Source organism: Cetorhinus maximus, unplaced genomic scaffold (assembly GCF_964194155.1).
Source record: "Cetorhinus maximus unplaced genomic scaffold, sCetMax3.hap1.1 HAP1_SCAFFOLD_945, whole genome shotgun sequence".
NCBI lineage: Eukaryota > Metazoa > Chordata > Chondrichthyes > Lamniformes > Cetorhinidae > Cetorhinus > Cetorhinus maximus.
This window is the reverse complement of record NW_027596887.1, coordinates 67,765-135,003: the sequence shown is the minus strand read 5'-3', so window position 1 is coordinate 135,003 and position 67,239 is coordinate 67,765. Positions and strand designations below refer to the sequence as shown.

The 67,239-nt window shown below is 48.6% G+C and overlaps 1 protein-coding gene across 1 annotated transcript; it reads left to right on the top strand.

The window, feature by feature from the left end:
* Positions 1-7,162: 7,162 nt before the first annotated feature.
* LOC144675313 (uncharacterized) lies at positions 7,163-36,887 on the top strand. The gene is made up of 3 exons (XM_078536163.1): positions 7,163-7,258; positions 34,198-35,316; positions 35,438-36,887. The coding sequence occupies exons 1-2, from the start codon at positions 7,163-7,165 to the stop codon at positions 35,140-35,142; spliced, it is 1,041 nt and encodes a 346-aa protein (XP_078392289.1). The 3' UTR covers positions 35,143-35,316; positions 35,438-36,887.
* The last annotated feature ends 30,352 nt before the right edge of the window (positions 36,888-67,239 follow it).

Below are 67,239 nucleotides of genomic sequence, written 5' to 3'. Positions count from 1 at the left end.
CTCATTTTCTCTCTCACTGTGTCTCTCTCTCTTTCTCTGGATCCCTTTCTCTCATTCGCTCTCTTTCTCTTTTTCTCCATCTTTCTTTCAACCCTCTCTCTTTGGCTCTCTTCAGCCCTCTCTCGTTTTCTCTCCCTTTCATTCTCTGTCTCCATCCCTTTCTCGTTCTCCCTCTCTCTGTTTTTCTCTCTCTCTCTCTCCCCCCCTCTCTCTCTCGCTCGTTCTCTCTTCCTTCCTCCTTCTCTCTGCCTTCGTCCCTCTCTCATTTTCGTGCTCTCTCTGTCTCGCTTTCTCTCTCTCTCTCTCTTTTGCTTGTTCTCTGCACCTCTCTATCTCTCTCTCTCCCCCTCGCTCTCTCCAACCCTCTCTTTCTTCCTCTCTCTCCCTCTCTCTCTCTTACTTTCTCTCTCTCTCCCACCCTCTCTCTCTCTCTCTTGCTCTCTCATTCTCTCTTCCTCTCTCTCCCTCTCTCTCTCTTACTTTCTCTCTCTCTCCCACCCTCTCTCTCTCTCTCTTGCTCTCTCATTCTCTCTTCCTCTCTCTCCCTCTTTCTCTCTCTCTCTCCCACCCTCTTTCTCTCCCTCTCTCGCATTCTCTCTTCGTCTCTCTCCCTCTCTTTCCTCCCTCCCTCTTTCCCTCTGCCTTTCTCTCCCTCTCTCTTATTCTCTCTCTCTCTTTCTCTCCCTCTGTCATTCTCTCTTCCTCTTTCTCTCCCTCTCTCTCATTCTCTTCCTCTCTCTCCCTCTCTCTCATTGTCTCTCCCTCTCTCCCTCAATCTCTCTTTCTCTCCCTCTGACCCATTCTCTCTTCCTCTCTCTCTCCCTCTCCCTCTGTCTCCCTCTCTCTCTTTCTCTCCCTCTCTCTCATTCTCTCTTCCTCTCTCTCTCCCTCTGTCTCCGTCTCTCCCTCTCTTTCTCTCCCTCTCTCTCATTCTCTCTCTCTCTCCTTCTCCCTCTCTCCCTCTCTCTCTCTTTCTCTCCCTCTCTCATTCTCTCTTCCTCTCTCTCCCTCTCTCATTCTCTCTCCCTCTTTCTCTCTTTCTCTCCCTCTCTCTCATTCTTCCTCTCTCTCCCTCTCTCTCTCCCTCCCTCTCTCCCTCTCTCTCTCCCTCTCTCTCTCCGTCTCCCCTTCTCTCTCCCTCCCTCTCTCCCTCTCTTCCTCCCTCTCTCCCTCTCTTCCTCTCTCTCTCCCTCTCCCTCTCTCTCTCTCTTTCCCTCCCTCTCTCATTCTCTCTTCCTCTCTCTCTCCCTCTCTCTCATTCTCTCTCCCCCTCTCTCTCCCTCTCTCTCTCTCTCTCCCTCCCTCTCTCCCTCTCTTCCCCTCTCTCTCCCTCTCCCTCTCTCTCCCTCTCCCTCTCTCCCTTCCTCTCTCCCTCTCCCTCTCCCTCCCCCTCCCGCCTCCTCTTCCTCACCTGCGACCGCGACCCCGGTGAAGATGCACACGTGCTCGGAGAGGAACCGCAGGACCGCCCTGAAGCGCTCGCAGATGTTGGCCGTGGTGAAGGCCGCCTCAGTGGAGGAGATGACCAGCGTCCTCTTCATGGCCCTGGGGACCCCTGTGCCGCCTCGCACAGGAGGGAGGCCGATGGAGGGCAACGGAGAGAGAGAGAGAGAGACCACAAACCAAAAAGAGACCGATAAGATACCGCGCCCTCACGCCTCGTGCCTCACGCCTCGTGCCTCACGTCTCGTGCCTCACGTCTCGTGCCTCACGCTCGCAACTTAACTCCCGCGTCGCCCAGACCCCGGGGCCACAAACACTGACAACGTGATGACGGCCGAAGGGGGGGGCGGTGGGGATAGGGGGTGGGGTGGGGTAGGGGGTAGGGGGGGTTTTGGCTAGGGGTGGTGGGGTAGGGCGGCGACGGTCGCCCGTGACAACGGTTGCATGGCAGGGAGCTTTGTGACGTCACAGCCGGCGACCAATCAGCCACGGTGACATCGTCCCCCCCCAGTTCTGTGACATCACGACCTGGGCTGACCAATGGGGTCAGTTTCCACCTCCCCAACCCCCTCCTCTGCCCTCGGTCCAATAGGAGCAGGAGGAGGCCATTCAGCCCCTCTCGAGCCTGTTACACAGGAACACAAGGAGGCCATTCTGCCCCTCTACTCAAGTCTGTTACACAGGAACAGGAGGAGGCCATTCAGCCCCTCTTGATCCTGCTACACAGGAACAGGAGGAGGCCATTCAGCCCCTCCTCTCGAGACTGTTACACAGGAACAGGAGGAGGCCATTCAGCCCCTCTTGATCCTGCTACACAGGAACAGGAGGAGGCCATTCAGCCCCTCCTCTCGAGACTGTTACACAGGAACAGGAGGAGGCCATCCAGCCCCTCCTCTTGAACTTGTTACACAGAAACAGGAGGAGGCCATTCAGCCCCTCTTGAGCCTGTTATACAAGAACAGGAGGAGGCCATTCAGCCTCTCCTCTTGAGCCTGTTATACAGGAACAGGAGGAGGCCATTCAGCCCCTGGAGCCTGCTTCCCCCATTCGATACCATCATGGCTGACCTTCCACCCCGACTCCACTTTCCCCGCCCCTATCCCTCGACTCCCTCAGTGTCCGAAAGTCTCTGGCTCGCCGCCTCCAATATACCCGACGCCTGAGCTCCCTCTGGGGTCGAGAATCTCGAAGATTCCCAACCCTCGGAGGGAAGGAATTTCTCCTCGTCTCAGCCCAAAATGGCCGCCCCCTTATCCTGAGACTGGATCCCCCCACCCCCCACCCCACCCGACCCGTGTTCCAGACTCTCCAGCCAGGGGTGGGGGAGGGGAAACACCCTCTCAGCATTGACCCTGTCAAACCCCTTCAGAATTTTATACGTCTCAATGAGATCACCTCTCGTTCCTCTAAACCCCTGGGAAATATCAGCCCATTCTATTCAATCCCTCCTCATGGGCCACTCCCCGCATCCCAGGGGTCATCCTGGTGAACCTTGGCCGCTCTCCCTCTGGGGCTAGGCTCAAAGGGGGCTGAATGGGCCTCCTCCTGTTTCTGTGTAACAGGCTCGAGGAGGGGGCTGAATGGGCCTCCTCCTGTTCCTGTGTAACAGGCTCGAGAGGGGCTGAATGGCCTCCTCCTGTTCCTGTGTAAGAGGCTCGAGAGGGACTGAATGGCCTCCTCCTATTCCTGTGTAACAGACTTGAGGGGGGGCTGAATGGCCTCCAGTTCCTGTGTAACAGGCTCGAGGAGGGGGGGGCTGAATGATCTCCTCCTGTTCCTGTGTAAGAGGCTCGAGAGGGTGGGCTGAATGGCCTCCTCCTGTTCCTGTGCAACGGGCTTGAGAGGGGCTGAATGGCCTCCTCCTGTTCCTGTGCAATGGAGTTGAGAGGGGCTGAATGGCCTTCTCCTGTTCCTGTGCAATGGGCATGAGAGGGGCTGAATGGCCTCCTCCTGTTCCTGTGCAATGGGCTTGAGAGGGGCTGAATGGCCTTCTCCTGTTCCTGTGCAATGGGCTTGAGAGGGGCTGAATGGCCTCCTCCTGTTCCTTAGGCAAGGAGACCAAAACTGCGCCCAGTACTGCAGACGCGGCCTCGCCTGTACCACAGCAGTGAGACTCCCTTACTCTTGTACTCCAATCGTCTTGCAGCGAAACACGTTATCTTTCTGGGAGTCGTGTACAAAGGGGAGCCAAAGATCTCTGACCGACCACATTCCTCACCTCTTAAAAAATATCCTGCTTTCCTGTTCTTCCGATCAAAGTGAATAATTCACATTTCCCGACATCGTTTCCTACCGGCCTTCTCGCTGCCCACTCACTCAACCGGCAGATACTTCTCCGTAAACTCTTTGTATCCTCCACGCAGCTTATTTCCCCACCAAGCTTTGCATCATGAGACTGGTTACAGCCGGCCAAGCTGAAAACTTTAAAAAAAAAATGTATTCTTCCCCCCAACTGGGTGTTGCCCATCCCTAATCGGCTCTTGAACTAAGTTGACCACATCGCTGCGAGGTCTGGAGGCACATGTCGGGTAAGGACAGCGGATTTCCCTCCTCAAAGGGGCATCGGTGAACCAAATGAGTTTTTACGACCATCGGTGACTGTTTCACGGTCGCCGTGACTGAGGCTAGCTTAACAATTCCAAATTTTTCCGTCAATTGAATTTAAATCCCAGCAGCGGACGGGGTGGGCTTTGAGCCCTTGCCCTAGGCACCACGCTTGGGATGACATTGGATATTGGGCCCAGAAAGAAGCCCCAGCCTGTCAATCCTTCCCCGAGACATGCGCCCACACCTCTCTGGGATCATCCCTGTAAACCTCCGCACCCCCTCCAATGTCTCGCTATCCTTACATAATATGGCAAACAGAACTCTCCGGAGTGTGTTCTAGCCAAGGTTGGACGCAGGTTTAAGCATCACTTGTCTTCGGAATGCCTTCTGATATCAAAAAAAAATCCAGATATACTACATCTACTATTCCCCCCCCCGATCTACCCTCCCAGTTGTGCCCTCAAAAGACTCTAATGGACTTTCCAGGCACAATATCCCCTTCGTAAAGCCGCATTGAGTCCGTCTAATCATAGTGCGCTTGTCTGATTGTCCCCGTGACCAACTCAATCCTTGAAGACACGAAGGTAAAACACTGCGGACGCTGGAAATCGGACACGAAAACAGAAAATGCCGGAAAAACTCGGCAGGTCTGGCAGCATCTGTGGAGAGAGAAGCAGAGTTGACTTCTCCCCCGCCACCGCCATCTCTTCACCTTCCTCCTGATCACGCTCTCCCCAGCGGCCCCTGAGCCCCTTTAACCTTCCCCTCAACGTTCCTCCACATCATCCTTCAAACGATGGCACCGTTCTGTCCGGCCTTCGACCCGTTGCCTTTTGGCCAGATGTTTCTCCTGGACTTGCCTCAGGGTCTTCCCCAACGTTTCGAGGGAACGTTTTAAAACCGGAGAGCGGTAGATCTCGTTGGACTCGACAAGGGAAGGAAGGAAGGGGGCCCAGAGGCGGAGCTGAGGCATAAGATCGGCCTCTTGACGGAGTGGCAGAACGGGGCTCGAGGGGCTGAATGGCCTTCCCCCTCTTCCTGCGTTTTACTGGAGGCCCAGGGTGCGGCACTTGTTGAGGCCGAGGGCGTCTGGTGGCGATCTGGGGTCGACCAGCCCAAAGTAGGCCGCAGGCTCGGGCCTGTAAATTAGAGAACTTCCGTCTCCCTTTTCTCCGACAGGGAGAGTTTAAATTCGACTTGAGTCCTCAAGTTCATCTCATCGGGCCCTCCTCCCCACACTCCGGGGGGTATTCGTCGTGGGTCCCAGGCCCCTGTGACGTTATCGTAGTAGTTCGGCCTACACAGTTCGAGGGAGCCTGCTTCGCCAGCCCCCTCGACCCCGCACAAGCCCGGCCTGGCCCAGCCTGCACACTCCGGGTCATGGGCCGCGGGGACATGTTGGGAGGGCAGTGGGAGAAGACGGGGATAGGCAATGGGGATCTCGTTTTAACTCCTACGCCCCAGCCTGCACCTGGACGGAGGCAGCTAAACTGGGGGCAAATTCCCACAGAGGCAGAGAGAATGATAGAAAGAGCAAGGAAGAAAGAGACAAGAGAGGGAGAGGCGGGGGGAGATTAAAGGAGATATGGGGCTAAAGAGACATTCACAAACTAATCCCACTGCCCCGCTCTCTCCCCATAGCCCTGTATCAATCTCAAACTAATCCCACTGCCCCGCTCTCTCCCCCTAGCCCTGTATCAATCTCCAAACTAATCACACTGCCCCACTCTCTCCCCATAGCCCTGTATCAATCCCCAAACTAATCCCACTGCCCCGCTCTCTCCCCATAGCCCTGTATCAATCCCCAAACTAATCCCACTGCCCCGCTTTCTCCCCATAGCCCTGTATCAATCCCAAACTAATCCCACTGCACCGCTCTCTCCCCATAGCCCTGTATCAATCCCCAAACTAATCCCACTGCCCCGCTCTCTCCCCATAGCCCTGTATCAATCCCCAAACTAATCCCACTGCCCCGCTCTCTCCCCATAGCCCTGTATCAATCCCCAAACTAATCCCACTGCCCCACTCTCTCCCCATAGCCCTGTATCAATCCCCAAACTAATCCCACTGCCCCGCTCTCTCCCCATAGCCCTGTATCAATCCCCAAACTAATCCCACTGTCCCACTCTCTCCCCATAGCCCTGTATCAATCCCCAAACTAATCCCACTGCCCCACTCTCTCCCCATAGCCCTGTATCAATCCCAAACTAATCCCACTGCCCCGCTCTCTCCCCATAACCCTGTATCAATCCCCAAACTAATCCCACTGCCCCACTCTCTCCCCATAGCCCTGTATCAATCCCCAAACTAATCCCACTGCCCCGCTCCCTCCCCATAGCCCTGTATCAATCCCAAACTAATCCCACTGCCCCGCTCTCTCCCCATAGCCCTGTATCAATCCCCAAACTAATCCCACTGCCCCACTCTCTCCCCATAGCCCTGTATCAATCCCAAACTAATCCCACTGCCCCGCTCTCTCCCCATAGCCCTGTATCAATCCCCAAACTAACCCCACTGCCCCGCTCTCTCCCCATAGCCCTGTATCAATCCCCAAACTAATCCCACTGCCCCGCTCTCTCCCCATAGCCCTGTATCAATCCCCAAACTAATCCCACTGCCCCGCTCTCTCCCCATAACCCTGTATCAATCCCCAAACTAATCCCACTGCCCTACTCTCTCCCCATAGCCCTGTATCAATCCCCAAACTAATCCCACTGCCCCGCTCTCTCCCCATAGCCCTGTATCAATCCCAAACTAATCCCACTGCCCCACTCTCCGCCCATAGCCCTGTATCAATCCCCAAACTAATTCCACTGGATTACCTCGCTGAACCCTCCCGAGCGGGGACTCGAACTCCTGACCTGGCGACCCAGGGGGCAGCTGGCGGTGTCCGAGCTGACGTGGCAGTGACCGGGTGAGGCTGGCGCTGCTGCCCCCATCACCGGGGAGTGGGGGGGGGACGGGTCACCTTCAGGAGCCGAATCTGGGGGATCCTCCCCCCACAGCCCGCTCGGCCTCGCTGCGGCACGTCACTGCCTGGCGAGGGTAGGAGCTGCCCCTTTAAGGCTTACCTGCGTCTCTTTGTCCGCCATTGAGCAGGTGCCATCCCCCCCCCCGCCTCCCTCACTGATATATCTCCGGTACCTGGCGGCGTCCAGGGGAACGCTGCGCGATGGGGGTGGTGGGGGCGCTGAGATGTCACGAGGGTGACCGCAAATCCAGCAGGGCCTCGAACACCACCCCCCTCAACTCCGAGGAGTGGCGAGAGGTGCACCCGGATCCCGCTGCTTCCCATCTTCCCGCCACTTGGCCCCCTCCCCTCACCGCCTCGAGCCAGGCAGGGGACGAATGACCAACTGAGGCGTGTGGCAGAGGGGAGATGGGTAGGCCCGGTCTCGGCCTAGGCCCGGAGGCCTGCGCCACAGGCCCCGGAAAGTCCATCCGTTTGGGGAGGGCCGGGGTCAGGGGGATTGTCGGTTGTAGGGGGGGTTGCGGGGAGGAAGGGGGTTTGGGGGCCGGGCAAGGGGCATTAAAAGATTGGTGGGGGGGGAAGAAAAAACTCGGGCCTCTCCTGTGTCCAGACATCCCCGGAGCGCGTGACGATGGTTAGGGAAGTGGGGGGACGGGCGGCGGAGGTCTTACTTTGAAGTGCGGTCACTGCTCGTGGTCATGTGGGAATCGCCGATTTGCGCACAGCAAGATCCCACATATCGGCCAACGTGCTAAATGAGCGAGGCGGTCTGTTTTCGTTGACGTCAGCCTTGGAGTCATGGGGGAGATTCCAACCCCAACGCCCTCCCCCAAACCCTCCCCACCCACCCATCCACCCCCTCCCCCAGCCCACTCTCCATCCAATAGAAGCCGTGAGAGCTTTTACATCCACCCAAGAGGGGTCCACGGGTTTAATGTTTCATCCCAAGAAAAAGTGCCTCCGACAGTGCGGCGCTCCCTCAGCGCTGACCCTCCGACAGCGCGGCGCTCCCTCAGGGCTGACCCTCCGACAGTGCGGCGCTCCCTCAGCGCTGACCCTCCCACAGTGCGGCGCTCCCTCAGTACTAACCCTCCGACAGTGCGGTGCTCCCTCAGCACTGACCCTCCGACAGTGCAGCGCTCCCTCAGCGCTGACCCTCCGACAGTGCGGCGCTCCCTCAGCACTGACCCTCCCACAGTGCGGCACTCCCTCAGCACTGACCCTCCGACAGTGCGGCACTCCCTCGGCGCTGACCCTCCGACAGTGCGGCGCTCCCTCAGCACTGACCCTCCCACAGTGCGGCACTCCCTCAACACTGACCCTCCGACAGTGCGGCGCTCCCTCGGCACTGACCCTCCGACAGTGCGGCGCTCCCTCGGCACTGACCCTCCGACAGTGCGGCGCTCCCTCGGCACTGACCCTCCGACAGTGCGGCGCTCCCTCAGCACTGACCCTCCGACAGTGCGGAGCTCCCTCGGCACTGACCCTCCGACACTGGCAATGGTGTCAGTCCTGGGAATATGGAGGTTGAATCTCCGCAGTGAGACATGGTTAATAGCATTTGCTGCCAACCTGGGTTTTGTCAGTTGTGTTGTGGAGTGATGAGACATTTAAAATGACCGTTTGGTGAATACCATTTCGCAATAGCAATGAGAGATTCAATCTAGTCTTAACTCAGCCTTTTCTGGGCAATTACTAAACTTGTCTTCCACAGGAATGAATTATGAGCCTGGGTGGGAGTTGTGATTTTGAAAAGTTTTATTTCAGCGATTTAATCATGCTTGAATTCCAACAGGTTTTCTGTTCCCTTGTCCCATTTCTCCTAGTTTCCTGTCCTTCCTCACATCTTTCTTCAATGGGGAATTGAATTCACAAGGCAGACAATAGCCTATACCAGTGTACCTCGTTTGTGTGTGTGTGTTTCAGAGAGTGTGTGCGGGAGTGCCTGAGTGAGTATTTGTGTGTGTGTGTGCGTGCGTGTGTGTGTGTCAGTGTGAGTGTGTGTGTATCTGTGTGTTTGTATGTATCAGTGTGTGTGTGTGCGTGTGTATATGTGTGAGTGTGCGTGTGTATCAGGGTATGTGTGTATATCAGTGTTTGTGCGCGTGTGTGTATCTGTGTGAGTGTATCTGAGTGTGTGTATCTGTATGTATGTATCTGTGTGTACACGAGTGTGTGCGTGTGTATCTGTGTGCATGTGGGTACATGTGAGTGTGTGTATCTATGTGTGTATCTGCATGCATGTGAGTGTGTGCGCGTGCATCTGTGTGAGTGTGAGTATCTGCGTGCATGTGTTTGTACCTGTATGTCCGTGTGAGTGTGTGTATCCATGTGAGTGTGTGTATCCGTGTGAGTGTGTGTATCCGTGTGAGTGTGTGTATCCGTGTGTGTGTGTATCTACGTGAATGTGTGTATCTGTGAGTGTGTGTATCAGTGTGAGTGTGTGTATCCGTGTGAGTGTGTGTATCAGTGTGTGTGTGTGTGTCCGTGTGAGTGTGTGTATCAGTGTGAGTGTGTGTATCAGTGTGTGTGTGTGTATCAGTGTGTGTGTGTGTATCAGTGTGTGTGTGTGTCCATGTGAGTGAGTGTATCAGTGTGAGTGTGTGAATCCGTGTGAGTGTGTGTATCAGTGTGTGTGTGTGTGTGTGTGTCCGTGTGAGTGTGTTTTTCCATGAGTGTGTGTATCAGTGTGAGTGTGTGTATCCGTGTGAGTGTGTTTTTCCGTGTGAGTGTGTGTATCCATGTGAGTGTGTGTATCCGTGTGAGTGTGTGTATCCGTGTGAGTGTGTGTATCCGTGTGAGTGTGTGTATCCGTGCGAGTGTGTGTATCCGTGCGAGTGTGTGTATCCGTGTGAGTGTGTGTATCAGTGTGTGTGTGTGTGTATCAGTGTGAGTGTGTGTATCCGTGTGAGTGTGTGTATCCGTGTGAGTGTGTGTATCCGTGTGAGTGTGTTTTTCCGTGTGAGTGTGTGTATCTGTGTGAGTGTGTGTATCCGTGTGAGTGTGTGTATCTGTGTGAGTGTGTGTATCAGTGTGAGTGTGTTTTTCCGTGTGAGTGTGTGTATCAGTGTGAGTGTGTGTATCCGTGTGAGTGTGTTTTTCCGTGTGAGAGTGTGTATCTTTGTGAGTGTGTGTATCAGTGCGGGTGTGTGTATCAGTGTGAGTGTGTGTATCTGTGTGAGTGTGTGTATCTGTGTGAGTGTGTGTATCTGAGTGAGTGTGTGTATCCGTGTCAGTGTGTTTTTACGTGTGAGTGTGTGTATCCGTGTGAGTGTGTGTATCCGTGTGAGTGTGTGTATCCGTGCGAGTGTGTGTATCCGTGCGAGTGTGTGTATCCGTGTGAGTGTGTGTATCAGTGTGTGTGTGTGTGTATCAGTGTGAGTGTGTGTATCCGTGTGAGTGTGTGTATCCGTGTGAGTGTGTGTATCCGTGTGAGTGTGTTTTTCCGTGTGAGTGTGTGTATCTGTGTGAGTGTGTGTATCCGTGTGAGTGTGTGTATCTGTGTGAGTGTGTGTATCAGTGTGAGTGTGTTTTTCCGTGTGAGTGTGTGTATCAGTGTGAGTGTGTGTATCCGTGTGAGTGTGTTTTTCCGTGTGAGAGTGTGTATCTGTGTGAGTGTGTGTATCAGTGCGGGTGTGTGTATCAGTGTGAGTGTGTGTATCTGTGTGAGTGTGTGTATCTGTGTGAGTGTGTGTATCTGAGTGAGTGTGTGTATCCGTGTCAGTGTGTTTTTACGTGTGAGTGTGTGTATCAGTGTGTGTGTGTATCTGTGTGTGTGTTTTTCCGTGTGAGTGTGTGTATCCGTGTGAGTGTGTGTATCCGTGTGAGTGTGTGTATCCGTGTGAGTGTGTGAATCCGTGTGAGTGTGTTTTTCCGTGTGAGTGTGTGTATCAGTGTGAGTGTGTGTATCAGTGTGTGTGTATCCGTGTGAGTGTGTGTATCCGTGTGAGTGTGTGTATCAGTGTGAGTGTGTGTATCTGTGTGAGTGTGTGTATCCGTGTGAGTGTGTGTATCCGTGTGAGTGTGTGTATCAGTGTGAGTGTGTGTATCTGTGTGAGTGTGTGTATCCGTGTGAGTGTGTGTATCCGTGTGAGTGTGTTTTTCCGTGTGAGTGTGTGTATCCATGTGAGTGTGTGTATCTGTGTGAGTGTGTTTTTCCGTGTGAGTGTATCAGTGTGAGTGTGTGTATCTGTGTGAGTGTGTGTGTCCGTGTGAGTGTGTGTATCAGTGTGAGTGTGTGTATCAGTGTGAGTGTGTGTATCCGTGTGAGTGTGTTTTTCCGTGTGAGTGTGTGTATCCATGTGAGTGTGTGTATCCGTGTGAGTGTGTTTTTCCGTGTGAGTGTGTGTATCCGTGTGAGTGTGTGTATCCGTGTGAGTGTGTGTATCCGTGCGAGTGTGTGTATCCGTGCGAGTGTGTGTATCCGTGCGAGTGTGTGTATCCGTGCGAGTGTGTGTATCCGTGTGAGTGTGTGTATCAGTGTGTGTGTGTGTGTATCAGGGTGAGTGTGTGTATCCGTGTGAGTGTGTGTATCCGTGTGAGTGTGTGTATGCGTGTGAGTGTGATTTTCCGTGTGAGTGTGTGTATCTGTGTGAGTGTGTGTATCCGTGTGAGTGTGTGTATCTGTGTGAGTGTGTGTATCAGTGTGAGTGTGTTTTTCCGTGTGAGTGTGTGTATCAGTGTGAGTGTGTGTATCCGTGTGAGTGTGTTTTTCCGTGTGAGAGTGTGTATCTGTGTGAGTGTGTGTATCAGTGCGGGTGTGTGTATCAGTGTGAGTGTGTGTATCTGTGTGAGTGTGTGTATCTGTGTGAGTGTGTGTATCTGAGTGAGTGTGTGTATCCGTGTCAGTGTGTTTTTACGTGTGAGTGTGTGTATCAGTGTGTGTGTGTATCTGTGTGAGTGTGTTTATCCGTGTGAGTGTGTGTATCCGTGTGAGTGTGTGTATCTGTGTGAGTGTGTGTATCCGTGTGAGTGTGTGAATCCGTGTGAGTGTGTGAATCCGTGTGAGTGTGTGTATCAGTGTGAGTGTGTGTATCAGTGTGTGTGTGTATCCGTGTGAGTGTGTGTATCCGTGTGAGTGTGTGTATCAGTGTGAGTGTGTGTATCTGTGTGAGTGTGTGTATCCGTGTGAGTGTGTGTATCAGTGTGAGTGTGTGTATCAGTGTGAGTGTGTGTATCTGTGTGAGTGTGTGTATCCGTGTGAGTGTGTGTATCCGTGTGAGTGTGTTTTTCTGTGTGAGTGTGTGTATCCGTGTGAGTGTGTGTATCTGTGTGAGTGTGTTTTTCCGTGTGAGTGTATCAGTGTGAGTGTGTGTATCTGTGTGAGTGTGTTTTTCCGTGTGAGTGTGTGTATCAGTGTGAGTGTGTGTATCCGTGTGAGTGTGTGTATCTGTGTGAGTGTGTGTATCTGTGTGAGTGTGTTTTTCCGTGTGAGTGTGTGTATCTGAGTGAGTGTGTGTATCTGTGTGAGTGTGTGTATCCGTGTGAGTGTGTGTATCAGTGTGAGTGTGTGTATCCGTGTGAGTTTGTGTATCCGTGTGAGTGTGTGTATCTGTGTGAGTGTGTGTATCTGTGTGAGTGTGTGTATCCGTGTGAGTGTGTGTATCTGTGTGAGTGTGATTTTCCGTGTGAGTGTGTGTATCAGTGTGAGTGTGTGTATCCGTGTGAGTGTGTGTATCTGTGTGAGTGTGTGTATCCGTGTGAGTGTGTGTATCTGTGTGAGTGTGTTTTTCCGTGCGTGTGTATCAGTGTGAGTGTGTGTATCCGTGTGAGTGTGTGTATCTGTGTGAGCGTGTGTATCCGTGTGAGTGTGTGTATCAGTGTGAGTGTGTGTATCCGTGTGAGTGTGTGTATCTGTGTGAGTGTGTGAATCTGTGTGAGTGTGTTTTTCCGTGTGAGTGTGTGTATCTGTGTGTGTGTTTTTCCGTGTGAGTGTGTGTATCTGTGTGAGTGTGTTTTTCCGTGTGAGTGTGTTTTTCCGTGTGAGTGTGTGTATCAGTGTGAGTGTGTGTATCAGTGTGAGTGTGTGTATCCGTGTGAGTGTGTGTATCAGTGTGAGTGTGTTTTTCCGTGTGAGTGTGTGTATCCGTGTGAGTGTGTGTATCCGTGTGAGTGTGTGTATCAGTGTGAGTGTGTGTATCCGTGTGAGTGTGTGTATCCGTGTGAGTGTGTGTATCCGTGTGAGTGTGTGTATCCGTGTGAGTGTGTTTTTCCGTGTGAGTGTGTTTTTCCGTGTGAGTGTGTGTATCAGTGTGAGTGTGTGTATCAGTGTGTGTGTGTATCCGTGTGAGTGTGTGTATCCGTGTGTGTGTGTATCAGTGTGAGTGTGTGTATCTGTGTGAGTGTGTGTATCAGTGTGTGTGTGTGTGTCCGTGTGAGTGTGTGTATCAGTGTGAGTGTGTGTATCAGTGTGTGTGTGTGTATCAGTGTGTGTGTGTGTATCAGTGTGTGTGTGTGTATCAGTGTGTGTGTGTGTATCAGTGTGTGTGTGTGTCCATGTGAGTGAGTGTATCAGTGTGAGTGTGTGAATCCGTGTGAGTGTGTGTATCAGTGTGTGTGTGTGTGTCCGTGTGAGTGTGTGTTTCCATGAGTGTGTGTATCAGTGTGAGTGTGTGTATCCGTGTGAGTGTGTTTTTCCGTGTGAGTGTGTGTATCCGTGTGAGTGTGTGTATCCGTGTGAGTGTGTGTATCCGTGCGAGTGTGTGTATCCGTGCGAGTGTGTGTATCCGTGCGAGTGTGTGTATCCGTGTGAGTGTGTGTATCAGTGTGTGTGTGTGTGTATCAGTGTGAGTGTGTGTATCCGTGTGAGTGTGTGTATCCGTGTGAGTGTGTGTATCCGTGTGAGTGTGTTTTTCCGTGTGAGTGTGTGTATCTGTGTGAGTGTGTGTATCCGTGTGAGTGTGTGTATCTGTGTGAGTGTGTGTATCAGTGTGAGTGTGTTTTTCCGTGTGAGTGTGTGTATCAGTGTGAGTGTGTGTATCAGTGTGAGTGTGTGTATCCGTGTGAGTGTGTTTTTCCGTGTGAGAGTGTGTATCTGTGTGAGTGTGTGTATCAGTGCGGGTGTGTGTATCAGTGTGAGTGTGTGTATCTGTGTGAGTGTGTGTATCTGAGTGAGTGTGTGTATCCGTGTCAGTGTGTTTTTACGTGTGAGTGTGTGTATCAGTGTGTGTGTGTATCTGTGTGAGTGTGTTTTTCCGTGTGAGTGTGTGTATCCGTGTGAGTGTGTGTATCTGTGTGAGTGTGTGTATCCGTGTGAGTGTGTGAATCCGTGTGAGTGTGTTTTTCCGTGTGAGTGTGTGTATCAGTGTGAGTGTGTGTATCAGTGTGTGTGTATATCCGTGTGAGTGTGTGTATCCGTGTGAGTGTGTGTATCAGTGTGAGTGTGTGTATCTGTGTGAGTGTGTGTATCCGTGTGAGTGTGTGTATCCGTGTGAGTGTGTGTATCAGTGTGAGTGTGTGTATCTGTGTGAGTGTGTGTATCCGTGTGAGTGTGTGTATCCGTGTGAGTGTGTTTTTCCGTGTGAGTGTGTGTATCCATGTGAGTGTGTGTATCTGTGTGAGTGTGTTTTTCCGTGTGAGTGTATCAGTGTGAGTGTGTGTATCTGTGTGAGTGTGTTTTTCCGTGTGAGTGTGTGTATCAGTGTGAGTGTGTGTATCTGTGTGAGTGTGTGTATCCGTGTGAGTGTGTTTTTCCGTGTGAGTGTGTGTATCCATCTGAGTGTGTGTATCCGTGTGAGTGTGTTTTTCCGTGTGAGTGTGTGTATCCGTGTGAGTGTGTGTATCCGTGTGAGTGTGTGTATCCGTGCGAGTGTGTGTATCCGTGCGAGTGTGTGTATCCGTGTGAGTGTGTGTATCCGTGTGAGTGTGTGTATCCGTGCGAGTGTGTGTATCCGTGCGAGTGTGTGTATCCGTGCGAGTGTGTGTATCCGTGTGAGTGTGTGTATCAGTGTGTGTGTGTGTGTATCAGTGTGAGTGTGTGTATCCGTGTGAGTGTGTGTATCCGTGTGAGTGTGTGTATCCGTGTGAGTGTGTTTTTCCGTGTGAGTGTGTGTATCTGTGTGAGTGTGTGTATCCGTGTGAGTGTGTGTATCTGTGTGAGTGTGTGTATCCGTGTGAGTGTGTGTATCCGTGTGAGTGTGTGTATCAGTGTGAGTGTGTGTATCTGTGTGAGTGTGTGTATCCGTGTGAGTGTGTGTATCCGTGTGAGTGTGTTTTTCCGTGTGAGTGTGTGTATCCCTGTGAGTGTGTGTATCTGTGTGAGTGTGTTTTTCCGTGTGAGTGTATCAGTGTGAGTGTGTGTATCTGTGTGAGTGTGTGTGTCCGTGTGAGTGTGTGTATCAGTGTGAGTGTGTGTATCTGTGTGAGTGTGTGTATCCGTGTGAGTGTGTTTTTCCGTGTGAGTGTGTGTATCCGTGTGAGTGTGTGTATCCGTGTGAGTGTGTTTTTCCGTGTGAGTGTGTGTATCCGTGTGAGTGTGTGTATCCGTGTGAGTGTGTGTATCCGTGCGAGTGTGTGTATCCGTGCGAGTGTGTGTATCCGTGCGAGTGTGTGTATCCGTGTGAGTGTGTGTATCAGTGTGTGTGTGTGTGTATCAGGGTGAGTGTGTGTATCCGTGTGAGTGTGTGTATCCGTGTGAGTGTGTGTATGCGTGTGAGTGTGATTTTCCGTGTGAGTGTGTGTATCTGTGTGAGTGTGTGTATCCGTGTGAGTGTGTGTATCTGTGTGAGTGTGTGTATCAGTGTGAGTGTGTTTTTCCGTGTGAGTGTGTGTATCAGTGTGAGTGTGTGTATCCGTGTGAGTGTGTTTTTCCGTGTGAGAGTGTGTATCTGTGTGAGTGTGTGTATCAGTGCGGGTGTGTGTATCAGTGTGAGTGTGTGTATCTGTGTGAGTGTGTGTATCTGTGTGAGTGTGTGTATCTGAGTGAGTGTGTGTATCCGTGTCAGTGTGTTTTTACGTGTGAGTGTGTGTATCAGTGTGTGTGTGTATCTGTGTGAGTGTGTTTATCCGTGTGAGTGTGTGTATCCGTGTGAGTGTGTGTATCTGTGTGAGTGTGTGTATCCGTGTGAGTGTGTGAATCCGTGTGAGTGTGTGAATCCGTGTGAGTGTGTGTATCAGTGTGAGTGTGTGTATCAGTGTGTGTGTGTATCCGTGTGAGTGTGTGTATCCGTGTGAGTGTGTGTATCAGTGTGAGTGTGTGTATCTGTGTGAGTGTGTGTATCCGTGTGAGTGTGTGTATCAGTGTGAGTGTGTGTATCAGTGTGAGTGTGTGTATCTGTGTGAGTGTGTGTATCCGTGTGAGTGTGTGTATCCGTGTGAGTGTGTGTATCCGTGTGAGTGTGTTTTTCCGTGTGAGTGTGTGTATCCGTGTGAGTGTGTGTATCTGTGTGAGTGTGTTTTTCCGTGTGAGTGTATCAGTGTGAGTGTGTGTATCTGTGTGAGTGTGTTTTTCCGTGTGAGTGTGTGTATCAGTGTGAGTGTGTGTATCCGTGTGAGTGTGTGTATCTGTGTGAGTGTGTGTATCTGTGTGAGTGTGTTTTTCCGTGTGAGTGTGTGTATCTGAGTGAGTGTGTGTATCTGTGTGAGTGTGTGTATCCGTGTGAGTGTGTGTATCAGTGTGAGTGTGTGTATCCGTGTGAGTTTGTGTATCCATGTGAGTGTGTGTATCTGTGTGAGTGTGTGTATCTGTGTGAGTGTGTGTATCCGTGTGAGTGTGTGTATCTGTGTGAGTGTGATTTTCCGTGTGAGTGTGTGTATCAGTGTGAGTGTGTGTATCCGTGTGAGTGTGTGTATCTGTGTGAGTGTGTGTATCCGTGTGAGTGTGTGTATCTGTGTGAGTGTGTTTTTCCGTGCGTGTGTATCAGTGTGAGTGTGTGTATCCGTGTGAGTGTGTGTATCTGTGTGAGCGTGTGTATCCGTGTGAGTGTGTGTATCAGTGTGAGTGTGTGTATCCGTGTGAGTGTGTGTATCTGTGTGAGTGTGTGTATCTGTGTGAGTGTGTTTTTCCGTGTGAGTGTGTGTATCTGTGTGTGTGTTTTTCCGTGTGAGTGTGTGTATCTGTGTGAGTGTGTTTTTCCGTGTGAGTGTGTTTTTCCGTGTGAGTGTGTGTATCAGTGTGAGTGTGTGTATCCGTGTGAGTGTGTGTATCAGTGTGAGTGTGTTTTTCCGTGTGAGTGTGTGTATCCGTGTGAGTGTGTGTATCCGTGTGAGTGTGTGTATCAGTGTGAGTGTGTGTATCCGTGTGAGTGTGTGTATCCGTGTGAGTGTGTGTATCCGTGTGAGTGTGTGTATCCGTGTGAGTGTGTGAATCCGTGTGAGTGTGTTTTTCCGTGTGAGTGTGTGTATCAGTGTGAGTGTGTGTATCAGTGTGTGTGTGTATCCGTGTGAGTGTGTGTATCCGTGTGTGTGTGTATCAGTGTGAGTGTGTGTATCTGTGTGAGTGTGTGTATCAGTGTGTGTGTGTGTGTCCGTGTGAGTGTGTGTATCAGTGTGAGTGTGTGTATCAGTGTGTGTGTGTGTATCAGTGTGTGTGTGTATCAGTGTGTGTGTGTGTATCAGTGTGTGTGTGTGTCCATGTGAGTGAGTGTATCAGTGTGAGTGTGTGAATCCGTGTGAGTGTGTGTATCAGTGTGTGTGTGTGTGTCCGTGTGAGTGTGTGTTTCCATGAGTGTGTGTATCAGTGTGAGTGTGTGTATCCGTGTGAGTGTGTTTTTCCGTGTGAGTGTGTGTATCCATGTGAGTGTGTGTATCCGTGTGAGTGTGTTTTTCCGTGTGAGTGTGTGTATCCGTGTGAGTGTGTGTATCCGTGTGAGTGTGTGTATCCGTGCGAGTGTGTGTATCCGTGCGAGTGTGTGTATCCGTGTGAGTGTGTGTATCAGTGTGTGTGTGTGTGTATCAGTGTGAGTGTGTGTATCCGTGTGAGTGTGTGTATCCGTGTGAGTGTGTGTATCCGTGTGAGTGTGTTTTTCCGTGTGAGTGTGTGTATCTGTGTGAGTGTGTGTATCCGTGTGAGTGTGTGTATCTGTGTGAGTGTGTGTATCAGTGTGAGTGTGTTTTTCCGTGTGAGTGTGTGTATCAGTGTGAGTGTGTGTATCAGTGTGAGTGTGTGTATCCGTGTGAGTGTGTTTTTCCGTGTGAGAGTGTGTATCTGTGTGAGTGTGTGTATCAGTGCGGGTGTGTGTATCAGTGTGAGTGTGTGTATCTGTGTGAGTGTGTGTATCTGTGTGAGTGTGTGTATCTGAGTGAGTGTGTGTATCCGTGTCAGTGTGTTTTTACGTGTGAGTGTGTGTATCAGTGTGTGTGTGTATCTGTGTGAGTGTGTTTTTCCGTGTGAGTGTGTGTATCCGTGTGAGTGTGTGTATCTGTGTGAGTGTGTGTATCCGTGTGAGTGTGTGAATCCGTGTGAGTGTGTTTTTCCGTGTGAGTGTGTGTATCAGTGTGAGTGTGTGTATCAGCGATTTAATCATGCTTGAATTCCAACAGGTTTTCTGTTCCCTTGTCCCATTTCTCCTAGTTTCCTGTCCTTCCTCACATCTTTCTTCAATGGGGAATTGAATTCACAAGGCAGACAATAGCCTATACCAGTGTACCTCGTTTGTGTGTGTGTGTTTCAGAGAGTGTGTGCGGGAGTGCCTGAGTGAGTATTTGTGTGTGTGTGTGCGTGCGTGTGTGTGTGTCAGTGTGAGTGTGTGTGTATCTGTGTGTTTGTATGTATCAGTGTGTGTGTGTGCGTGTGTATATGTGTGAGTGTGCGTGTGTATCAGGGTATGTGTGTATATCAGTGTTTGTGCGCGTGTGTGTATCTGTGTGAGTGTATCTGAGTGTGTGTATCTGTATGTATGTATCTGTGTGTACACGAGTGTGTGCGTGTGTATCTGTGTGCATGTGGGTACATGTGAGTGTGTGTATCTATGTGTGTATCTGCATGCATGTGAGTGTGTGCGCGTGCATCTGTGTGAGTGTGAGTATCTGCGTGCATGTGTTTGTACCTGTATGTCCGTGTGAGTGTGTGTATCCATGTGAGTGTGTGTATCCGTGTGAGTGTGTGTATCCGTGTGAGTGTGTGTATCCGTGTGTGTGTGTATCTACGTGAATGTGTGTATCTGTGAGTGTGTGTATCAGTGTGAGTGTGTGTATCCGTGTGAGTGTGTGTATCAGTGTGTGTGTGTGTGTCCGTGTGAGTGTGTGTATCAGTGTGAGTGTGTGTATCAGTGTGTGTGTGTGTATCAGTGTGTGTGTGTGTATCAGTGTGTGTGTGTGTCCATGTGAGTGAGTGTATCAGTGTGAGTGTGTGAATCCGTGTGAGTGTGTGTATCAGTGTGTGTGTGTGTGTGTGTGTCCGTGTGAGTGTGTTTTTCCATGAGTGTGTGTATCAGTGTGAGTGTGTGTATCCGTGTGAGTGTGTTTTTCCGTGTGAGTGTGTGTATCCATGTGAGTGTGTGTATCCGTGTGAGTGTGTGTATCCGTGTGAGTGTGTGTATCCGTGTGAGTGTGTGTATCCGTGCGAGTGTGTGTATCCGTGCGAGTGTGTGTATCCGTGTGAGTGTGTGTATCAGTGTGTGTGTGTGTGTATCAGTGTGAGTGTGTGTATCCGTGTGAGTGTGTGTATCCGTGTGAGTGTGTGTATCCGTGTGAGTGTGTTTTTCCGTGTGAGTGTGTGTATCTGTGTGAGTGTGTGTATCCGTGTGAGTGTGTGTATCTGTGTGAGTGTGTGTATCAGTGTGAGTGTGTTTTTCCGTGTGAGTGTGTGTATCAGTGTGAGTGTGTGTATCCGTGTGAGTGTGTTTTTCCGTGTGAGAGTGTGTATCTTTGTGAGTGTGTGTATCAGTGCGGGTGTGTGTATCAGTGTGAGTGTGTGTATCTGTGTGAGTGTGTGTATCTGTGTGAGTGTGTGTATCTGAGTGAGTGTGTGTATCCGTGTCAGTGTGTTTTTACGTGTGAGTGTGTGTATCCGTGTGAGTGTGTGTATCCGTGTGAGTGTGTGTATCCGTGCGAGTGTGTGTATCCGTGCGAGTGTGTGTATCCGTGTGAGTGTGTGTATCAGTGTGTGTGTGTGTGTATCAGTGTGAGTGTGTGTATCCGTGTGAGTGTGTGTATCCGTGTGAGTGTGTGTATCCGTGTGAGTGTGTTTTTCCGTGTGAGTGTGTGTATCTGTGTGAGTGTGTGTATCCGTGTGAGTGTGTGTATCTGTGTGAGTGTGTGTATCAGTGTGAGTGTGTTTTTCCGTGTGAGTGTGTGTATCAGTGTGAGTGTGTGTATCCGTGTGAGTGTGTTTTTCCGTGTGAGAGTGTGTATCTGTGTGAGTGTGTGTATCAGTGCGGGTGTGTGTATCAGTGTGAGTGTGTGTATCTGTGTGAGTGTGTGTATCTGTGTGAGTGTGTGTATCTGAGTGAGTGTGTGTATCCGTGTCAGTGTGTTTTTACGTGTGAGTGTGTGTATCAGTGTGTGTGTGTATCTGTGTGTGTGTTTTTCCGTGTGAGTGTGTGTATCCGTGTGAGTGTGTGTATCCGTGTGAGTGTGTGTATCCGTGTGAGTGTGTGAATCCGTGTGAGTGTGTTTTTCCGTGTGAGTGTGTGTATCAGTGTGAGTGTGTGTATCAGTGTGTGTGTATCCGTGTGAGTGTGTGTATCCGTGTGAGTGTGTGTATCAGTGTGAGTGTGTGTATCTGTGTGAGTGTGTGTATCCGTGTGAGTGTGTGTATCCGTGTGAGTGTGTGTATCAGTGTGAGTGTGTGTATCTGTGTGAGTGTGTGTATCCGTGTGAGTGTGTGTATCCGTGTGAGTGTGTTTTTCCGTGTGAGTGTGTGTATCCATGTGAGTGTGTGTATCTGTGTGAGTGTGTTTTTCCGTGTGAGTGTATCAGTGTGAGTGTGTGTATCTGTGTGAGTGTGTGTGTCCGTGTGAGTGTGTGTATCAGTGTGAGTGTGTGTATCAGTGTGAGTGTGTGTATCCGTGTGAGTGTGTTTTTCCGTGTGAGTGTGTGTATCCATGTGAGTGTGTGTATCCGTGTGAGTGTGTTTTTCCGTGTGAGTGTGTGTATCCGTGTGAGTGTGTGTATCCGTGTGAGTGTGTGTATCCGTGCGAGTGTGTGTATCCGTGCGAGTGTGTGTATCCGTGCGAGTGTGTGTATCCGTGCGAGTGTGTGTATCCGTGTGAGTGTGTGTATCAGTGTGTGTGTGTGTGTATCAGGGTGAGTGTGTGTATCCGTGTGAGTGTGTGTATCCGTGTGAGTGTGTGTATGCGTGTGAGTGTGATTTTCCGTGTGAGTGTGTGTATCTGTGTGAGTGTGTGTATCCGTGTGAGTGTGTGTATCTGTGTGAGTGTGTGTATCAGTGTGAGTGTGTTTTTCCGTGTGAGTGTGTGTATCAGTGTGAGTGTGTGTATCCGTGTGAGTGTGTTTTTCCGTGTGAGAGTGTGTATCTGTGTGAGTGTGTGTATCAGTGCGGGTGTGTGTATCAGTGTGAGTGTGTGTATCTGTGTGAGTGTGTGTATCTGTGTGAGTGTGTGTATCTGAGTGAGTGTGTGTATCCGTGTCAGTGTGTTTTTACGTGTGAGTGTGTGTATCAGTGTGTGTGTGTATCTGTGTGAGTGTGTTTATCCGTGTGAGTGTGTGTATCCGTGTGAGTGTGTGTATCTGTGTGAGTGTGTGTATCCGTGTGAGTGTGTGAATCCGTGTGAGTGTGTGAATCCGTGTGAGTGTGTGTATCAGTGTGAGTGTGTGTATCAGTGTGTGTGTGTATCCGTGTGAGTGTGTGTATCCGTGTGAGTGTGTGTATCAGTGTGAGTGTGTGTATCTGTGTGAGTGTGTGTATCCGTGTGAGTGTGTGTATCAGTGTGAGTGTGTGTATCAGTGTGAGTGTGTGTATCTGTGTGAGTGTGTGTATCCGTGTGAGTGTGTGTATCCGTGTGAGTGTGTTTTTCTGTGTGAGTGTGTGTATCCGTGTGAGTGTGTGTATCTGTGTGAGTGTGTTTTTCCGTGTGAGTGTATCAGTGTGAGTGTGTGTATCTGTGTGAGTGTGTTTTTCCGTGTGAGTGTGTGTATCAGTGTGAGTGTGTGTATCCGTGTGAGTGTGTGTATCTGTGTGAGTGTGTGTATCTGTGTGAGTGTGTTTTTCCGTGTGAGTGTGTGTATCTGAGTGAGTGTGTGTATCTGTGTGAGTGTGTGTATCCGTGTGAGTGTGTGTATCAGTGTGAGTGTGTGTATCCGTGTGAGTTTGTGTATCCATGTGAGTGTGTGTATCTGTGTGAGTGTGTGTATCTGTGTGAGTGTGTGTATCCGTGTGAGTGTGTGTATCTGTGTGAGTGTGATTTTCCGTGTGAGTGTGTGTATCAGTGTGAGTGTGTGTATCCGTGTGAGTGTGTGTATCTGTGTGAGTGTGTGTATCCGTGTGAGTGTGTGTATCTGTGTGAGTGTGTTTTTCCGTGCGTGTGTATCAGTGTGAGTGTGTGTATCCGTGTGAGTGTGTGTATCTGTGTGAGCGTGTGTATCCGTGTGAGTGTGTGTATCAGTGTGAGTGTGTGTATCCGTGTGAGTGTGTGTATCTGTGTGAGTGTGTGAATCTGTGTGAGTGTGTTTTTCCGTGTGAGTGTGTGTATCTGTGTGTGTGTTTTTCCGTGTGAGTGTGTGTATCTGTGTGAGTGTGTTTTTCCGTGTGAGTGTGTTTTTCCGTGTGAGTGTGTGTATCAGTGTGAGTGTGTGTATCAGTGTGAGTGTGTGTATCCGTGTGAGTGTGTGTATCAGTGTGAGTGTGTTTTTCCGTGTGAGTGTGTGTATCCGTGTGAGTGTGTGTATCCGTGTGAGTGTGTGTATCAGTGTGAGTGTGTGTATCCGTGTGAGTGTGTGTATCCGTGTGAGTGTGTGTATCCGTGTGAGTGTGTGTATCCGTGTGAGTGTGTTTTTCCGTGTGAGTGTGTTTTTCCGTGTGAGTGTGTGTATCAGTGTGAGTGTGTGTATCAGTGTGTGTGTGTATCCGTGTGAGTGTGTGTATCCGTGTGTGTGTGTATCAGTGTGAGTGTGTGTATCTGTGTGAGTGTGTGTATCAGTGTGTGTGTGTGTGTCCGTGTGAGTGTGTGTATCAGTGTGAGTGTGTGTATCAGTGTGTGTGTGTGTATCAGTGTGTGTGTGTGTATCAGTGTGTGTGTGTGTATCAGTGTGTGTGTGTGTATCAGTGTGTGTGTGTGTCCATGTGAGTGAGTGTATCAGTGTGAGTGTGTGAATCCGTGTGAGTGTGTGTATCAGTGTGTGTGTGTGTGTCCGTGTGAGTGTGTGTTTCCATGAGTGTGTGTATCAGTGTGAGTGTGTGTATCCGTGTGAGTGTGTTTTTCCGTGTGAGTGTGTGTATCCGTGTGAGTGTGTGTATCCGTGTGAGTGTGTGTATCCGTGCGAGTGTGTGTATCCGTGCGAGTGTGTGTATCCGTGCGAGTGTGTGTATCCGTGTGAGTGTGTGTATCAGTGTGTGTGTGTGTGTATCAGTGTGAGTGTGTGTATCCGTGTGAGTGTGTGTATCCGTGTGAGTGTGTGTATCCGTGTGAGTGTGTTTTTCCGTGTGAGTGTGTGTATCTGTGTGAGTGTGTGTATCCGTGTGAGTGTGTGTATCTGTGTGAGTGTGTGTATCAGTGTGAGTGTGTTTTTCCGTGTGAGTGTGTGTATCAGTGTGAGTGTGTGTATCAGTGTGAGTGTGTGTATCCGTGTGAGTGTGTTTTTCCGTGTGAGAGTGTGTATCTGTGTGAGTGTGTGTATCAGTGCGGGTGTGTGTATCAGTGTGAGTGTGTGTATCTGTGTGAGTGTGTGTATCTGAGTGAGTGTGTGTATCCGTGTCAGTGTGTTTTTACGTGTGAGTGTGTGTATCAGTGTGTGTGTGTATCTGTGTGAGTGTGTTTTTCCGTGTGAGTGTGTGTATCCGTGTGAGTGTGTGTATCTGTGTGAGTGTGTGTATCCGTGTGAGTGTGTGAATCCGTGTGAGTGTGTTTTTCCGTGTGAGTGTGTGTATCAGTGTGAGTGTGTGTATCAGTGTGTGTGTATATCCGTGTGAGTGTGTGTATCCGTGTGAGTGTGTGTATCAGTGTGAGTGTGTGTATCTGTGTGAGTGTGTGTATCCGTGTGAGTGTGTGTATCCGTGTGAGTGTGTGTATCAGTGTGAGTGTGTGTATCTGTGTGAGTGTGTGTATCCGTGTGAGTGTGTTTTTCCGTGTGAGTGTGTTTTTCCGTGTGAGTGTGTGTATCCATGTGAGTGTGTGTATCTGTGTGAGTGTGTTTTTCCGTGTGAGTGTATCAGTGTGAGTGTGTGTATCTGTGTGAGTGTGTTTTTCCGTGTGAGTGTGTGTATCAGTGTGAGTGTGTGTATCTGTGTGAGTGTGTGTATCCGTGTGAGTGTGTTTTTCCGTGTGAGTGTGTGTATCCATCTGAGTGTGTGTATCCGTGTGAGTGTGTTTTTCCGTGTGAGTGTGTGTATCCGTGTGAGTGTGTGTATCCGTGTGAGTGTGTGTATCCGTGCGAGTGTGTGTATCCGTGCGAGTGTGTGTATCCGTGTGAGTGTGTGTATCCGTGTGAGTGTGTGTATCCGTGCGAGTGTGTGTATCCGTGCGAGTGTGTGTATCCGTGCGAGTGTGTGTATCCGTGTGAGTGTGTGTATCAGTGTGTGTGTGTGTGTATCAGTGTGAGTGTGTGTATCCGTGTGAGTGTGTGTATCCGTGTGAGTGTGTGTATCCGTGTGAGTGTGTTTTTCCGTGTGAGTGTGTGTATCTGTGTGAGTGTGTGTATCCGTGTGAGTGTGTGTATCTGTGTGAGTGTGTGTATCCGTGTGAGTGTGTGTATCCGTGTGAGTGTGTGTATCCGTGTGAGTGTGTGTATCAGTGTGAGTGTGTGTATCTGTGTGAGTGTGTGTATCCGTGTGAGTGTGTGTATCCGTGTGAGTGTGTTTTTCCGTGTGAGTGTGTGTATCCCTGTGAGTGTGTGTATCTGTGTGAGTGTGTTTTTCCGTGTGAGTGTATCAGTGTGAGTGTGTGTATCTGTGTGAGTGTGTGTGTCCGTGTGAGTGTGTGTATCAGTGTGAGTGTGTGTATCTGTGTGAGTGTGTGTATCCGTGTGAGTGTGTTTTTCTGTGTGAGTGTGTGTATCCGTGTGAGTGTGTGTATCCGTGTGAGTGTGTTTTTCCGTGTGAGTGTGTGTATCCGTGTGAGTGTGTGTATCCGTGTGAGTGTGTGTATCCGTGCGAGTGTGTGTATCCGTGCGAGTGTGTGTATCCGTGCGAGTGTGTGTATCCGTGTGAGTGTGTGTATCAGTGTGTGTGTGTGTGTATCAGGGTGAGTGTGTGTATCCGTGTGAGTGTGTGTATCCGTGTGAGTGTGTGTATGCGTGTGAGTGTGATTTTCCGTGTGAGTGTGTGTATCTGTGTGAGTGTGTGTATCCGTGTGAGTGTGTGTATCTGTGTGAGTGTGTGTATCAGTGTGAGTGTGTTTTTCCGTGTGAGTGTGTGTATCAGTGTGAGTGTGTGTATCCGTGTGAGTGTGTTTTTCCGTGTGAGAGTGTGTATCTGTGTGAGTGTGTGTATCAGTGCGGGTGTGTGTATCAGTGTGAGTGTGTGTATCTGTGTGAGTGTGTGTATCTGTGTGAGTGTGTGTATCTGAGTGAGTGTGTGTATCCGTGTCAGTGTGTTTTTACGTGTGAGTGTGTGTATCAGTGTGTGTGTGTATCTGTGTGAGTGTGTTTATCCGTGTGAGTGTGTGTATCCGTGTGAGTGTGTGTATCTGTGTGAGTGTGTGTATCCGTGTGAGTGTGTGAATCCGTGTGAGTGTGTGAATCCGTGTGAGTGTGTGTATCAGTGTGAGTGTGTGTATCAGTGTGTGTGTGTATCCGTGTGAGTGTGTGTATCCGTGTGAGTGTGTGTATCTGTGTGAGTGTGTGTATCCGTGTGAGTGTGTGTATCAGTGTGAGTGTGTGTATCAGTGTGAGTGTGTGTATCTGTGTGAGTGTGTGTATCCGTGTGAGTGTGTGTATCCGTGTGAGTGTGTGTATCCGTGTGAGTGTGTTTTTCCGTGTGAGTGTGTGTATCCGTGTGAGTGTGTGTATCTGTGTGAGTGTGTTTTTCCGTGTGAGTGTATCAGTGTGAGTGTGTGTATCTGTGTGAGTGTGTGTATCTGTGTGAGTGTGTTTTTCCGTGTGAGTGTGTGTATCAGTGTGAGTGTGTGTATCCGTGTGAGTGTGTGTATCTGTGTGAGTGTGTGTATCTGTGTGAGTGTGTTTTTCCGTGTGTGTGTGTGTATCTGAGTGAGTGTCTGTATCTGTGTGAGTGTGTGTATCCGTGTGAGTGTGTGTATCAGTGTGAGTGTGTGTATCCGTGTGAGTTTGTGTATCCGTGTGAGTGTGTGTATCTGTGTGAGTGTGTGTATCTGTGTGAGTGTGTGTATCCGTGTGAGTGTGTGTATCTGTGTGAGTGTGATTTTCCGGGTGAGTGTGTGTATCAGTGTGAGTGTGTGTATCCGTGTGAGTGTGTGGATCTGTGTGAGTGTGTGTATCCGTGTGAGTGTGTGTATCCGTGTGAGTGTGTTTTTCCGTGCGTGTGTATCAGTGTGAGTGTGTGTATCCGTGTGAGTGTGTGTATCTGTGTGAGCGTGTGTATCCGTGTGAGTGTGTGTATCTGTGTGAGTGTGTGTATCTGTGTGAGTGTGTTATTCCGTGTGAGTGTTTTTCCGTGTGAGTGTGTGTATCTGTGTGAGTGTGTTTTTCCGTGTGAGTGTGTTTTTCCGTGTGAGTGTGTGTATCCGTGTGAGTGTGTGTATCCGTGTGAGTGTGTGTATCCGTGTGAGTGTGTGTATCAGTGTGAGTGTGTTTTTCCGTGTGAGTGTGTGTATCCGTGTGAGTGTGTGTATCCGTGTGAGTGTGTGTATCAGTGTGAGTGTGTGTATCCGTGTGAGTGTGTGTATCCGTGTGAGTGTGTGTATCCGTGTGAGTGTGTTTTTCCGTGTGAGTGTGTGTATCCGTGTGAGTGTGTGTATCAGTGAGTGTGTGTATCCGTGTGAGTGTGTTCCTCCGTGTGAGTGTGTGTATCCGTGTGAGTGTGTGTATCTGTGTGAGTGTGTGTATCCGTGTGAGTGTGTGTATCAGTGTGAGTGTGTGTATCAGTGTGAGTGTGTGTATCAGTGTGAGTGTGTGTATCCGTGTGAGTGTGTGTATCAGTGTGAGTGTGTGTATCAGTGTGAGTGTGTTTTTCCGTGTGAGTGTGTGTATCTGTGTGAGTGTATCAGTGTGTGTGTATCCGTGTGAGTGTGTGTATCCGTGAGAGTGTGTGTATCTGTGTGAGTGTGTGTATCCGTGTGAGTGTGTGTATCCGTGTGAGTGTGTGTATCTGTGTGAGTGTGTTTTTCCGTGTGAGTGTGTGTATCTGAGTGAGTGTGTGTATCTGTGTGAGTTTGTGTATCCGTGTGAGTGTGTGTATCAGTGTGAGTGTGTGTATCCGTGTGAGTTTGTGTATCCATGTGAGTGTGTGTATCTGTGTGAGTGTGTGTATCTGTGTGAGTGTGTGTATCCGTGTGAGTGTGTGTATCTGTGTGAGTGTGATTTTCCGTGTGAGTGTGTGTATCAGTGTGAGTGTGTGTATCCGTGTGAGTGTGTGTATCTGTGTGAGTGTGTGTATCCGTGTGAGTGTGTGTATCTGTGTGAGTGTGTTTTTCCGTGCGTGTGTATCAGTGTGAGTGTGTGTATCCGTGTGAGTGTGTGTATCTGTGTGAGCGTGTGTATCCGTGTGAGTGTGTGTATCAGTGTGAGTGTGTGTATCCGTGTGAGTGTGTGTATCTGTGTGAGTGTGTGTATCTGTGTGAGTGTGTTTTTCCGTGTGAGTGTGTGTATCTGTGTGTGTGTTTTTCCGTGTGAGTGTGTGTATCTGTGTGAGTGTGTTTTTCCGTGTGAGTGTGTTTTTCCGTGTGAGTGTGTGTATCAGTGTGAGTGTGTGTATCCGTGTGAGTGTGTGTATCAGTGTGAGTGTGTTTTTCCGTGTGAGTGTGTGTATCCGTGTGAGTGTGTGTATCCGTGTGAGTGTGTGTATCAGTGTGAGTGTGTGTATCCGTGTGAGTGTGTGTATCCGTGTGAGTGTGTGTATCCGTGTGAGTGTGTGTATCCGTGTGAGTGTGTGAATCCGTGTGAGTGTGTTTTTCCGTGTGAGTGTGTGTATCAGTGTGAGTGTGTGTATCAGTGTGTGTGTGTATCCGTGTGAGTGTGTGTATCCGTGTGTGTGTGTATCAGTGTGAGTGTGTGTATCTGTGTGAGTGTGTGTATCAGTGTGTGTGTGTGTGTCCGTGTGAGTGTGTGTATCAGTGTGAGTGTGTGTATCAGTGTGTGTGTGTGTATCAGTGTGTGTGTGTATCAGTGTGTGTGTGTGTATCAGTGTGTGTGTGTGTCCATGTGAGTGAGTGTATCAGTGTGAGTGTGTGAATCCGTGTGAGTGTGTGTATCAGTGTGTGTGTGTGTGTCCGTGTGAGTGTGTGTTTCCATGAGTGTGTGTATCAGTGTGAGTGTGTGTATCCGTGTGAGTGTGTTTTTCCGTGTGAGTGTGTGTATCCATGTGAGTGTGTGTATCCGTGTGAGTGTGTTTTTCCGTGTGAGTGTGTGTATCCGTGTGAGTGTGTGTATCCGTGTGAGTGTGTGTATCCGTGCGAGTGTGTGTATCCGTGCGAGTGTGTGTATCCGTGTGAGTGTGTGTATCAGTGTGTGTGTGTGTGTATCAGTGTGAGTGTGTGTATCCGTGTGAGTGTGTGTATCCGTGTGAGTGTGTGTATCCGTGTGAGTGTGTTTTTCCGTGTGAGTGTGTGTATCTGTGTGAGTGTGTGTATCCGTGTGAGTGTGTGTATCTGTGTGAGTGTGTGTATCAGTGTGAGTGTGTTTTTCCGTGTGAGTGTGTGTATCAGTGTGAGTGTGTGTATCAGTGTGAGTGTGTGTATCCGTGTGAGTGTGTTTTTCCGTGTGAGAGTGTGTATCTGTGTGAGTGTGTGTATCAGTGCGGGTGTGTGTATCAGTGTGAGTGTGTGTATCTGTGTGAGTGTGTGTATCTGTGTGAGTGTGTGTATCTGAGTGAGTGTGTGTATCCGTGTCAGTGTGTTTTTACGTGTGAGTGTGTGTATCAGTGTGTGTGTGTATCTGTGTGAGTGTGTTTTTCCGTGTGAGTGTGTGTATCCGTGTGAGTGTGTGTATCTGTGTGAGTGTGTGTATCCGTGTGAGTGTGTGAATCCGTGTGAGTGTGTTTTTCCGTGTGAGTGTGTGTATCAGTGTGAGTGTGTGTATCAGTGTGTGTGTGTATCCGTGTGAGTGTGTGTATCCGTGTGAGTGTGTGTATCAGTGTGAGTGTGTGTATCTGTGTGAGTGTGTGTATCCGTGTGAGTGTGTGTATCCGTGTGAGTGTGTGTATCAGTGTGAGTGTGTGTATCTGTGTGAGTGTGTGTATCCGTGTGAGTGTGTGTATCCGTGTGAGTGTGTTTTTCCGTGTGAGTGTGTGTATCCATGTGAGTGTGTGTATCTGTGTGAGTGTGTTTTTCCGTGTGAGTGTATCAGTGTGAGTGTGTGTATCTGTGTGAGTGTGTTTTTCCGTGTGAGTGTGTGTATCAGTGTGAGTGTGTGTATCTGTGTGAGTGTGTGTATCCGTGTGAGTGTGTTTTTCCGTGTGAGTGTGTGTATCCATCTGAGTGTGTGTATCCGTGTGAGTGTGTTTTTCCGTGTGAGTGTGTGTATCCGTGTGAGTGTGTGTATCCGTGCGAGTGTGTGTATCCGTGCGAGTGTGTGTATCCGTGCGAGTGTGTGTATCCGTGTGAGTGTGTGTATCCGTGTGAGTGTGTGTATCCGTGTGAGTGTGTGTATCCGTGCGAGTGTGTGTATCCGTGCGAGTGTGTGTATCCGAGTGAGTGTGTGTATCAGTGTGTGTGTGTGTGTATCAGTGTGAGTGTGTGTATCCGTGTGAGTGTGTGTATCCGTGTGAGTGTGTGTATCCGTGTGAGTGTGTTTTTCCGTGTGAGTGTGTGTATCTGTGTGAGTGTGTGTATCCGTGTGAGTGTGTGTATCTGTGTGAGTGTGTGTATCAGTGTGAGTGTGTTTTTCCGTGTGAGTGTGTGTATCAGTGTGAGTGTGTGTATCCGTGTGAGTGTGTTTTTCCGTGGAGAGTGTGTATCTGTGTGAGTGTGTGTATCAGTGCGGGTGTGTGTATCAGTGTGAGTGTGTGTATCTGTGTGAGTGTGTGTATCTGTGTGAGTGTGTGTATCTGAGTGAGTGTGTGTATCCGTGTCAGTGTGTTTTTACGTGTGAGTGTGTGTATCAGTGTGTGTGTGTATCTGTGTGAGTGTGTTTTTCCGTGTGAGTGTGTGTATCCGTGTGAGTGTGTGTATCTGTGTGAGTGTGTGTATCCGTGTGAGTGTGTGAATCCGTGTGAGTGTGTTTTTCCGTGTGAGTGTGCGTATCAGTGTGAGTGTGTGTATCAGTGTGTGTGTGTATCCGTGTGAGTGTGTTTATCCGTGTGAGTGTGTGTATCAGTGTGAGTGTGTGTATCTGTGTGAGTGTGTGTATCCGTGTGAGTGTGTGTATCCGTGTGATTGTGTGTATCAGTGTGAGTGTGGGTATCTGTGTGAGTGTGTGTATCCGTGTGAGTGTGTGTATCCGTGTGAGTGTGTTTTTCCGTGTGAGTGTGTGTATCCATGTGAGTGTGTGTATCTGTGTGAGTGTGTTTTTCCGTGTGAGTGTATCAGTGTGAGTGTGTGTATCTGTGTGAGTGTGTTTTTCCGTGTGAGTGTGTGTATCAGTGTGAGTGTGTGTATCCGTGTGAGTGTGTGTATCTGTGTGAGTGTGTGTATCTGTGTGAGTGTGTTTTTCCGTGTGTGTGTGTGTATCTGAGTGAGTGTCTGTATCTGTGTGAGTGTGTGTATCCGTGTGAGTGTGTGTATCAGTGTGAGTGTGTGTATCCGTGTGAGTTTGTGTATCCGTGTGAGTGTGTGTATCTGTGTGAGTGTGTGTATCTGTGTGAGTGTGTGTATCCGTGTGAGTGTGTGTATCTGTGTGAGTGTGATTTTCCGGGTGAGTGTGTGTATCAGTGTGAGTGTGTGTATCCGTGTGAGTGTGTGGATCTGTGTGAGTGTGTGTATCCGTGTGAGTGTGTGTATCCGTGTGAGTGTGTTTTTCCGTGCGTGTGTATCAGTGTGAGTGTGTGTATCCGTGTGAGTGTGTGTATCTGTGTGAGCGTGTGTATCCGTGTGAGTGTGTGTATCTGTGTGAGTGTGTGTATCTGTGTGAGTGTGTTATTCCGTGTGAGTGTTTTTCCGTGTGAGTGTGTGTATCTGTGTGAGTGTGTTTTTCCGTGTGAGTGTGTTTTTCCGTGTGAGTGTGTGTATCCGTGTGAGTGTGTGTATCCGTGTGAGTGTGTGTATCCGTGTGAGTGTGTGTATCAGTGTGAGTGTGTTTTTCCGTGTGAGTGTGTGTATCCGTGTGAGTGTGTGTATCCGTGTGAGTGTGTGTATCAGTGTGAGTGTGTGTATCCGTGTGAGTGTGTGTATCCGTGTGAGTGTGTGTATCCGTGTGAGTGTGTTTTTCCGTGTGAGTGTGTGTATCCGTGTGAGTGTGTGTATCAGTGAGTGTGTGTATCCGTGTGAGTGTGTTCCTCCGTGTGAGTGTGTGTATCCGTGTGAGTGTGTGTATCTGTGTGAGTGTGTGTATCCGTGTGAGTGTGTGTATCAGTGTGAGTGTGTGTATCAGTGTGAGTGTGTGTATCAGTGTGAGTGTGTGTATCCGTGTGAGTGTGTGTATCAGTGTGAGTGTGTGTATCAGTGTGAGTGTGTTTTTCCGTGTGAGTGTGTGTATCTGTGTGAGTGTATCAGTGTGTGTGTATCCGTGTGAGTGTGTGTATCCGTGAGAGTGTGTGTATCTGTGTGAGTGTGTGTATCCGTGTGAGTGTGTGTATCCGTGTGAGTGTGTGTATCTGTGTGAGTGTGTTTTTCCGTGTGAGTGTGTGTATCTGTGTGAGTGTGTGTATCTGTGTGAGTGTGTGTATCCGTGTGAGTGTGTGTATCTGTGTGAGTGTGTGTATCCGTGTGAGTGTGTGAATCCGTGTGAGTGTGTTTTTCCGTGTGAGTGTGTGTATCAGTGTGAGTGTGTGTATCAGTGTGTGTGTATATCCGTGTGAGTGTGTGTATCCGTGTGAGTGTGTGTATCAGTGTGAGTGTGTGTATCTGTGTGAGTGTGTGTATCCGTGTGAGTGTGTGTATCCGTGTGAGTGTGTGTATCAGTGTGAGTGTGTGTATCTGTGTGAGTGTGTGTATCCGTGTGAGTGTGTGTATCCGTGTGAGTGTGTTTTTCCGTGTGAGTGTGTGTATCCATGTGAGTGTGTGTATCTGTGTGAGTGTGTTTTTCCGTGTGAGTGTATCAGTGTGAGTGTGTGTATCTGTGTGAGTGTGTTTTTCCGTGTGAGTGTGTGTATCAGTGTGAATGTGTGTATCTGTGTGAGTGTGTGTATCCGTGTGAGTGTGTTTTTCCGTGTGAGTGTGTGTATCCATCTGAGTGTGTGTATCCGTGTGAGTGTGTTTTTCCGTGTGAGTGTGTGTATCCGTGTGAGTGTGTGTATCCGTGTGAGTGTGTGTATCCGTGCGAGTGTGTGTATCCGTGCGAGTGTGTGTATCCGTGTGAGTGTGTGTATCCGTGTGAGTGTGTGTATCCGTGCGAGTGTGTGTATCCGTGCGAGTGTGTGTATCCGTGCGAGTGTGTGTATCCGTGTGAGTGTGTGTATCAGTGTGTGTGTGTGTGTATCAGTGTGAGTGTGTGTATCCGTGTGAGTGTGTGTATCCGTGTGAGTGTGTGTATCCGTGTGAGTGTGTTTTTCCGTGTGAGTGTGTGTATCTGTGTGAGTGTGTGTATCCGTGTGAGTGTGTGTATCTGTGTGAGTGTGTGTATCCGTGTGAGTGTGTGTATCCGTGTGAGTGTGTGTATCAGTGTGAGTGTGTGTATCTGTGTGAGTGTGTGTATCCGTGTGAGTGTGTGTATCCGTGTGAGTGTGTTTTTCCGTGTGAGTGTGTGTATCCCTGTGAGTGTGTGTATCTGTGTGAGTGTGTTTTTCCGTGTGAGTGTATCAGTGTGAGTGTGTGTATCTGTGTGAGTGTGTGTGTCCGTGTGAGTGTGTGTATCAGTGTGAGTGTGTGTATCTGTGTGAGTGTGTGTATCCGTGTGAGTGTGTTTTTCCGTGTGAGTGTGTGTATCCGTGTGAGTGTGTGTATCCGTGTGAGTGTGTTTTTCCGTGTGAGTGTGTGTATCCGTGTGAGTGTGTGTATCCGTGTGAGTGTGTGTATCCGTGCGAGTGTGTGTATCCGTGCGAGTGTGTGTATCCGTGCGAGTGTGTGTATCCGTGTGAGTGTGTGTATCAGTGTGTGTGTGTGTGTATCAGGGTGAGTGTGTGTATCCGTGTGAGTGTGTGTATCCGTGTGAGTGTGTGTATGCGTGTGAGTGTGATTTTCCGTGTGAGTGTGTGTATCTGTGTGAGTGTGTGTATCCGTGTGAGTGTGTGTATCTGTGTGAGTGTGTGTATCAGTGTGAGTGTGTTTTTCCGTGTGAGTGTGTGTATCAGTGTGAGTGTGTGTATCCGTGTGAGTGTGTTTTTCCGTGTGAGAGTGTGTATCTGTGTGAGTGTGTGTATCAGTGCGGGTGTGTGTATCAGTGTGAGTGTGTGTATCTGTGTGAGTGTGTGTATCTGTGTGAGTGTGTGTATCTGAGTGAGTGTGTGTATCCGTGTCAGTGTGTTTTTACGTGTGAGTGTGTGTATCAGTGTGTGTGTGTATCTGTGTGAGTGTGTTTATCCGTGTGAGTGTGTGTATCCGTGTGAGTGTGTGTATCTGTGTGAGTGTGTGTATCCGTGTGAGTGTGTGAATCCGTGTGAGTGTGTGAATCCGTGTGAGTGTGTGTATCAGTGTGAGTGTGTGTATCAGTGTGTGTGTGTATCCGTGTGAGTGTGTGTATCCGTGTGAGTGTGTGTATCAGTGTGAGTGTGTGTATCTGTGTGAGTGTGTGTATCCGTGTGAGTGTGTGTATCAGTGTGAGTGTGTGTATCAGTGTGAGTGTGTGTATCTGTGTGAGTGTGTGTATCCGTGTGAGTGTGTGTATCCGTGTGAGTGTGTGTATCCGTGTGAGTGTGTTTTTCCGTGTGAGTGTGTGTATCCGTGTGAGTGTGTGTATCTGTGTGAGTGTGTTTTTCCGTGTGAGTGTATCAGTGTGAGTGTGTGTATCTGTGTGAGTGTGTTTTTCCGTGTGAGTGTGTGTATCAGTGTGAGTGTGTGTATCCGTGTGAGTGTGTGTATCTGTGTGAGTGTGTGTATCTGTGTGAGTGTGTTTTTCCGTGTGAGTGTGTGTATCTGAGTGAGTGTGTGTATCTGTGTGAGTGTGTGTATCCGTGTGAGTGTGTGTATCAGTGTGAGTGTGTGTATCCGTGTGAGTTTGTGTATCCATGTGAGTGTGTGTATCTGTGTGAGTGTGTGTATCTGTGTGAGTGTGTGTATCCGTGTGAGTGTGTGTATCTGTGTGAGTGTGATTTTCCGTGTGAGTGTGTGTATCAGTGTGAGTGTGTGTATCCGTGTGAGTGTGTGTATCTGTGTGAGTGTGTGTATCCGTGTGAGTGTGTGTATCTGTGTGAGTGTGTTTTTCCGTGCGTGTGTATCAGTGTGAGTGTGTGTATCCGTGTGAGTGTGTGTATCTGTGTGAGCGTGTGTATCCGTGTGAGTGTGTGTATCAGTGTGAGTGTGTGTATCCGTGTGAGTGTGTGTATCTGTGTGAGTGTGTGTATCTGTGTGAGTGTGTTTTTCCGTGTGAGTGTGTGTATCTGTGTGTGTGTTTTTCCGTGTGAGTGTGTGTATCTGTGTGAGTGTGTTTTTCCGTGTGAGTGTGTTTTTCCGTGTGAGTGTGTGTATCAGTGTGAGTGTGTGTATCCGTGTGAGTGTGTGTATCAGTGTGAGTGTGTTTTTCCGTGTGAGTGTGTGTATCCGTGTGAGTGTGTGTATCCGTGTGAGTGTGTGTATCAGTGTGAGTGTGTGTATCCGTGTGAGTGTGTGTATCCGTGTGAGTGTGTGTATCCGTGTGAGTGTGTGTATCCGTGTGAGTGTGTGAATCCGTGTGAGTGTGTTTTTCCGTGTGAGTGTGTGTATCAGTGTGAGTGTGTGTATCAGTGTGTGTGTGTATCCGTGTGAGTGTGTGTATCCGTGTGTGTGTGTATCAGTGTGAGTGTGTGTATCTGTGTGAGTGTGTGTATCAGTGTGTGTGTGTGTGTCCGTGTGAGTGTGTGTATCAGTGTGAGTGTGTGTATCAGTGTGTGTGTGTGTATCAGTGTGTGTGTGTGTATCAGTGTGTGTGTGTGTATCAGTGTGTGTGTGTGTCCATGTGAGTGAGTGTATCAGTGTGAGTGTGTGAATCCGTGTGAGTGTGTGTATCAGTGTGTGTGTGTGTGTCCGTGTGAGTGTGTGTTTCCATGAGTGTGTGTATCAGTGTGAGTGTGTGTATCCGTGTGAGTGTGTTTTTCCGTGTGAGTGTGTGTATCCATGTGAGTGTGTGTATCCGTGTGAGTGTGTTTTTCCGTGTGAGTGTGTATATCCGTGTGAGTGTGTGTATCCGTGTGAGTGTGTGTATCCGTGCGAGTGTGTGTATCCGTGCGAGTGTGTGTATCCGTGTGAGTGTGTGTATCAGTGTGTGTGTGTGTGTATCAGTGTGAGTGTGTGTATCCGTGTGAGTGTGTGTATCCGTGTGAGTGTGTGTATCCGTGTGAGTGTGTTTTTCCGTGTGAGTGTGTGTATCTGTGTGAGTGTGTGTATCCGTGTGAGTGTGTGTATCTGTGTGAGTGTGTGTATCAGTGTGAGTGTGTTTTTCCGTGTGAGTGTGTGTATCAGTGTGAGTGTGTGTATCAGTGTGAGTGTGTGTATCCGTGTGAGTGTGTTTTTCCGTGTGAGAGTGTGTATCTGTGTGAGTGTGTGTATCAGTGCGGGTGTGTGTATCAGTGTGAGTGTGTGTATCTGTGTGAGTGTGTGTATCTGTGTGAGTGTGTGTATCTGAGTGAGTGTGTGTATCCGTGTCAGTGTGTTTTTACGTGTGAGTGTGTGTATCAGTGTGTGTGTGTATCTGTGTGAGTGTGTTTTTCCGTGTGAGTGTGTGTATCCGTGTGAGTGTGTGTATCTGTGTGAGTGTGTGTATCCGTGTGAGTGTGTGAATCCGTGTGAGTGTGTTTTTCCGTGTGAGTGTGTGTATCAGTGTGAGTGTGTGTATCAGTGTGTGTGTGTATCCGTGTGAGTGTGTGTATCCGTGTGAGTGTGTGTATCAGTGTGAGTGTGTGTATCTGTGTGAGTGTGTGTATCCGTGTGAGTGTGTGTATCCGTGTGAGTGTGTGTATCAGTGTGAGTGTGTGTATCTGTGTGAGTGTGTGTATCCGTGTGAGTGTGTGTATCCGTGTGAGTGTGTTTTTCCGTGTGAGTGTGTGTATCCATGTGAGTGTGTGTATCTGTGTGAGTGTGTTTTTCCGTGTGAGTGTATCAGTGTGAGTGTGTGTATCTGTGTGAGTGTGTTTTTCCGTGTGAGTGTGTGTATCAGTGTGAGTGTGTGTATCTGTGTGAGTGTGTGTATCCGTGTGAGTGTGTTTTTCCGTGTGAGTGTGTGTATCCATCTGAGTGTGTGTATCCGTGTGAGTGTGTTTTTCCGTGTGAGTGTGTGTATCCGTGTGAGTGTGTGTATCCGTGTGAGTGTGTGTATCCGTGCGAGTGTGTGTATCCGTGCGAGTGTGTGTATCCGTGTGAGTGTGTGTATCCGTGTGAGTGTGTGTATCCGTGTGAGTGTGTGTATCCGTGCGAGTGTGTGTATCCGTGCGAGTGTGTGTATCCGTGTGAGTGTGTGTATCAGTGTGTGTGTGTGTGTATCAGTGTGAGTGTGTGTATCCGTGTGAGTGTGTGTATCCGTGTGAGTGTGTGTATCCGTGTGAGTGTGTTTTTCCGTGTGAGTGTGTGTATCTGTGTGAGTGTGTGTATCCGTGTGAGTGTGTGTATCTGTGTGAGTGTGTGTATCAGTGTGAGTGTGTTTTTCCGTGTGAGTGTGTGTATCAGTGTGAGTGTGTGTATCCGTGTGAGTGTGTTTTTCCGTGGAGAGTGTGTATCTGTGTGAGTGTGTGTATCAGTGCGGGTGTGTGTATCAGTGTGAGTGTGTGTATCTGTGTGAGTGTGTGTATCTGTGTGAGTGTGTGTATCTGAGTGAGTGTGTGTATCCGTGTCAGTGTGTTTTTACGTGTGAGTGTGTGTATCAGTGTGTGTGTGTATCTGTGTGAGTGTGTTTTTCCGTGTGAGTGTGTGTATCCGTGTGAGTGTGTGTATCTGTGTGAGTGTGTGTATCCGTGTGAGTGTGTGAATCCGTGTGAGTGTGTTTTTCCGTGTGAGTGTGCGTATCAGTGTGAGTGTGTGTATCAGTGTGTGTGTGTATCCGTGTGAGTGTGTTTATCCGTGTGAGTGTGTGTATCAGTGTGAGTGTGTGTATCTGTGTGAGTGTGTGTATCCGTGTGAGTGTGTGTATCCGTGTGATTGTGTGTATCAGTGTGAGTGTGGGTATCTGTGTGAGTGTGTGTATCCGTGTGAGTGTGTGTATCCGTGTGAGTGTGTTTTTCCGTGTGAGTGTGTGTATCCATGTGAGTGTGTGTATCTGTGTGAGTGTGTTTTTCCGTGTGAGTGTATCAGTGTGAGTGTGTGTATCTGTGTGAGTGTGTTTTTCCGTGTGAGTGTGTGTATCAGTGTGAGTGTGTGTATCCGTGTGAGTGTGTGTATCTGTGTGAGTGTGTGTATCTGTGTGAGTGTGTTTTTCCGTGTGTGTGTGTGTATCTGAGTGAGTGTGTGTATCTGTGTGAGTGTGTGTATCCGTGTGAGTGTGTGTATCAGTGTGAGTGTGTGTATCCGTGTGAGTTTGTGTATCCGTGTGAGTGTGTGTATCTGTGTGAGTGTGTGTATCTGTGTGAGTGTGTGTATCCGTGTGAATGTGTGTATCTGTGTGAGTGTGATTTTCCGGGTGAGTGTGTGTATCAGTGTGAGTGTGTGTATCCGTGTGAGTGTGTGGATCTGTGTGAGTGTGTGTATCCGTGTGAGTGTGTGTATCCGTGTGAGTGTGTTTTTCCGTGCGTGTGTATCAGTGTGAGTGTGTGTATCCGTGTGAGTGTGTGTATCTGTGTGAGCGTGTGTATCCGTGTGAGTGTGTGTATCTGTGTGAGTGTGTGTATCTGTGTGAGTGTGTTTTTCCGTGTGAGTGTTTTTCCGTGTGAGTGTGTGTATCTGTGTGAGTGTGTTTTTCCGTGTGAGTGTGTTTTTCCGTGTGAGTGTGTGTATCCGTGTGAGTGTGTGTATCCGTGTGAGTGTGTGTATCCGTGTGAGTGTGTGTATCAGTGTGAGTGTGTTTTTCCGTGTGAGTGTGTGTATCCGTGTGAGTGTGTGTATCCGTGTGAGTGTGTGTATCAGTGTGAGTGTGTGTATCCGTGTGAGTGTGTGTATCCGTGTGAGTGTGTGTATCCGTGTGAGTGTGTTTTTCCGTGTGAGTGTGTGTATCCGTGTGAGTGTGTGTATCAGTGAGTGTGTGTATCCGTGTGAGTGTGTTCCTCCGTGTGAGTGTGTGTATCCGTGTGAGTGTGTGTATCTGTGTGAGTGTGTGTATCCGTGTGAGTGTGTGTATCAGTGTGAGTGTGTGTATCAGTGTGAGTGTGTGTATCAGTGTGAGTGTGTATATCCGTGTGAGTGTGTGTATCAGTGTGAGTGTGTGTATCAGTGTGAGTGTGTTTTTCCGTGTGAGTGTGTGTATCTGTGTGAGTGTATCAGTGTGTGTGTATCCGTGTGAGTGTGTGTATCCGTGAGAGTGTGTGTATCTGTGTGAGTGTGTGTATCCGTGTGAGTGTGTGTATCCGTGTGAGTGTGTGTATCTGTGTGAGTGTGTTTTTCCGTGTGAGTGTGTGTATCTGTGTGAGTGTGTGTATCTGTGTGAGTGTGTGTATCCGTGTGAGTGTGTGTAGCTGTGTGAGTGTGTTTCTCCGTGTGAGTGTGTGTATCTGTGTGTGTGTTTTTCCGTGTGAGTGTGTGTATCTGTGTGAGTGTGTTTTTCCGTGTTAGTGTGTTTTTCCATGTGAGTGTGTGTATCTGTGTGAGTGTGTTTTTCCGTGTGTGTCTTTTTCCGTGTGAGTGTGTGTATCAGTGTGAGTGTGTGTATCCGTGTGAGTGTGTGTATCTGTGTGAGTGTGTGTATCTGTGTGAGTGTGTTTTTCCGTGTGAGTGTGTGTATCTGTGTGTGTGTTTTTCCGTGTGAGTGTGTGTATCTGTGTGAGTGTGTTTTTCCGTGTGAGTGTGTTTTTCCGTGTGAGTGTGTGTATCCGTGTGTGTGTGTGTATCCGTGTGAGTGTGTGTATCCGTGTGAGTGTGTTTTTCCGTGTGAGTGTGTGTATCCGTGTGAGTGTGTGTATCAGTGTGAGTGTTTGTATCCGTGTGAGTGTGTGTATCCGTGTGAGTGTGTGTATCCGTGTGAGTGTGTGTATCCGTGTGAGTGTGTTTTTCCGTGTGAGTGTGTGTATCCGTGTGAGTGTGTGTATCAGTGTGAGTGTGTGTATCCGTGTGAGTGTGTATTTCCGTGTGAGTGTGTGTATCCGTGTGAGTGTGTTTATCTGTGTGAGTGTGTGTATCCGTGTGAGTGTGTGTATCAGTGTGAGTGTGTGTATCAGTGTGAGTGTGTGTATCCGTGTGAGTGTGTGTATCAGTGTGAGTGTGTGTATCAGTGTGAGTGTGTTTTTCCGTGTGAGTGTGTGTATCTGTGTGAGTGTGTGTATCAGTGTGTGTGTATCCGTGTGTGTGTATCTGTGTGAGTGTGTGTATCCGTGTGAGTGTGTGTATCCGTGAGAGTGTGTGTATCTGTGTGAGTGTGTGTATCCGTGTGAGTGTGTGTATCTGTGTGAGTGTGTTTTTCCGTGTGAGTGTGTGTATCTGTGTGAGTGTGTATCTGCGTGAGTGTGTGTATCCGTGTGAGTGTGTGTAGCTGTGTGAGTGTGTTTCTCCGTGTGAGTGTGTGTATCTGTGTGTGTGTTTTTCCATGTGAGTGTGTGTATCTGTGTGAGTGTGTTTTTCCGTGTGTGTCTTTTTCCGTGTGAGTGTGTGTATCAGTGTGAGTGTGTGTATCCGTGTGAGTGTGTGTATCCGTGTGAGTGTGTTTTTCCGTGTGAGTGTGTGTATCAGTGTGAGTGTGTGTATCAGTGTGAGTGTGTGTATCTGTGTGAGTGTGTGTATCAGTGTGAGTGTGTGTGTCCGTGTGAGTGTGTGTATACGTGTGAGTGTGTTTTTCCGTGTGAGTGTGTTTTTCCGTGTGAGTGTGTATCTGTGTGAGTGTGTGTATCCGTGTGAGTGTGTGTATCCGTGTGAGTGTGTGTATCTGTGTGAGTGTGCTTTTCCGTGTAAGTGTGTGTATCTGTGTGAGTGTGTGTATCAGTGTGAGTGTGTTTTTCCGTGTGAGTGTGTGTATCAGTGTGAGTGTGTGTATCCGTGTGAGTGTGTGTATCAGTGTGAGTGTGTGTATCCGTGTGAGTGTGTGTATCAGTGTAAGTGTGTTTTTCCGTGTGAGTGTGTTTTTCCGTGTGAGTGTGTGTATCTGTGTGAGTGTGTTTTTCCGTGTGAGTGTGTGTATCCGTGTGAGTGTGTGTATCCGTGTGAGTGTGTGTATCCGTGTGAGTGTGTGTATCTGTGTGTGTGTATCAGTGTGATTGTGTGTATCCGTGTGAGTGTGTTTTTCCGTGTGAGTGCGTGTATCCGTGTGAGTGTGTTTTTCCGTGTGTGTGTGTATCCGTGTGAGTGTGTGTATCTGTGTGAGTGTGTGTATCAGTGTGAGTGTGTTTTTCCGTGTGAGTGTGTGTATCAGTGTGAGTGTGTGTATCCGCGTGAGTGTGTGTATCTGTGTTAGTGTGTGTATCCGTGTGAGTGTGTGTATCCGTGTGAATGTGTGTATCAGTGTGAGTGTGTGTATCAGTGTGAGTGTGTGTATCCGTGTGAGTGTGTGTATCTGTGTGTGTGTGTATCTGTGTGAGTGTGTGTATCCGTGTGAGTGTGTGTATCAGTGTGTGTGCGTATCAGTGTGAGTGTGTGTATCTGTGTGAGTGTGTGTATCTGTGTGACTGTGTGTATACGTGTCAGTGTGTTTTTCAGTGTGAGTGTGTGTATCAGTGTGTGTTTGTATCTGTGTGAGTGTGTTTTTCCGTGTGAGTGTGTGTATCCGTGTGAGTGTGTGTATCTGTGTGAGTGTGTGTATCGGTGTGAGTGTTTGTATCTGTGTGAGTGTGTGTATCCGTGTGAGTGTGTTTTTCCGTGTGAGTGTGTGTATCCGTGTGAGTGTGTGTATCAGTGTGTGTGTGTATCCGTGTGAGTGTGTGTATCCGTGTGAGTGTATCAGTGTGAGTGTGTGTATCCGTGTGTGTGTATCTGTGTGAGTGTGTGTATCCGTGTGAGTGTGTGTATCCGTGTGAGTGTGTTTTTCCGTGTGAGTGTGTGTATCAGTTTGAGTGTGTGTATCTGTGTGAGTGTGTGTATCCGTGTGAGTGTGTGTATCAGTGTGAGTGTGTTTTTCCGTGTGAGTGTGTGTATCCGTGTGAATGTGTGTATCAGTGTGAGTGTGTGTATCTGTGTGAGTGTGTTTTTCCGTGTGAGTGTGTGTATCCGTGTGAGTGTGTATATCAGTGTGAGTGTGTGTATCCGTGTGAGTGTGTGTATCTGTGTGAGTGTGTTCTTCCGTGTGAGTGTGTGTATCCGTGTGAGTGTGTTTATCCGTGTGAGTGTGTGTATCTGTGTGTGTTTTTCCGTGTGAGTGTGTGTATCAGTGTGAGTGTGTTTTTCCGTCTGAGTGTGTGTATCCGTGTGAGTGTGTGTATCAGTGTGAGTGTGTTTTTCCGTGTGAGTGTGTGCATCAGTGTGAGTGTGTGTATCAGTGTGAGTGTGTGTATCCGTGTGAGTGTGTGTATCAGTGTGTGTGTGTATCCGTGTGAGTGTGTGTATCAGTGTGAGTTTGTGTATCCGTGTGAGTGTGTGTATCAGTGTGAGTGTGTGTATCCGTGTGAGTGTGTGTATCCGTGTGAGTGTGTGTATCAGTGTGAGTGTGTTTTTCCGTGTGAGTGTGTGTATCAGTGTGAGTGTGTGTATCCGTGTGAGTGTGTTTTTCCGTGTGAGAGTGTGTATCTGTGTGAGTGTGTGTATCAGTGCGGGTGTGTGTATCAGTGTGAGCGTGTGTATCTGTGTGAGTGTGTGTATCTGTGTGAGTGTGTGTATCTGAGTGAGTGTGTGTGTCCGTGTCAGTGTGTTTTTACGTGTGAGTGTGTGTATCAGTGTGTGTGTGTATCTGTGTGAGTGTGTTTTTCCGTGTGAGTGTGTGTATCCGTGTGAGTGTGTGAATCCGTGTGAGTGTGTTTTTCCTTGTGAGTGTGTGTATCAGTGTGAGTGTGTGTATCAGTGTGTGTGTGTATCCGTGTGAGTGTGTGTATCCGTGTGAGTGTGTGTATCAGTGTGAGTGTGTGTATCTGTGTGAGTGTGTGTATCCGTGTGAGTGTGTGTATCCGTGTGAGTGTGTGTATCAGTGTGAGTGTGTGTATCTGTGTGAGTGTGTGTATCCGTGTGAGTGTGTGTATCCGTGTGAGTGTGTTTTTCCGTGTGAGTGTGTGTATCCATGTGAGTGTGTGTATCTGTGTGAGTGTGTTTTTCCGTGTGAGTGTATCAGTGTGAGTGTGTGTATCTGTGTGAGTGTGTTTTTCCGTGTGAGTGTGTGTATCAGTGTGAGTGTGTGTATCCGTGTGAGTGTGTGTATCTGTGTGAGTGTGTGTATCTGTGTGAGTGTGTTTTTCCGTGTGAGTGTGTGTATCTGAGTGAGTGTGTGTATCTGTGTGAGTGTGTGTATCCGTGTGAGTGTGTGTATCAGTGTGAGTGTGTGTATCCGTGTGAGTTTGTGTATCCGTGTGAGTGTGTGTATCTGTGTGAGTGTGTGTATCTGTGTGAGTGTGTGTATCCGTGTGAGTGTGTGTATCTGTGTGAGTGTGATTTTCCGTGTGAGTGTGTGTATCAGTGTGAGTGTGTGTATCCGTGTGAGTGTGTGTATCTGTGTGAGTGTGTGTATCCGTGTGAGTGTGTGTATCAGCGTGAGTGTGTGTATCCGTTTGAGTGTGTGTATCTGTGTGAGTGTGTGTATCTGTGTGTGTGTTTTTCAGTGTGAGTGTATCAGTGTGAGTGTGTGTATCTGTGTGAGTGTGTGTATCTGTGTGAGTGTGTGTATCCGTGTGAGTGTGTGTATCAGTGTGAGTGTGTTTTTCCGTCTGAGTGTGTGTATCCGTGTGAGTTTGTGTATCAGTGTGAGTGTGTTTTTCCGTGTGAGTGTGTGCATCAGTGTGAGTGTGTGTATCAGTGTGAGTGTGTGTATCCGTGTGAGTGTGTGTATCAGTGTGTGTGTGTATCCGTGTGAGTGTGTGTATCAGTGTGAGTTTGTGTATCCGTGTGAGTGTGTGTATCAGTGTGAGTGTGTGTATCCGTGTGAGTGTGTGTATCTGTGTGTGTGTTTTTCCGTGTGAGTGTGTGTATCTGTGTGAGTGTATTTTTCCGTGTGAGTGTGTTTTTCCGTGTGAGTGTGTGTATCCGTGTGAGTGTGTGTATCCGTGTGAGTGTGTGTATCCGTGTGAGTGTGTGTATCAGTGTGAGTGTGTTTTTCCGTGTGAGTGTGTGTATCCGTGTGAGTGTGTGTATCCGTGTGAGTGTGTGTATCCGTGTGAGTGTGTGTATCCGTGTGAGTGTGTGTATCCGTGTGAGTGTGTTTTTCCGTGTGAGTGTGTGTATCCGTGTGAGTGTGTGTATCAGTGTGAGTGTGTGTATCCGTGTGAGTGTGTTTTTCCGTGTGAGTGTGTGTATCCGTCTGAGTGTGTGTATCTGTGTGAGTGTGTGTATCCGTGTGAGTGTGTGTATCAGTGTGAGTGTGTGTATCCGTGTGAGTGTGTGTATCAGTGTGAGTGTGTTTTTCCGTGTGAGTGTGTGTATCTGTGTGAGTGTGTGTATCAGTGTGTGTGTATCCGTGTGAGTGTGTGTATCCGTGAGAGTGTGTGTATCTGTGTGAGTGTGTGTATCCGTGTGAGTGTGTGTATCCGTGTGAGTGTGTGTATCTGTGTGAGTGTGTTTTTCCGTGTGAGTGTGTGTATCTGTGTGAGTGTGTGTATCTGTGTGAGTGTGTGTATCCGAGTGAGTGTGTGTAGCTGTGTGAGTGTGTTTCTCCGTGTGAGTGTGTGTATCTGTGTGTGTGTTTTTCCGTGTGAGTGTGTGTATCTGTGTGAGTGTGTTTTTCCGTGTTAGTGTGTTTTTCCATGTGAGTGTGTGTATCTGTGTGAGTGTGTTTTTCCGTGTGTGTCTTTTTCCGTGTGAGTGTGTGTATCAGTGTGAGTGTGTGTATCCGTGTGAGTGTGTGTATCTGTGTGAGTGTGTGTATCTGTGTGAGTGTGTTTTTCCGTGTGAGTGTGTGTATCTGTGTGTGTGTTTTTCCGTGTGAGTGTGTGTATCTGTGTGAGTGTGTTTTTCCGTGTGAGTGTGTTTTTCCGTGTGAGTGTGTGTATCCGTGTGTGTGTGTGTATCCGTGTGAGTGTGTGTATCCGTGTGTGTGTTTTTCCGTGTGAGTGTGTGTATCCGTGTGAGTGTGTGTATCCGTGTGAGTGTGTGTATCAGTGTGATTGTGTGTATCCGTGTGAGTGTGTGTATCCGTGTGAGTGTGTGTATCCGTGTGAGTGTGTTTTTCCGTGTGAGTGTGTGTATCCGTGTGAGTGTGTGTATCAGTGTGAGTGTGTGTATCCGTGTGAGTGTGTATTTCCGTGTGAGTGTGTGTATCCGTGTGAGTGTGTGTATCCGTGTGAGTGTGTGTATCTGTGTGAGTGTGTGTATCCGTGTGAGTGTGTGTATCAGTGTGAGTGTGTGTATCCGTGTGAGTGTGTGTATCCGTGTGAGTGTGTGTATCAGTGTGAGTGTGTGTATCAGTGTGAGTGTGTTTTTCCGTGTGAGTGTGTGTATCTGTGTGAGTGTGTGTATCAGTGTGTGTGTATCCGTGTGTGTGTATCTGTGTGAGTGTGTGTATCCGTGTGAGTGTGTGTATCCGTGAGAGTGTGTGTATCTGTGTGAGTGTGTGTATCCGTGTGAGTGTGTGTATCTGTGTGAGTGTGTTTTTCCGTGTGAGTGTGTGTATCTGTGTGAGTGTGTATCTGCGTGAGTGTGTGTATCCGTGTGAGTGTGTGTAGCTGTGTGAGTGTGTTTCTCCGTGTGAGTGTGTGTATCTGTGTGTGTGTTTTTCCGTGTGAGTGTGTGTATCTGTGTGAGTGTGTTTTTCCGTGTGTGTCTTTTTCCGTGTGAGTGTGTGTATCAGTGTGAGTGTGTGTATCCGTGTGAGTGTGTGTAACCGTGTGAGTGTGTTTTTCCGTGTGAGTGTGTGTATCAGTGTGAGTGTGTGTATCAGTGTGAGTGTGTGTATCTGTGTGAGTGTGTGTATCAGTGTGAGTGTGTGTGTCCGTGTGAGTGTGTGTATACGTGTGAGTGTGTTTTTCCGTGTGAGTGTGTTTTTCCGTGTGAGTGTGTGTATCCGTGTGAGTGTGTGTATCCGTGTGAGTGTGTGTATCCGTGTGAGTGTGTGTATCTGTGTGAGTGTGCTTTTCCGTGTAAGTGTGTGTATCTGTGTGAGTGTGTGTATGAGTGTGAGTGTGTTTTTCCGTGTGAGTGTGTGTATCAGTGTGAGTGTGTGTATCCGTGTGAGTGTGTGTATCAGTGTGAGTGTGTGTATCCGTGTGAGTGTGTGTATCAGTGTAAGTGTGTTTTTCCGTGTGAGTGTGTTTTTCCGTGTGAGTGTGTGTATCTGTGTGAGTGTGTTTTTCCGTGTGAGTGTGTGTATCCGTGTGAGTGTGTGTATCCGTGTGAGTGTGTGTATCCGTGTGAGTGTATCAGTGTGAGTGTGTGTATCCGTGTGAGTGTGTTTTTCCGTGTGAGTGCGTGTATCCGTGTGAGTGTGTTTTTCCGTGTGTGTGTGTATCCGTGTGAGTGTGTGTATCTGTGTGAGTGTGTGTATCAGTGTGAGTGTGTTTTTCCGTGTGAGTGTGTGTATCAGTGTGAGTGTGTGTATCCGTGTGAGTGTGTGTATCTGTGTTAGTGTGTGTATCCGTGTGAGTGTGTGTATCCGTGTGAATGTGTGTATCAGTGTGAGTGTGTGTATCAGTGTGAGTGTGTGTATCCGTGTGAGTGTGTGTATCTATGTGTGTGTGTATCTGTGTGAGTGTGTGTATCTGTGTGTGTGTGTGTATCCGTGTGAGTGTGTGTATCAGTGTGTGTGCGTATCAGTGTGAGTTTGTGTATCCGTGTGAGTGTGTGTATCTGTGTGAGTGTGTTTTTCCGTGTGAGTGTGTGTATCTGTGTGTGTGTGTATCTGTGTGAGTGTGTGTATCCGTGTGAGTGTGTGTATCCGTGTGAGTGTGTGAATCCGTGTGAGTGTGTGTATCCGTGTGAGTGTGTTTTTCCGTGTGAGTGTGTGTATCCGTGTGAGTGTGTGTATCCGTGTGAGTGTGTGTATCCGTGTGAGTGTGTTTTTCCGTGTGAGTGTGTGTATCCGTCTGAGTGTGTGTATCTGTGTGAGTGTGTGTATCCGTGTGAGTGTGTGTATCAGTGTGAGTGTGTGTATCAGTGTGAGTGTGTGTATCCGTGTGAGTGTGTGTATCAGTGTGAGTGTGTGTATCAGTGTGAGTGTGTTTTTCCGTGTGAGTGTGTGTATCTGTGTGAGTGTGTGTATCAGTGTGTGTGTATCCGTGTGAGTGTGTGTATCCGTGAGAGTGTGTGTATCTGTGTGAGTGTGTGTATCCGTGTGAGTGTGTGTATCCGTGTGAGTGTGTGTATCTGTGTGAGTGTGTTTTTCCGTGTGAGTGTGTGTATCTGTGTGAGTGTGTGTATCTGTGTGAGTGTGTGTATCCGTGTGAGTGTGTGTAGCTGTGTGAGTGTGTTTCTCCGTGTGAGTGTGTGTATCTGTGTGTGTGTTTTTCCGTGTGAGTGTGTGTATCTGTGTGAGTGTGTTTTTCCGTGTTAGTGTGTTTTTCCATGTGAGTGTGTGTATCTGTGTGAGTGTGTTTTTCCGTGTGTGTCTTTTTCCGTGTGAGTGTGTGTATCAGTGTGAGTGTGTGTATCCGTGTGAGTGTGTATCTGTGTGAGTGTGTGTATCTGTGTGAGTGTGTTTTTCCGTGTGAGTGTGTGTATCTGTGTGTGTGTTTTTCCGTGTGAGTGTGCGTATCTGTGTGAGTGTGTTTTTCCGTGTGAGTGTGTTTTTCCGTGTGAGTGTGTGTATCCGTGTGTGTGTGTGTATCCGTGTGAGTGTGTGTATCCGTGTGAGTGTGTTTTTCCGTGTGAGTGTGTGTATCCGTGTGAGTGTGTGTATCCGTGTGAGTGTGTGTATCAGTGTGATTGTGTGTATCCGTGTGAGTGTGTGTATCCGTGTGAGTGTGTGTATCCGTGTGAGTGTGTGTATCCGTGTGAGTGTGTTTTTCCGTGTGAGTGTGTGTATCCGTGTGAGTGTGTGTATCAGTGTGAGTGTGTGTATCCGTGTGAGTGTGTATTTCCGTGTGAGTGTGTGTATCCGTGTGAGTGTGTGTATCCGTGTGAGTGTGTGTATCTGTGTGAGTGTGTGTATCCGTGTGAGTGTGTGTATCAGTGTGAGTGTGTGTATCCGTGTGAGTGTGTGTATCCGTGTGAGTGTGTGTATCAGTGTGAGTGTGTGTATCAGTGTGAGTGTGTTTTTCCGTGTGAGTGTGTGTATCTGTGTGAGTGTGTGTATCAGTGTGTGTGTATCCGTGTGTGTGTATCTGTGTGAGTGTGTGTATCCGTGTGAGTGTGTGTATCCGTGAGAGTGTGTGTATCTGTGTGAGTGTGTGTATCCGTGTGAGTGTGTGTATCTGTGTGAGTGTGTTTTTCCGTGTGTGTGTGTATCTGTGTGAGTGTGTATCTGCGTGAGTGTGTGTATCCGTGTGAGTGTGTGTAGCTGTGTGAGTGTGTTTCTCCGTGTGAGTGTGTGTATCTGTGTGTGTGTTTTTCCGTGTGAGTGTGTGTATCTGTGTGAGTGTGTTTTTCCGTGTGTGTCTTTTTCCGTGTGAGTGTGTGTATCAGTGTGAGTGTGTGTATCCGTGTGTGTGTGTATCCGTGTGAGTGTGTTTTTCCGTGTGAGTGTGTGTATCAGTGTGAGTGTATGTATCAGTGTGAGTGTGTGTATCTGTGTGAGTGTGTGTATCAGTGTGAGTGTGTGTGTCCGTGTGAGTGTGTGTATACGTGTGAGTGTGTTTTTCCGTGTGAGTGTGTTTTTCCGTGTGAGTGTGTGTATCCGTGTGAGTGTGTGTATCCGTGTGAGTGTGTGTATCCGTGTGAGTGTGTGTATCTGTGTGAGTGTGCTTTTCCGTGTAAGTGTGTGTATCTGTGTGAGTGTGTGTATCAGTGTGAGTGTGTTTTTCCGTGTGAGTGTGTGTATCAGTGTGAGTGTGTGTATCCGTGTGAGTGTGTGTATCAGTGTGAGTGTGTGTATCCGTGTGAGTGTGTGTATCAGTGTAAGTGTGTTTTTCCGTGTGAGTGTGTTTTTCCGTGTGAGTGTGTGTATCTGTGTGAGTGTGTTTTTCCGTGTGAGTGTGTGTATCCGTGTGAGTGTGTGTATCCGTGTGAGTGTGTGTATCCGTGTGAGTGTATCAGTGTGAGTGTGTGTATCCGTGTGAGTGTGTTTTTCCGTGTGAGTGTGTGTATCCGTGTGAGTGTGTTTTTCCGTGTGTGTGTGTATCCGTGTGAGTGTGTGTATCTGTGTGAGTGTGTGTATCAGTGTGAGTGTGTTTTTCCGTGTGAGTGTGTGTATCAGTGTGAGTGTGTGTATCCGTGTGAGTGTGTGTATCTGTGTTAGTGTGTGTATCCGTGTGAGTGTGTGTATCCGTGTGAATGTGTGTATCAGTGTGAGTGTGTGTATCAGTGTGAGTGTGTGTATCCGTGTGAGTGTGTGTATCTATGTGTGTGTGTATCTGTGTGAGTGTGTGTATCTGTGTGTGTGTGTGTATCCGTGTGAGTGTGTGTATCAGTGTGTGTGCGTATCAGTGTGAGTGTGTGTATCCGTGTGAGTGTGTGTATCTGTGTGAGTGTGTTTTTCCGTGTGAGTGTGTGTATCTGTGTGTGTGTGTATCTGTGTGAGTGTGTGTATCCGTGTGAGTGTGTGTATCCGTGTGAGTGTGTGCATTAGTGTGGGTGTGTTTTTCCGTGTGAGTGTGTGTATCAGTGTGAGTGTGTGTATCCGTGTGAGTGTGTTTTTCCGTGTGAGTGTGTGTATCTGTGTGAGTGTGTGTATCTGTGTGAGTGTGTGTATCCGTGTGAATGTGTGTATCTGTGTGAGTGTGTGAATCAGTGTGAGTGTGTGTATCAGTGTGAGTGTGTGTATCCGTGTGAGTGTGTTTTTCCGTGTGAGTGTGTGTATCTGTGTGAGTGTGTGTACCAGTGTGAGTGTGTGTATCAGTGTGAGTGTGTGTATCTGTGTGAGTGTGTGTATCTGTGTGACTGTGTGTATCCGTGTCAGTGTGTTTTTCCGTGTGATTGTGTGTATCAGTGTGTGTGTGTATCTGTGTGAGTGTGTTTTTCCGTGTGAGTGTGTGTATCCGTGTGAGTGTGTGTATCTGTGTGAGTGTGTGTATCGGTGTGAGTGTTTGTATCTGTGTGAGTGTGTGTATCCGTGTGAGTGTGTTTTTCCGTGTGAGTGTGTGTATCCGTGTGAGTGTGTGTATCAGTGTGTGTGTGTATCCGTGTGAGTGTGTGTATCCGTGTGAGTGTGTGTATCCGTGTGAGTGTATCAGTGTGAGTGTGTGTATCCGTGTGTGTGTATCTGTGTGAGTGTGTGTATCCGTGTGAGTGTGTGTATCCGTGTGAGTGTGTGTATCCGTGTGAGTGTGTGTATCAGTGTGAGTGTGTGTATCCGTGTGAGTGTGTGTATCTGTGTGAGTGTGTTCTTCCGTGTGAGTGTGTGTATCCGTGTGAGTGTGTGTATCCGTGTGAGTGTGTGTATCCGTGTGAGTGTGTGTATCTGTGTGTGTGTTTTTCCGTGTGAGTGTGTGTATCAGTGTGAGTGTGTGTATCTGTGTGAGTGTGTGTATCTGTGTGAGTGTGTGTATCCGTGTGAGTGTGTGTATCAGTGTGAGTGTGTTTTTCCGTCTGAGTGTGTGTATCCGTGTGAGTGTGTGTATCAGTGTGAGTGTGTTTTTCCGTGTGAGTGTGTGCATCAGTGTGAGTGTGTGTATCAGTGTGAGTGTGTGTATCCGTGTGAGTGTGTGTATCAGTGTGTGTGTGTATCCGTGTGAGTGTGTGTATCAGTGTGAGTTTGTGTATCCGTGTGAGTGTGTGTATCAGTGTGAGTGTGTGTATCCGTGTGAGTGTGTGTATCAGTGTGAGTGTGTTTTTCCGTGTGAGTGTGTGTATCAGTGTGAGTGTGTGTATCCGTGTGAGTGTGTTTTTCCGTGTGAGAGTGTGTATCTGTGTGAGTGTGTGTATCAGTGCGGGTGTGTGTATCAGTGTGAGTGTGTGTATCTGTGTGAGTGTGTGTATCTGTGTGAGTGTGTGTATCTGAGTGAGTGTGTGTATCCGTGTCAGTGTGTTTTTACGTGTGAGTGTGTGTATCAGTGTGTGTGTGTATCCGTGTGAGTGTGTGTATCCGTGTGAGTGTGTGTATCAGTGTGAGTGTGTGTATCTGTGTGAGTGTGTGTATCCGTGTGAGTGTGTGTATCCGTGTGAGTGTGTGTATCCGAGTGAGTGTGTTTTTCCGTGTGTGTGTGTATCCATGTGAGTGTGTGTATCTGTGTGAGTGTGTTTTTCCGTGTGAGTGTATCAGTGTGAGTGTGTGTATCTGTGTGAGTGTGTTTTTCCGTGTGAGTGTGTGTATCAGTGTGAGTGTGCGTATCCGTGTGAGTGTGTGTATCTGTGTGAGTGTGTGTATCTGTGTGAGTGTGTTTTTCCGTGTGAGTGTGTGTATCTGAGTGAGTGTGTGTATCTGTGTGAGTGTGTGTATCCGTGTGAGTGTGTGTATCAGTGTGAGTGTGTGTATCTGTGTGAGTGTGTGTATCCGTGTGAGTGTGTGTATCCGTGTGAGTGTGTTTTTCCGTGTGAGTGTGTGTATCCGTGTGAGTGTGTGTATCTGTGTGAGTGTGATTTTCCGTGTGAGTGTATCAGTGTGAGTGTGTGTATCCGTGTGAGTGTGTGTATCTGTGTGAGTGTGTGTATCCGTGTGTGTGTGTATCTGTGTGAGTGTGTTTTTCCGTGCGTGTGTATCAGTGTGAGTGTGTGTATCCGTGTGAGTGTGTGTATCTGTGTGAGCGTGTGTATCCGTGTGAGTGTGTGTATCAGTGTGAGTGTGTGTATCAGTGTGAGTGTGTGTATCTGTGTGAGTGTGTGTATCTGTGTGAGTGTGTTTTTCCGTGTGAGTGTGTGTATCTGTGTGTGTGTTTTTCCGTGTGAGTGTGTGTATCTGTGTGTGTTTTTCCGTGTGAGTGTGTTTTTCCGTGTGAGTGTGTGTATCCGTGTGAGTGTGTATCCGTGTGAGTGTGTGTATCCGTGTGAGTGTGTGTATCAGTGTGAGTGTGTTTTTCCGTGTGAGTGTGTGTATCCGTGTGAGTGTGTGTATCCGTGTGAGTCTGTGTATCAGTGTGAGTGTGTGTATCCGTGTGAGTGTGTGTATCCGTGTGAGTGTGTGTATCCGTGTGAGTGTGTTTTTCCGTGTGAGTGTGTGTATCCGTGTGAGTGTGTGTATCAGTGTGAGTGTGTGTATCCGTGTGAGTGTGTTTTTCCGTGTGAGTGTGTGTATCCGTGTGAGTGTGTGTATCTGTGTGAGTGTGTGTATCCGTGTGAGTGTGTGTATCAGTGTGAGTGTGTGTATCCGTGTGAGTGTGTGTATCAGTGTGAGTGTGTGTATCAGTGTGAGTGTGTTTTTCCGTGTGAGTGTGTGTATCTGTGTGAGTGTGTGTATCAGTGTGTGTGTATCCGTGTGAGTGTGTGTATCCGTGAGAGTGTGTGTATCTGTGTGAGTGTGTGTATCCGTGTGAGTGTGTGTATCCGTGTGAGTGTGTGTATCTGTGTGTGTGTTTTTCCATGTGAGTGTGTGTATCTGTGTGAGTGTGTGTATCTGTGTGAGTGTGTGTATCCGTGTGAGTGTGTGTAGCTGTGTGAGTGTGTTTCTCCGTGTGAGTGTGTGTATCTGTGTGTGTGTTTTTCCGTGTGAGTGTGTGTATCTGTGTGAGTGTGTTTTTCCGTGTTAGTGTGTTTTTCCATGTGAGTGTGTGTATCTGTGTGAGTGTGTTTTTCCGTGTGTGTCTTTTTCCGTGTGAGTGTGTGTATCAGTGTGAGTGTGTGTATCCGTGTGAGTGTGTGTATCTGTGTGAGTGTGTGTATCTGTGTGAGTGTGTTTTTCCGTGTGAGTGTGTGTATCTGTGTGTGTGTTTTTCCGTGTGAGTGTGTGTATCTGTGTGAGTGTGTTTTTCCGTGTGAGTGTGTTTTTCCGTGTGAGTGTGTGTATCCGTGTGTGTGTGTGTGTATCCGTGTGAGTGTGTGTATCCGTGTGAGTGTGTTTTTCCGTGTGAGTGTGTGTATCCGTGTGAGTGTGTGTATCCGTGTGAGTGTGTGTATCAGTGTGAGTGTGTGTATCCGTGTGAGTGTGTGTATCCGTGTGAGTGTGTGTATCCGTGTGAGTGTGTGTATCCGTGTGAGTGTGTTTTTCCGTGTGAGTGTGTGTATCCGTGTGAGTGTGTGTATCAGTGTGAGTGTGTGTATCCGTGTGAGTGTGTATTTCCGTGTGAGTGTGTGTATCCGTGTGAGTGTGTGTATCTGTGTGAGTGTGTGTATCCGTGTGAGTGTGTGTATCCGTGTGAGTGAGTGTATCAGTGTGAGTGTGTGTATCAGTGTGAGTGTGTGTATCCGTGTGAGTGTGTGTATCAGTGTGAGTGTGTGTATCAGTGTGAGTGTGTTTTTCCGTGTGAGTGTGTGTATCTGTGTGAGTGTGTGTATCAGTGTGTGTGTATCTGTGTGAGTGTTTGTATCCGTGTGAGTGTGTGTATCCGTGTGAGTGTGTGTATCCGTGAGAGTGTGTGTATCTGTGTGAGTGTGTGTATCCGTGTGAGTGTGTGTATCCGTGTGAGTGTGTGTATCTGTGTGAGTGTGTTTTTCCGTGTGAGTGTGTGTATCTGTGTGAGTGTGTATCTGCGTGAGTGTGTGTATCCGTGTGAGTGTGTGTAGCTGTGTGTGTGTTTCTCCGTGTGAGTGTGTGTATCTGTGTGTGTGTTTTTCCGTGTGAGTGTGTGTATCTGTGTGAGTGTGTTTTTCCGTGTGTGTCTTTTTCCGTGTGAGTGTGTGTATCAGTGTGAGTGTGTGTATCCGTGTGAGTGTGTGTATCCGTGTGAGTGTGTTTTTCCGTGTGAGTGTGTGTATCAGTGTGAGTGTGTGTATCTGTGTGAGTGTGTGTATCTGTGTGAGTGTGTGTATCAGTGTGAGTGTGTGTGTCCGGGTTAGTGTGTGTATACGTGTGAGTGTGTTTTTCCGTGTGAGTGTGTTTTTCCGTGTGAGTGTGTGTATCCGTGTGAGTGTGTGTATCAGTGTGAGTGTGTTTTTCCGTGTGAGTGTGTGTATCAGTGTGAGTGTGTGTATCCGTGTGAGTGTGTTTTTCCGTGTGAGAGTGTGTATCTGTGTGAGTGTGTGTATCAGTGCGGGTGTGTGTATCAGTGTGAGTGTGTGTATCTGTGTGAGTGTGTGTATCTGTGTGAGTGTGTGTATCTGAGTGAGTGTGTGTATCCGTGTCAGTGTGTTTTTACGTGTGAGTGTGTGTATCAGTGTGTGTGTGTATCCGTGTGAGTGTGTGTATCCGTGTGAGTGTGTGTATCAGTGTGAGTGTGTGTATCTGTGTGAGTGTGTGTATCCGTGTGAGTGTGTGTATCCGTGTGAGTGTGTGTATCCGAGTGAGTGTGTTTTTCCGTGTGTGTGTGTATCCATGTGAGTGTGTGTATCTGTGTGAGTGTGTTTTTCCGTGTGAGTGTATCAGTGTGAGTGTGTGTATCTGTGTGAGTGTGTTTTTCCGTGTGAGTGTGTGTATCAGTGTGAGTGTGCGTATCCGTGTGAGTGTGTGTATCTGTGTGAGTGTGTGTATCTGTGTGAGTGTGTTTTTCCGTGTGAGTGTGTGTATCTGAGTGAGTGTGTGTATCTGTGTGAGTGTGTGTATCCGTGTGAGTGTGTGTATCAGTGTGAGTGTGTGTATCTGTGTGAGTGTGTGTATCCGTGTGAGTGTGTGTATCCGTGTGAGTGTGTTTTTCCGTGTGAGTGTGTGTATCCGTGTGAGTGTGTGTATCTGTGTGAGTGTGATTTTCCGTGTGAGTGTATCAGTGTGAGTGTGTGTATCCGTGTGAGTGTGTGTATCTGTGTGAGTGTGTGTATCCGTGTGTGTGTGTATCTGTGTGAGTGTGTTTTTCCGTGCGTGTGTATCAGTGTGAGTGTGTGTATCCGTGTGAGTGTGTGTATCTGTGTGAGCGTGTGTATCCGTGTGAGTGTGTGTATCAGTGTGAGTGTGTGTATCAGTGTGAGTGTGTGTATCTGTGTGAGTGTGTGTATCTGTGTGAGTGTGTTTTTCCGTGTGAGTGTGTGTATCTGTGTGTGTGTTTTTCCGTGTGAGTGTGTGTATCTGTGTGTGTTTTTCCGTGTGAGTGTGTTTTTCCGTGTGAGTGTGTGTATCCGTGTGAGTGTGTGTATCCGTGTGAGTGTGTGTATCCGTGTGAGTGTGTGTATCAGTGTGAGTGTGTTTTTCCGTGTGAGTGTGTGTATCCGTGTGAGTGTGTGTATCCGTGTGAGTCTGTGTATCAGTGTGAGTGTGTGTATCCGTGTGAGTGTGTGTATCCGTGTGAGTGTGTGTATCCGTGTGAGTGTGTTTTTCCGTGTGAGTGTGTGTATCCGTGTGAGTGTGTGTATCAGTGTGAGTGTGTGTATCCGTGTGAGTGTGTTTTTCCGTGTGAGTGTGTGTATCCGTGTGAGTGTGTGTATCTGTGTGAGTGTGTGTATCCGTGTGAGTGTGTGTATCAGTGTGAGTGTGTGTATCAGTGTGAGTGTGTGTATCCGTGTGAGTGTGTGTATCAGTGTGAGTGTGTGTATCAGTGTGAGTGTGTTTTTCCGTGTGAGTGTGTGTATCTGTGTGAGTGTGTGTATCAGTGTGTGTGTATCCGTGTGAGTGTGTGTATCCGTGAGAGTGTGTGTATCTGTGTGAGTGTGTGTATCCGTGTGAGTGTGTGTATCCGTGTGAGTGTGTGTATCTGTGTGTGTGTTTTTCCATGTGAGTGTGTGTATCTGTGTGAGTGTGTGTATCTGTGTGAGTGTGTGTATCCGTGTGAGTGTGTGTAGCTGTGTGAGTGTGTTTCTCCGTGTGAGTGTGTGTATCTGTGTGTGTGTTTTTCCGTGTGAGTGTGTGTATCTGTGTGAGTGTGTTTTTCCGTGTTAGTGTGTTTTTCCATGTGAGTGTGTGTATCTGTGTGAGTGTGTTTTTCCGTGTGTGTCTTTTTCCGTGTGAGTGTGTGTATCAGTGTGAGTGTGTGTATCCGTGTGAGTGTGTGTATCTGTGTGAGTGTGTGTATCTGTGTGAGTGTGTTTTTCCGTGTGAGTGTGTGTATCTGTGTGTGTGTTTTTCCGTGTGAGTGTGTGTATCTGTGTGAGTGTGTTTTTCCGTGTGAGTGTGTTTTTCCGTGTGAGTGTGTGTATCCGTGTGTGTGTGTGTGTATCCGTGTGAGTGTGTGTATCCGTGTGAGTGTGTTTTTCCGTGTGAGTGTGTGTATCCGTGTGAGTGTGTGTATCCGTGTGAGTGTGTGTATCAGTGTGAGTGTGTGTATCCGTGTGAGTGTGTGTATCCGTGTGAGTGTGTGTATCCGTGTGAGTGTGTGTATCCGTGTGAGTGTGTTTTTCCGTGTGAGTGTGTGTATCCGTGTGAGTGTGTGTATCAGTGTGAGTGTGTGTATCCGTGTGAGTGTGTATTTCCGTGTGAGTGTGTGTATCCGTGTGAGTGTGTGTATCTGTGTGAGTGTGTGTATCCGTGTGAGTGTGTGTATCCGTGTGAGTGAGTGTATCAGTGTGAGTGTGTGTATCAGTGTGAGTGTGTGTATCCGTGTGAGTGTGTGTATCAGTGTGAGTGTGTGTATCAGTGTGAGTGTGTTTTTCCGTGTGAGTGTGTGTATCTGTGTGAGTGTGTGTATCAGTGTGTGTGTATCTGTGTGAGTGTTTGTATCCGTGTGAGTGTGTGTATCCGTGTGAGTGTGTGTATCCGTGAGAGTGTGTGTATCTGTGTGAGTGTGTGTATCCGTGTGAGTGTGTGTATCCGTGTGAGTGTGTGTATCTGTGTGAGTGTGTTTTTCCGTGTGAGTGTGTGTATCTGTGTGAGTGTGTATCTGCGTGAGTGTGTGTATCCGTGTGAGTGTGTGTAGCTGTGTGTGTGTTTCTCCGTGTGAGTGTGTGTATCTGTGTGTGTGTTTTTCCGTGTGAGTGTGTGTATCTGTGTGAGTGTGTTTTTCCGTGTGTGTCTTTTTCCGTGTGAGTGTGTGTATCAGTGTGAGTGTGTGTATCCGTGTGAGTGTGTGTATCCGTGTGAGTGTGTTTTTCCGTGTGAGTGTGTGTATCAGTGTGAGTGTGTGTATCTGTGTGAGTGTGTGTATCTGTGTGAGTGTGTGTATCAGTGTGAGTGTGTGTGTCCGGGTTAGTGTGTGTATACGTGTGAGTGTGTTTTTCCGTGTGAGTGTGTTTTTCCGTGTGAGTGTGTGTATCCGTGTGAGTGTGTGTATCCGTGTGAGTGTGTGTATCAGTGTGAGTGTGTGTATCTGTGTGAGTGTGCTTTTCCGTGTAAGTGTGTGTATCTGTGTGAGTGTGTGTATCAGTGTGAGTGTGTTTTTCCGTGTTAGTGTGTGTATCAGTGTGAGTGTGTGTATCCGTGTGAGTGTGTGTATCAGTGTGAGTGTGTGTATCCGTGTGAGTGTGTGTATCAGTGTAAGTGTGTTTTTCCGTGTGAGTGTGTTTTTCCGTGTGAGTGTGTGTATCTGTGTGAGTGTGTGTATCCGTGTGAGTGTGTGTATCCGTGTGAGTGTGTGTATCCGTGTGAGTGTGTGTATCCGTGTGAGTGTGTGTATCCGTGTGAGTGTGTTTTTCCGTGTGTGTGTGTATCCGTGTGAGTGTGTGTATCTGTGTGAGTGTGTGTATCCGTGTGAGTGTGTGTATCCGTGTGAGTGTGTGTATCCGTGAGAGTGTGTGTATCCGTGTGAGTGTGTGTATCAGTGTGAGTGTGTGTATCCGTGTGAGTGTGTGTATCCGTGTGAGTGTGTGTATCCGTGTGAGTGTGTTTTTCCGTGTGAGTGTGTGTATCCGTGTGAGTGTGTGTATCAGTGTGAGTGTGTGGATCCGTGTGAGTGTGTATTTCCGTGTGAGTGTGTGTATCCGTGTGAGTGTGTGTATCCGTGTGAGTGTGTGTATCCGTGTGAGTGTGTGTATCCGTGTGAGTGTGTGTATCAGTGTGAGTGTGTGTATCAGTGTGAGTGTGTGTATCCGTGTGAGTGTGTGTATCAGTGTGAGTGTGTGTATCAGTGTGAGTGTGTTTTTCCGTGTGAGTGTGTGTATCTGTGTGAGTGTGTGTATCAGTGTGTGTGTATCCGTGTGTGTGTATCTGTGTGAGTGTGTGTATCCGTGTGAGTGTGTGTATCCGTGAGAGTGTGTGTATCTGTGTGAGTGTGTGTATCCGTGTGAGTGTGTGTATCCGTGTGAGTGTGTGTATCTGTGTGAGTATGTTTTTCCGTGTGAGTGTGTGTATCTGTGTGAGTGTGTATCTGCGTGAGTGTGTGTATCCGTGTGAGTGTGTGTAGCTGTGTGTGTGTGTTTTTCCGTGTGAGTGTGTGTATCTGTGTGAGTGTGTTTTTCCGTGTGTGTCTTTTTCCGTGTGAGTGTGTGTATCAGTGTGAGTGTGTGTATCCGTGTGAGTGTGTGTATCCGTGTGAGTGTGTTTTTCCGTGTGAGTGTGTGTATCAGTGTGAGTGTGTGTATCAGTGTGAGTGTTTGTATCTGTGTGAGTGTGTGTATCAGTGTGAGTGTGTGTCCGTGTGAGTGTGTGTATACGTGTGTGTGTTTTTCCGTGTGAGTGTGTTTTTCCGTGTGAGTGTGTGTATCCGTGTGAGTGTGTGTATCCGTGTGAGTGTGTGTATCAGTGTGAGTGTGTGTATCTGTGTGAGTGTGCTTTTCCGTGTAAGTGTGTGTATCTGTGTGAGTGTGTGTATCAGTGTGAGTGTGTTTTTCCGTGTGAGTGTGTGTATCAGTGTGTGTGTGTATCCGTGTGAGTGTGTGTATCAGTGTGAGTGTGTGTATCCGTGTGAGTGTGTGTATCAGTGTAAGTGTGTTTTTCCGTGTGAGTGTGTTTTTCCGTGTGAGTGTGTGTATCTGTGTGAGTGTGTTTTTCCGTGTGAGTGTGTGTATCCGTGTGAGTGTGTGTATCCGTGTGAGTGTGTGTATCCGTGTGAGTGTGTGTATCCGTGTGAGTGTGTGTATCCGTGTGATTGTGTGTATCTGTGTGTGTGTATCAGTGTGAGTGTGTGTATCCGTGTGAGTGTGTTTTTCCGTGTGAGTGCGTGTATCCGTGTGAGTGTGTTTTTCCGTGTGTGTGTGTATCCATGTGAGTGTGTGTATCTGTGTGAGTGTGTGTATCAGTGTGAGTGTGTGTATCTGTGTTAGTGTGTGTATCCGTGTGAGTGTGTGTATCCGTGTGAATGTGTGTATCAGTGTGAGTGTGTGTATCAGTGTGAGTGTGTGTATCCGTGTGTGTGCGTATCTGTGTGTGTGTGTATCTGTGTGAGTGTGTGTATCTGTGTGTGTGTGTGTATCCGTGTGAGTGTGTGTATCAGTGTGTGTGCGTATCAGTGTGAGTGTGTGTATCCGTGTGAGTGTGTGTATCTGTGTGAGTGTGTTTTTCCGTGTGAGTGTGTGTATCTGTGTGTGTGTGTATCTGTGTGAGTGTGTGTATCCGTGTGAGTGTGTGTATCCGTGTGAGTGTGTGTATCTGTGTGAGTGTGTGTATCCGTGTGAGTGTGTGTATCTGTGTGAGTGTGTGAATCAGTGTGAGTGTGTGTATCAGTGTGAGTGTGTGTATCAGTGTGAGTGTGTGTATCCGTGTGAGTGTGTTTTTCCGTGTGAGTGTGTGTATCTGTGTGAGTGTGTACCAGTGTGAGTGTGTGTATCAGTGTGAGTGTGTGTATCTGCGTGAGTGTGTGTATCTGTGTGACTGTGTGTATCCGTGTCAGTGTGTTTTTCCGTGTGAGTGTGTGTATCAGTGTGTGTGTGTATCTGTGTGAGTGTGTTTTTCCGTGTGAGTGTGTGTATCCGTGTGAGTGTGTGTATCTGTGTGAGTGTGTGTATCCGTGTGAGTGTGTTTTTCCGTGTGAGTGTGTGTATCCGTGTGAGTGTGTGTATCAGTGTGTGTGTGTATCCGTGTGAGTGTGTGTATCCGTGTGAGTGTGTGTATCCGTGTGAGTGTATCAGTGTGAGTGTGTGTATCCGTGTGTGTGTATCTGTGTGAGTGTGTGTATCCGTGTGAGTGTGTGTATCCGTGTGAGTGTGTTTTTCCGTGTGAGTGTGTGTATCAGTTTGAGTGTGTGTATCTGTGTGAGTGTGTGTATCTCTGTGAGTGTGTGTATCCGTGTGAGTGTGTGTATCTGTGTGTGTGTGTTTTTCCGTGTGAGTGTGTGTATCCGTGTGAGTGTGTGTATCAGTGTGAGTGTGTGTATCTGTGTGAGTGTGTTTTTCCGTGTGAGTGTGTTTTTCCGTGTGAGTGTGTGTATCCGTGTGAGTGTGTGTATCAGTGTGAGTGTGTGTATCCGTGTGAGTGTGTGTATCTGTGTGAGTGTGTTCTTCCGTGTGAGTGTGTGTATCCGTGTGAGTGTGTGTATCCGTGTGAGTGTGTGTATCTGTGTGAGTGTGTTTTTCCGTGTGAGTGTGTGTATCCGTGTGAGTGTGTGTATCAGTGTGAGTGTGTTTTTCCGTCTGAGTGTGTGTATCCGTGTGAGTGTGTGTATCAGTGTGAGTGTGTTTTTCCGTGTGAGTGTGTGCATCAGTGTGAGTGTGTGTATCAGTGTGAGTGTGTGTATCCGTGTGAGTGTGTTTATCAGTGTGTGTGTGTATCCGTGTGAGTGTGTGTATCAGTGTGAGTTTGTGTATCCGTGTGAGTGTGTGTATCAGTGTGAGTGTGTGTATCCGTGTGAGTGTGTGTATCCGTGTGAGTGTGTTTTTCCGTGTGAGTGTGTGTATCCGTGTGAGTGTGTGTATCTGTGTGAGTGTGTGTATCCGTGTGAGTGTGTGTATCCGTGTGAGTGTGTGTATCCGTGTGAGTGTGTGTATCCGTGTGAGTGTGTGTATCTGTGTGAGTGTGTTTTTCCGTGTGAGTGTGTGTATCAGTGTGAGTGTGTGTATCTGTGTGAGTGTGTGTATCTGTGTGAGTGTGTGTATCCGTGTGAGTGTGTGTATCAGTGTGAGTGTGTTTTTCCGTCTGAGTGTGTGTATCCGTGTGAGTGTGTGTATCAGTGTGAGTGTGTTTTTCCGTTTGAGTGTGTGTATCAGTGTGAGTGTGTGTATCAGTGTGAGTGTGTGTATCCGTGTGAGTGTGTGTATCAGTGTGAGTGTGTGTATCAGTGTGAGTGTGTGTATCCGTGTGAGTGTGTGTATCAGTGTGTGTGTATCCGTGTGAGTGTGTGTATCAGTGTGAGTGTGTGTATCAGTGTGAGTGTGTGTATCCGTGTGAGTGTGTGTATCCGTGTGAGTGTGTGTATCCGTGTGAGTGTGTGTATCTGTGTGTGTGTTTATCCGTGTGAGTGTGTGTATCTGTGTGAGTGTGTGTATCAGTGTGAGTGTGTGTATCCGTGTGAGTGTGTGTATCAGTGTGAGTGTGTTTCTCCGTGTGAGTGTGTGTATCTGAGTGTGTGTATCCGTGTGAGTGTGTGTTTCTGTGTGAGTGTGTGTATCCGTGTGAGTGTGTGTATGTGTGTGTGTGTGTATCCGTGTGAGTGTGTGTATCCGTGTGAGTGTGTGTATCCGTGTGAGTGTGTGTATCTGTGTGAGTGTGTGTATCTGTGTGTGTGTTTTTCCGTGTGAGTGTGTGTATCTGAGTGAGTGTGTGTATCCGTGTGAGTGTGTGTATCTGTGTGAGTGTGTGTATCCGTGTGAGTGTGTGTATCTGTGTGAGTGTGTGTATCCTTGTGAGTGTGTGTATCCGTGTGAGTGTGTGTATCTGTGTGAGTGTGTGTATCCGTGTGAATGTGTATATCCGTGTGAGTGTGTTTTTCCGTGTGAGTGTGTGTATCTGTCTGAGTGTGTGTATCCGTGTGTGTGTGTATCCGTGTGAGTGTGTTTTTCCGTGTGAGTGTGTGTATCCGTGTGAGTGTGTTTTTCCGTGTGAGTGTGTGTATCTGTGTGTGTGTGTATCCGTGTGAGTGTGTTTTTCCGTGTGAGTGTGTGTATCCATGTGAGTGTGTGTATCCGTGTGAGTGTGTGTATCAGTGTGAGTGTGTGTATCCGTGTGAGTGTATTTTTCCGTGTGAATGTGTGTATCTGTGTGAGTGTGTGTATCAGTGTGTGTGTGTGTATCCGTGTGAGTGTGTGTATCCGTGTGAGTGTATTTTTCCGTGTGAATGTGTGTATTTGTGTGTGTGTGTGTGAGATACAGGAGGTGCTCGAATGTGTAGTCTGAGTTCAACATCTGAATTCTCATCCTCCTGTCTAAATCACAGTTTTGTTGCTGCGCAGAAAGAGGCCATTTGACCCATTGTGTCTGTGCTAGCTCTCCGAATCAGCAATGCACCTTGCGACACTTCCCCCTGCCCTCTCCCCGTCACCCCGTCCATTCTTCCTCTTCAGATAAAGATCCAATTCCCCCCTTTGGAAAGCCTCGGTTGACCCTGCCTCCCCCACACTCTCAGGCAGCGCGTTCCAGATCCTAACCACTCGCCGCGTGAAAAAGTTTCTCCTCGCGTCTCCGTCGCTGCTTTTGCCGATCGTCTTAAATCCGCGTCCCTCTGGTTCTCGATCCTCCCGCCAATGGGAACGGTTTCTCCCTTTGTCCACTCTGTCCCAGACCCCCTCGGGATTTTGAACACCCTCGATCAAATCTCCTCTAGACCTTCTCTTCTCCAAGGAGAACAGTCCCAGCTTCTCCAATCCATCCACGGAACTGAAGTTCCTCATCCCTGGAACCATTCTCGTCAATCTTTCCCGCTCTCTCTCTCTCTCTAAAGCCTTCACATCCTTCCTAAAGTGCGGTGCCCAGAACTGGACACAATACTCCAGTTGGGGTTGAACCAGTGTTTTATACAGGTTTAACATAACCTCCTTGCTCTTGTACTCTACGCCCCTATTAATAAAGCCCAGGATACAGGATGTGCTTTATTAGCCGCTCTCTCAACCTGTCCTGCCATCTTCAAATGATTTATTCACATATACCCCCAGCTCCCTCTGCTCCTGCAACCCCTTTAGAATTGTGCCCTTTATTTTATATTGTCTCTCCACGTTCTTCCTACCAAAATGAATCACCTCAACATTTCTCTGCATTAAACTTCATCTGCCACTTGTCTGCCCATTCCCCCAACCTGTCGATGTCCTTTTGAAATTCTACACTATCCTCCTCACGGTCCTCACTGCTCCCGAGTTCCATAACGCCCACAAATTCTGAAGTTGTACACCAAGGGCCCGGTCATTAATTTATATCAGGAAGAGCAAGGGTCCCAACACTGACCCTTGGGGAACTCCACTATATAAATGGAAAGTTGTCCTTTATTGCGAGGGGGGGGATGGAGTATAAAAGTGGGGAAGTCTTGCTACAACTGGACAGGGCGTTGGTGAGGCCGCTCCTGGGGCCCTGTGGACAGTTCTGGTCCCCTCACTTCAGGAGGGACAGACTCGCATGGGAAGCCGTTCAGAGAAGGTTCACTCGGCCGATTCCTGGGACGAAGGGGGTTTGTCTGATGAGGAGAGGTTGAGCAGGTTGGGCCTCTACCCATTGGAGTTTAGAAGAATGAGAGGTGATCTTATTGAAACATATCAGATTCTGAGAGGAGGGGGTTTGACAGGGTGGATGCTGAGAGGATGTTTCCCCACCTCGTGGGGGGAATCTAGAATGAGGGGGAGGGGGACACAGTTTCAGAATGAGGGGTCTCCCATTGAAGACGGAGATGAGGAGGAATTTCTTCTCTCAGAGGGTGGTCAGTCTGTGGAATTCTCTCCCCCCCCAGAGAGCAGTGGGGGTCGGGTCACTGAATATATTCAAGGCCGAGTGAGACAGATTTCTGATCGGCGAGGGGAGTCAAAGGTTATGAGGGGGACGGACAGGAAAGTGGAGTTGATCAGCCCTGATCTTACTGAATGGGGGAGCTCGAGGGGCCGAATGACCTCTTCCTGCTCCTGTTTTTAGGTGTCCTTGCGATGGGATGGCAAGGGTGGGGGTTAATGATGGCTTTCCAAAGGGGGTTGGCTATTGGAGGAAGCAGCTGCAGTGAATTTGAGTGTTGCCGCAGTAATAAGAGGTCTGCTTTTCGTGGCTCAGAGGGTCACTGAAGACTGTGGGACTCGGGTGTTAAGACCTTTCAGGGTTATGAGTGAGTCAATGAGCGTTGGAGGTGTCGCAGCGACTGTGGAGCTGCAGGGATTAGCAGGGATCTCAACCCTTTACAACTGACACAAACGACTTTGACCATGAGAGGGACGGAGGGGCTGGTTTCCAAAGCTGCCGACGCCACAGAGGGAGGTCGGAACGTTGAGTTGTGAAGGGGGCTACGGGAGGGTCAGGCAAGACCTGGCGTTTGTGCAGTGCAACGTGGGCAAAAGGGAAATGGTCCACTTTGGCAGGAAGAATGAAAAAAAGGAAGCTTCCTATCGAAACAGAGAGAGATCGCGGCGTGCCGGGGAAGCAGAGGGATCTGGGTGTCCTAGTGCATGAAGTGCGGGTACAGCAAGTCACTAGGAAAGCTAATAGACTGTTAGCGGTTATTGGGAGGGGAGGCGAATACAAAAGTAGGGAGGTTATGCTTCAGTTGTACAGGGCGTTGGTGAGAGCACATCTGGAGTACAGTGTCCAGTATTGGTCTCCTTATTTAAGGGAGGATGTCAATGCGTTGGAAGCCGTTCAGGGAAGATTTACCGGACTAATACCAGGAATGGGCAGGTTGTCTTATGAGGGAAGGTTGGACAGGTTAGGCTTGTATCCGCTGGAGTTTAGAAGAGTAAGAGGCAACTTGATTGAGACCTCCAAGATCCTGAGGGGGTCTTGGACAGGGTGGATGTGGAGAGGACGTTTCCTCTTGTGGGAGAATCTAGAACGAGGGGGTCACTGTTTAAACATAAGGGGGTCGCCCATTGAAGACGGAGATGGGGAGAAATGTTTTCTCTCAGAGGATCGAGAGTCTTTGGAACCCTCTCCCTCCAAAGGCGGTGGGAGCAGAGCCTTTGAATCTTTTTTTAAGGCCGAGGTGGATGGATTCTTGGAGAGAAAGGGGGTGAAAGGTTATCGGGGGGTGGGCGGGAATGTGGGGTCGAGGTTACAATCAGATCGGCCACGATCTGATTGAATGGGGGTAGCAGGCTCGAGGGGCCGAGTGGCCTCCTCTTGCTCCATATGGTCTTAACCTAAGGCCATCCAGGGGGAGGGCTCTCGGCCTACTGCATCCGGTGATGCCTCTCCCTCTCGAAGAGCGACGCTCTTGAGTCTCACTCCTATCGCTCTTCCTCCGCCCCCTATCCCCGCAATTGTTTTACTCTGTCAAGGAATTATCCGATTCCCCCCCCTTTCGAAGGCCGAGACTGACCCTGCCTCCCCCAACACTCTCAGGCAGCGCGTTCCAGATCCTAACCACTCGCCGCGTGAAAAGGTTTCTCCTCGCCTCTCCGTCGCTGCTTTCGCTGGTCGTCTCCAACCTGTGCCCGCTCTTGGCTACCGGTTATTACCAAAATGGAGAGATTGGTAAAGCTGAGGCTTAAGGAGGGGCATTGGAGGCAGCTCAGAAGAGAGATTCACTCGGCCGATTCCTGGGATGAAGGGGTTGACTTATCAAGAATGGCTCAACAGCTTAGGCCTTTATTCATTAGAGTTTAGAAGAATGAGGGGTCATCTTATTGAAATGTGCAAGACTCTGAGGGGGTTTTGACAGGGTAGATGTTGAGGTGATGTTTCCACTAGTGGGCGAAGTCGGCACGATCCTATTGAATGGCGGGGTAGGCTGGAGGGGCCGAATGGCCTACTCCTGCTTCTTTTTCTTATGTTCTCCTTGGAGAAGAGAAGGTCGAGAGGAGATTTGATCGAGGGTGTTCAAAATCACGAGGGGGTGGGGTCTGGGACAGAGTGGACAGAGGGAGAAACTGTTCCCATTGGCGGGAGGATCGAGAACCAGAGGGACGCGGGTTTAAGGCGATCGGTAAAAGCAGCGACGGAGACGCGAGGAGAAACTTTTTCACGCGGCGAGTGGTTAGGATCTGGAACGCGCTGCCTGAGAGTGTGGGGGAGGCAGGGTCAACCGAGGCTTTCCAAAGGGGAGGGGGGAATCGGATCATTATCTGGAGAGGAAGAATGTGCAGAGCTATGGAGGAAGGGTGGGGAAGTGGTGACTTGATTGGCATCCTATCCGCAAACATTCACTCCCTCCACCACCGACGCACAGGGGCAGCAGTGTGTGTACCATCTACAAGATGCACTGCAGCAACTCGCCAAGGCTCCTTCGACAGCGCCGCCCAAACCCACCACCTCTACCACCTAGAAGGACAAGGGCAGCAGACACATGGGGAACACCACCACCTGCAAGTTCCCCTCCGAGCCACTCACCATCCCGACTTGGAAATATATCGGCCGTTCCTTCACTGTCGCTGGGTCAAAATCCTGGAACTCCCTCCCTAACAGCGCTGTGGGTGTACCTACACCACTCGGACTGTGCCAGTTCAAGAAGGCGGCTCACCCACCACCTTCTCAAGGGGCAATTAGGGATGGGCAACAAATGCTGGGCCCAGCCGGCGACACCCACACGCTGTGAATGGATAATGAAGAAGATCGACTGGGTGAGCTGCACTTGTACAGAGCCAGCACAGAGACGATTGACCGAATGGCCTCTTCCGATACTATTCTCGGCTTCTTCAGCAAGTGGGAATGGTTTCTCTTCATCGACTCTGTCTAACCCTCATTTTTAAACACCCAAATTGTGTTGAGGAGAAACTTTTTCACCCAGAGGGTGGCGGGAATCTGGGACTCGCTGCCTGAGAGGGTGGTTGAGTCAGAAACTCTCGTAACATTGAAGAAGTATTTAGATATTCACTTGCGTTGCCGCAGCCTCCAGGGCTGTGGGCCAAGCGCTGGACAGTGGGATTGGTGTGGTCAGGTCTTTGTTGCCCGGCGCAGACCCGATGGGCCGAATGGCCTCCTTCTGTGCTGTAGATGTCTATGAGTCTACGAAATCACACTTAATACCTTTGTCCGGCCAAGACTCAAGATTGTGCAGCGATCTGTCTCTCTCTCTGTCTCTCATTTCTTTCTCTCCCGTCTCTCAGTCTCTCTTTCCGTCTCTCTCTCCTTCTCTCTCTCCCCATCTCTCTCTCTTTCCCTGTCTCTCTCTCTCCCCCGTCTCTCTCTCTCCGTATCTCTCTCTCTCTCCGTCTCTCTTTCCCCGTCTCTCTCTCTCTCCGTCTCTCTCCCTTTCTCTCTGTCTCTCTCTCTCTCCCCGTCTCTCTCTCTCTCCTCGTCTCTCTCTCTCTCCCTGTCTCTCTCTCTCTCCCTGTCTCTCTCTCTGTCCCCATCTCTCTCTCTCCCTGTCTCTCTCTGTCCCCATCTCTCTCTCTCTCTCCGTCTCTCTCTCTGTCCCCATCTCTCTCTCTCTCCCCGTCTCTCTCTCTCTCTCTCCTCGTCTCTCTCCACCCCCGTCTCTCTCTCTCTCTCCCCCCGTCTCTCTCTGTCTCACTCTCTCTCTCCCCGTCTCTTTCCCCCCCCGTCTCTCTCTCTCTCCCCGTCTGTCTCTCTCCCCGTCTCTCTCTCTCTCCCCCCCGTCTCTCTTTCTCTCCCCCCACTGTCTCTCTCCCTCTCCGTCTCTCTCTCTCTCTCCCCCTCTCTCTCTCTCCCCTCCGTCTCTCTTTCTCTCCCCCCACTGTCTCTCTCTCTCTCCGTCTCGACTTGGAGCTCAACACAGATGAATGTGAGGTGGTAAATATAGG

What these genes read in the sequence shown, in the direction of transcription:
- LOC144675313 (XM_078536163.1), top strand. Translation starts at nt 7,163, where the DNA reads ATGGGGGTGGTGGGGGCGCTGAGATGTCACGAGGGTGACCGCAAATCC. An exon ending in ACTCCGAGGAGTGGCGAGAG is followed by an intron (nt 7,259 to 34,197) that starts GTGCACCCGGAT and finishes TATCTGTGTGAG; the next exon opens with TGTGTTTTTCCGTGTGAGTG.